At 29.8% G+C, this 59,529-nt stretch overlaps 4 protein-coding genes, 1 long non-coding RNA gene and 1 other non-coding gene across 7 annotated transcripts; 3 read left to right on the plus strand and 3 right to left on the minus strand.

Moving 5' to 3' along the window:
* Nucleotides 1-570: 570 nt before the first annotated feature.
* On the plus strand, nt 571-17,235 carry LOC130804706 (long-chain-alcohol oxidase FAO4A-like). Its single transcript, XM_057669253.1, has 4 exons — nt 571-1,056; nt 2,943-3,212; nt 13,755-15,120; nt 16,452-17,235. Exons 1-4 carry the CDS (start codon nt 778-780, stop codon nt 16,988-16,990), a joined length of 2,454 nt encoding a protein of 817 aa, XP_057525236.1. The 5' UTR covers nt 571-777; the 3' UTR covers nt 16,991-17,235.
* A 5,132-nt stretch (nt 17,236-22,367) lies between these two features.
* On the plus strand, nt 22,368-29,832 carry LOC130804707 (long-chain-alcohol oxidase FAO4A-like). The gene is made up of 3 exons (XM_057669254.1): nt 22,368-22,816; nt 25,376-25,642; nt 27,708-29,832. Exons 1-3 carry the CDS (start codon nt 22,637-22,639, stop codon nt 29,571-29,573), a joined length of 2,313 nt encoding a protein of 770 aa, XP_057525237.1. The 5' UTR covers nt 22,368-22,636; the 3' UTR covers nt 29,574-29,832.
* A 2,032-nt stretch (nt 29,833-31,864) lies between these two features.
* On the minus strand, nt 31,865-34,477 carry LOC130804542 (uncharacterized). Its single transcript, XM_057669011.1, has 5 exons — nt 34,251-34,477; nt 33,201-33,344; nt 32,604-32,859; nt 32,396-32,515; nt 31,865-32,305 (listed from the first exon to the last, which is right to left on the minus strand). The coding sequence occupies exons 1-5, from the start codon at nt 34,475-34,477 to the stop codon at nt 31,955-31,957; spliced, it is 1,098 nt and encodes a 365-aa protein (XP_057524994.1). The 3' UTR covers nt 31,865-31,954.
* A 1,712-nt stretch (nt 34,478-36,189) lies between these two features.
* LOC130804905 (U5 spliceosomal RNA) lies at nt 36,190-36,303 on the plus strand. Its single transcript, XR_009040086.1, has one exon. It is a non-coding gene; the product is annotated as a U5 spliceosomal RNA (small nuclear RNA).
* Nucleotides 36,304-36,497: 194 nt separating this feature from the next.
* LOC130804708 (uncharacterized) lies at nt 36,498-41,079 on the minus strand. 2 transcript variants are annotated; one of them, XM_057669255.1, is made up of 3 exons: nt 39,974-41,079; nt 37,792-39,623; nt 36,498-37,700 (listed from the first exon to the last, which is right to left on the minus strand). In XM_057669255.1, exons 2-3 carry the CDS (start codon nt 37,921-37,923, stop codon nt 37,206-37,208), a joined length of 627 nt encoding a protein of 208 aa, XP_057525238.1. In that variant the 5' UTR covers nt 37,924-39,623; nt 39,974-41,079; the 3' UTR covers nt 36,498-37,205. Both variants share the same exon structure in this region; 1 of them encodes a protein (XP_057525238.1).
* Nucleotides 41,080-48,370: 7,291 nt separating this feature from the next.
* LOC130804709 (uncharacterized) lies at nt 48,371-49,568 on the minus strand. The gene is made up of 2 exons (XR_009040052.1): nt 48,855-49,568; nt 48,371-48,586 (listed from the first exon to the last, which is right to left on the minus strand). It is a non-coding gene; the product is annotated as an uncharacterized LOC130804709 (long non-coding RNA).
* Nucleotides 49,569-59,529: the final 9,961 nt, after the last annotated feature.

Raw genomic sequence — 59,529 nt, forward strand, 5'->3', positions numbered from 1 at the left:
GTGACATTGACTTAAGAGGACTTAATTGACAAAACTTTTACCTTTGACTTTATATTAGTGATCTTTGTTTTTTTACTTTAAATTTATTTTAAAATTAATATTATATATATATATATATATATATATATATATATATATATATATATATATATATATATATATATATATAATATCCACATATATTGTTAAATTTAAATTACTATTAAGTTTCTTATAATGTTTTATAATTACTTATTTTTAAAAAAGTCATTACAATGGATAAAAATTAAACATCATGTCAGAATAAACTATTAGCATCGATAAATACAACGTTAAATATCTTCTCAATTTGCGTGTCAGGAAAATTAACACTAAATTTTTATACTAGGCGCCACATAATAGCGATCAAAAGGTTTGTTTTACGGAAAAAGTTGCTAACACATGTAAAACTACGTTAAAAATATTCTGGATTTGTGCGTCGAAAAAGTTAGTGTTTGAGTACTCATTTTGACCAGAATTTCAAACTAAGCCTAAAATAATGACACATTAATTAAGGCTAAATGAATACTTGATTAGTTATTTAGGTGTCAACGCTCATCTTGCCTCAACCATCCAGATCACATGTATTCATTTGACATACTTACCAACCTTCCAAGGAAGTGTACATTACATATTGCGTACTACTTCAAATAGTATAGTATATATATAAGACTATACACTACAAAGAGGTAAAATATCAACTCAAATAGATCACCCTTATTTGATTTAAAGCCTACAAAATAATTAAGAAACAATAAAATGAGTGTAGAATTCAGCCAATATGAAAATGGAAATATGTTCAGAAATGAAAAGGGAGAAGAATTGGTGATAGATTTAGGAAGCATCGATACACAAAGCCTTCTAATAGAAGGAGACAAGGAAAGTTACACTAATAAGTTAACTGCTATGGAGATGGAATCTCTAACTGCTCTTTGTGACACTATTTTACCGGCTGTTGATCCGCCGGAGAACGCCGCCGATGAGTCGGTTATTCGATTTTACAAAACTTCTGCTTCTATGGCGGGTACTCCTGAGCATGTAGGCACCATAATAACCATCTTTTCTTCTTTTTTTTTGTGTGGGGGGATGATTTTAAGAGATGGGAAGGGCAAATGATTTTTTGAATTTTTAGTTGATTTTTGGTTTTTTAATTTGTTTGAAAGTTAAAAAAATGTTTGATAAATGACTTTTTAATTAATTGAAAAATTGAATTTTAGGCAAAACTAAAATAACAACTACTATATAGAAATATCTTTTTCATCGATTAATTTGAGTTTTTCTTATGATTGTTTTACAATTCAAAAAAAATTATAACAACTAGCTTAAACACATGGCTAACAAATAAATCAATACTTTAAGAGATGGGAAGGGCAAATGATTTGTTGAAGTTTTAATTGATTTTTGGTTTTTTAATTTGTTTGAAAGTTGAAAAAAATGTTTGATAAATGACTTTTTAATCAATTGAAAAATTGAATTTTAGGCAAAACTAAAATAACAACTACTATATAGAAATATCTTTTTCATCGATTAATTTGGGTTTTTCTTATGATTATTTTACAGTTCAAAAAAAATTATAACAACTAGCTTAAACACATGGCTAACAAATAAATCAATACTTTAAGAGATGGGAAGGGCAAATGATTTTTTGAATTTTTAGTTGATTTTTGGTTTTTTAATTTGTTTGAAAGTTGAAAAAAATGTTTAATAAATGACTTTTTAATCAATTGAAAAATTGAATTTTAGGCAAAACTAAAATAACAACTACTATATAGAAATATCTTTTTCATCGATTAATTTGGATTTTTCTTATGATTGTTTTACAGTTCAAAAAAAATTATAACAACTAGCTTAAACAGATGGCTAACAAATAAATCAATATTTTCTGCTAGTTACAATAGCGAATATCTCTAACCAACAACTTCAATCAAAATTTATTTTCCAAACAATTTTGAAATATATACCGTAACATTTTTGTTGGGTAATGAGTTTTTTCTTTAACTTATTGCTTGGTTTTTGACTTTTTATTTTGTTGATGGGTTAAATAGCACAAAACATATCTATTTAATGACTCTTGTCAAAATAAATAAGCTACTCGGATCTTATCATGTCATCTTTTCCCTTCGCGACCTAGCTAGCTATTCTCTAATATATAATTAATATCTAAAAGTTACAAACTTTTATCAAATATCTATGTTATTATCAATTGAATAAACAACTAATAATATAGTTACGAATTTACGATTAAACAAGTTAAGCATTCACGTTAGCAATAAACTGAAAAAACCCGAATAGTATATTTTAATTTACATGTTTTTTAAAAAATTAAATCTTCAATTTAAAATTTTCAAATATTTTTCATTCATGAAAAAATCAATTAAAGTATCTATTCTAAATTTTTTATACGGAAAAATAATTATGAAATTAATTTATGTTTCAAGAAAAAAAATCCGCACGTGTTCATATAATAGATAAGCTTAGTTATAGGCTCGCTTTCTCATAGCCTAATGAGTTAAGTTTTAACAATAGTAAATTAGATATTGTTACTAAGGTACTATTTTCTATATTAAATTAATACGTATGTTGAAAATATTTTAAATATAAGAAAGATTTTATATTACTAAAATAGTGATTAGACTTGTATATATGTTTGATAGTAATCCTCCTATAATCATATAATTTTGTAAACGAATAAATCTTATTAAGTGTGTACGCAAGTAAATGCTCATTACTCGTAAGTTTGTGGGCTCAAGTGCATGGATGTCTCGTGGGTGGGTCCACACAAGTGAATCCAAGAATGATTATGTGATGAAATGTCACGGCCTAACAACTTTGAGTTTTTTTTAAGAATGAGAAAATATATAATATGATATGATGATTTGTGTAGCTAACTTTGTGTAATTGTAAATTTGGTGCATGAACTGAAGTTGGGGAAGATGATAAGCCAGAGACTTCGACATCATGTATTTCTAATACGTCTAATGTTATTTATGTTATCGACAAGATTAGGCACTTTTATATTTGGTGGTGGAAGTCGCAATTGGTCTCCACGTTTTCCTTTTGTTCTCAAGTTCTCTGAACTCTCCCTTGAAAGACGCCAACAATTCGTCCTCTATTTGTCTACAAGTTGGTTCCTTCTTTTTCGAATGGGCTTTTTTGGCATTAAACTCCTCATTTTATTGGCTTTCTTTAGTAAGGTACCAATTTATTTCTCATATTTTATTATTTATTGATCACTTGTTTGATATGTTCATATTTCTCATATTATTTATTCACTTGTTTGTTATGTTCATAATGTATTACTCCCTCCGGCTCCGTATGAAAGCATCAAAGAGTAAATTTTAAGTTAAACGAACAAAGAATTTGAATTGTGTACGTATATAACAATATTAAAATGGAGTTTAAATGGGATTTAATTTTAATTAAAAGAAAGGAATATAAAATAAGAAGTTACGATTACTCAAACAAAAATCGATGCAAATAGAGTATTTAGAATTTAGAAATATAAAAGAATATAAATCTAGAAACAAAAACCAAAAATTGATAGTGATTATTTTAAGAGAATAGGAAAAGTTGTAATATTTTGTCCTTTATTTAATTAGTGTAGTAAATGTGATGTTAAATATAAAGAGAAATTAAATTATGTATATATAATATCTATAACTATTACTAAAACAAAATACGGCTGACATCATCACCTTTTAAAATTGCTTATGTGTCGCTTTCTCATTAAAAATTTTCCCTTTAAAATTTAATAATTATATCATTATTATTACGATTATCTTTGACTTACTACTTTCTTATTTTGAATATATTATTATTCTGATTTATTTTATTTTTTTGTTTTTTAGGCCAAATCACATTAATGTATTAGAAAACTATATATTATATTTCATTTATTTCAATTATTTATAAAGTGTTTTCAATTTTATTAATTAAATTAATATTATTTATTGGATATTTTGAAATGGTTAAAACATAATATACTTTTATTAGGATTTGTTTTTGTTATTTATACTCTTGGTTACTTAAATGCAATGATTAATTCTAATATGATTTAGGTTGTGACTATCATTATACTCCCTCCGTTTCCTAATGTTTTTCCTGTTTAGAATATTCTATTTTAGACAGAGAAATTTGATTAAGATTTTTAGACATATATAAATAATAAAATATATCCATGTGAGATCTCGTTAGATTCGTCTTAATGCATATTTTTTTATTATATTATTTTTATAATTTTTTGTGATGCGTATTTAGAGATATTAAGGCTCAAAATTTACTTTAAAAATTGTGCAAAAAGTAAAAGAGAAAAACGTTTGGAAATGGAGAGTATAAGTCACTTATATTTTTTATGAGAAAAAATTTTCTTTGTCGTTTAAACTAATAAAATAATTTTACATATTTCTATGTATTTATATTTGATTTTAAAGTGTGTTATTAATAATAAAAATATTTAATACTTCTATAAATTAATGTATTAGTTATTTTTGTCAGCAAAAATTGATATGTTATTTTTTATTAAAAAAAACTCATAATTTCATATTGTACTCAGGGTATGAACCATTTGCTCTTTTATTCAAAAGAAAAAAAAAGGAAAGTATAAATATACCTATATTACGCACAATGCAAAATATGATATAATGTACGTAATGTATAAAACTGTTTAGAGTGAAACGAAATATAACTATAATGTATAATTTATTTTTAAAATTTTAATTTTTTAATTTATACAAATATGTCAGAAAATTTGATAAAGCCGTGCATCGCATGGGCACTATCTTATAATGTATTAAAAAAGAGTTTATATGTGTGGATGAAATTTACTTAAAAAATGTTTAAACCTGTAAAGATAATGTATTCAAAATCGGATATTAGATCGATTTGAATCTGGAAATTCGAATAATGAAAATCATGATCAGATGCCGGATATCCGGTTTTAAATTCTTATATTTTTTTGGTTTTATTATTAAAACAATTTTAAGTTCTTTACACGTAAATATTTAAGCTTACTATACTTTCTTTTTTTAATCAAGCTTATTTTTTTAACTTTGAATACAAATCATTTTGGGAATACGATTGGATTTTCTAAAGTTTGAATTAATTAACAATCAAATAGTTATGCAAATTAGTTATAGTCGAGAGTTGTACATATTAGTAAATTTAACAATCTAAACAAAATTTATATATATATATATATATATATATATATATATATATATATATATATATATATATATATATATATATATATATATATATATATTAAAAATAGAAAATAATAAAAATTACAAGCGAATATCCGATTTTACTAATATTCTGATCCGGATTCAGTATCCAATTTAAAAATAAGATATTCGATCTAAATTATCCAATTATCAAAAATCAAATAAAGCATCCAATTTCTAAAAGCGAATATTAGATAATTCAAATCGATTATTTTTAAATAGTCTTAATTACTATTTGATACCAAGAGAAAATCTTTGCCTAGTCTAGTATAAATCCCTTAAAAGCTTCAAAAAAAGTTCTTACCATGCATTATCAATTTCCATACCAAATATGTGGGAAAGTGTCTATTTTCCCAATTTGTTTCCTTTCCTTCAAAACCACTTCCACCAAAGATGGCCTAATGGATCCATTTCTAATTAATATAAGTAATTTAATTAATTATATTATTTGGGATAACTAATCAAATGTTGTATAATATTATTTAATTATTTGGGATAACTATATTAATTGACGAGTAATTTGATGATACATTTTCAATTTAATGACTTGATTCTTTGAATAATGTGATTAAAATTAAAAATATTTCTTGAGGCTAAATATATCATAACCCTAATTGACATTTATAAAATATTAAAATATTTGCAATCTCTTTTTAGTTCCATCAAATAAAATTGATAAAATACTCTGTTAAATTATAGTAATGGAAAAAAATGATTTAATAGTAATATTATTTATTATAACCAACTAAGGGTCACAATAAATTTAAAGATTCCCCGCAATTTGTTTTATACTAGAATGCCAACCATCTATTTATACAGTGGATCATCTCTTACATTTATTAAATGGATAGGACTCGAGTTCATTAGATTTAACCTTTCTACAATCTCTGAATCCTACTTCACTTATGTCAAGTTTTATTGACTATTTTTATTGATATGTTTTTCGATAAAAACTTTTTTTTTTTACTAAATAAAATATGTAGTTTTCTTTTGTATTTATGTTTCGTAGATAATGATTTCAAAATTATTTTTACTTATGCGTTTATATTTGCATAATTATTTTTCCGTTTAAGGGAAAAAAAAAAGAGTTTAGATATTTGACTTGGTTATGATCTTATTCAGTTTACCTAATTATAATTGAAGTTCATATTTTTTATTTAATTGAATTTACTTTTATTAGATTGAACTTATTTTAATTACTATATTAACATTATTTTTACGGAAAAAACTTATTTTTACTACTTCATAGAATATTATTTTTCTCCTTTGAATTGTAAGTTAATAATATTGGACTTGTCTTTACTGAATAGGATTGATATATGGTTATTTAAATAAACTTATATATACCAAATTTTATTATTTTAAGGTAACTAGCTAGTTAGCTTGAATAAAACTTAAGTACATAATTAAAATATAATCAAGAACCTTTGCCTAAGACTCCATTTTATTTAATATAATAACATACTGTAAAATGAGTTAAATTCAGTAAACAAATTAAATAATTTATCTTAATAATATCAGTAGTGCAAAAAGAAAACAAATCACAAAAAATAAGCATAGATAAATATAAGAAAAGAATTAGTTATTAAAAACCATATTTAATTAAATAAAACCAATTTAAAATTTTCACGAATCATAAGTATAATTTCTTGAGTTAGCACATTTATATAAATGAGATATCTTAATTGCTACTAACAAGAATGTCATTTTCCATGAAAAATTAAAATAAAACTAACAAATAAAACTATAAAAATTAAAATAAGTTATGAACTTAGCATCTTTATATTTATATAATTATTTTTGAAAGAAACGGGTAACCATTCTTTTCGGGCTATCAAAAATTAAATTTGACAATTGCCTGTCCTATTAATGCTTAAAAGTGATTCAGTAAGCGAAAAAGTGGTCACGGTAACGTTAACGTTAACATATGTTGTTGCTGTCAATTTATTTCTGATGTAAGAAGATTATTTCTCATAGGATTTTTATAATCTCTACAATAACATAAAGAAATTTTGTTAAACAACTATTTATAAAAAATATCCTTTTTGCTATAAATTATTTAGAATAACAATTATCTTTTTTTCAAAAACTATCTATAAAGATATTTATTTTAATTAGAAACTACCTACTAAAGAACAATTTTCTTTATCAAATACTAACATAGGTTGCACTAAAACGGATACGGACACGGACACGGACACGACACGAATACGAGAAAACGCCAACTCAAAAATGGCGGACACGGGGACACGAAAATGGTAATATAATAAATATATCAAATTAAAGATAATTTTACAATCTTTCATTTGATATATGTAAATAAACACTTTAAAAACATAAAACTCACATAAAATGCAAATAAGTACCAAATAAACAACAGTCTAATCAAATAAAGAAAAAAAATAAAGAAAAAGATAAAACCAAAAGACAAGTACAACTTACTACAGGAAGAATAGATTAGAATAGAAAGGAAAGAAAATCAATTCAGTAATCTTTCTTCCACCTCCATCAACCCCTTTTCACTCTCTTTTCCACAAGGGCCATTTTCTTCATCTTCTTCCTTCAATCAAATTAAATTAATGTCAAATTTTTCATTCACCCAATTCATCAAAACACTTTAATTTAATCATTTAAAAAAATCCAAAAAAACCCATCTCTTCTTCTTCACTTTCTCTTTCCTCTCCACACTGCATTTCCTTCTTCCAACTTCGCCGTGCAACTTCTTCTTTTTCATCTTCTTTTATTTTTTTTTAAAAAACGTGTCCTTGCCGTGTCCACGTGTCCGAAAAAATATTAAAATATTGGACACTTCATTTGGCGTGTCGGACACGGATTTTCGTGTGTCCGTCGCGTGTCCGTGTCCGACACGTGTCCGATACGCGACACGTGTGTCAAGTGGCGTGTCCGTGTTTCCTTGATACTAACTACTCATAAAAATACAACATTTTGCTGATGTACAGTTATGTGCTTCAGGTTAATATTACTACCTCCGTTCCTTAAAGAAGTTCCCATTTGTCATTTTGGGTGTTTCATTTACTGTTCCCATCTTTCCATTTATGTTACAAATTTTTGACAAAAATAACCTTATTCATACTCACTTTAATATTTTTTATAATGCTTATGTACTTCACATATCCTCCACTAACTTCAATTTAATATCTTAATATTCCTTATGGTCCCCCCATGTTTCCATCTAACTTTATAAAACTAATTTTTTATTAATTGTGGTTCCTATATTTTTTTCCACTAATTTTTTTTAATATTTTTTAATTCTTATGATCCTTACTTTTCTCCGATCAAATTTATTATTCAATTAAATAATATATCCACTATCAAAATATTTTGTTTTTCTTAATTCCCGTGAACATTTCTTTTGCGAACTTTATTAAAGAACTGAGGGAGTATAGTATATAGTAAAAGAAAAAAGAAATATTTTAAATGCTAGCCCATTTTAATATTTTAATGATAATGGGGTGTTTGGCAATTGACTGTTGGCTTTTTTAGTTGACTTGTTTGACCAGCTGGAAATGTTGACTGTTTTGTTGGCTTTTAAGTTAGCTGAAAAAACTAATTGTTTGTAGAGATGTTTTGTAAATTTGAGTGATGGTTGTTTGCTATTTATTAGAGAAAAAATGGGCCAACAAGCCAAAAGCCAACCAAAAAAGCTAGCCGGAGCAATTTTTTCATTTTGGCTCAAAAGCAAGCTTTTCAGTTTCTTTAAAAGCTATTACCAAACACCTTTTAAAACTATTTAACCAATCCACAAGCCAAAAGCCAAAAACGATTCAAAAAACTAACTAAAAAGCTAACAAAACACCCCATATCATTATTAATTATGAATATGAAAGTGTTACTTCTAATACATTTAGGAAACAATACTACTTTTTTAAAAGAATCAATCCTGTCAACCTACTCAACTATATGTTTTAAATTGATATTTACTCTTCATCTTTTCATTTGATATTATTTATTAGGAAAAATTACAAAAAACTATTTAATATATAGCATTTTTTGCAAAAAAATTACATAATTTAATTTTTTTTAGCAAAAAACTACCTTATATGATAATTTTGTTTTCAAAACGCTACCATTTAATGGAAACCGTCAATTGACCATCAAGTGAGACATTGACTTTGCATGTGAGAGGCACATGACATACTCCTTTCTATGAATCTTCTTCTTTGGTTTCTTCTCCTTCTCTTTCTCTGAATCCCCATTTTCTACTTTTCTTTTCTTCTTTCGGGTTCCATCTAGAACGTTCTCTTTCTCTACATTTTCATTTTCTTCTTTTATATTTTTAAACCTTTTCACTGAGTCATTGAGATGAACAGGTACATGTGGGCAAATTCACCTTTTTATTCAAAGTTCATCCTCTACAAGTTTATAAAAATTTTTATCTGTATCCATGTATACATCCCTATTATCAGAGTTTTTTATCTCAAAAATGAAAAAAATCAAAGTTTTTAAGTCAAATTCAAAAATACTCATCACCAAAAAACTGATTAATTCAAGGAACAAAAAATAACTCATTAATAAAAACAAAAGGCTTCACATAAACCAAAAATAAAATACTCATCAGAGGAAGGATTCATGTGCCTCTCACATGCAAAGTTAATGCTTCACTTGACGGTCAACTGACGGTTTTCGTTAAGTGGTAGCCTTTTGAAAACAAAAATATCATATAAAGTAGTTTTTTGCAAAAAAAATTAAATTAGATAATTTTTTGTAAAAGATGTTATAAATTAGGTAATTTTTTGTAATTTTTCCAATCCATAATACGTAGAGTTTCGTAATGTATAGCATCTTGTTATGTCTCATTTTCTAACTTTTAATTAACTTCCTCGTGTATTCCTCCTGCCTTAAACTATGGTTAATGTGATTAAGAACTAAACGTGGATAACTCAAACAAGGAGTAAATGATGACAAACTCAGAGGTTCAAAGATGGTTACTAAAATCAATTCATAGTGCTAAAAATTACTCCTAAAACTAATAAAGTTGTAATTCCTTTATTTTAGTAATATAATTTCATTTGACTTTTTTGACACCGTTCACAATCTTATAACTAAAGTAAAAAGTTTCTTTTAGATAAGTACTCATAAAAATCGTACGTAATGAAAACTGAATTGTGATAAGACCGTCGTGTGTTTAAAAATAAATGAGGCAACGTAGACATGCAACACCAAAGCATTTAAGGGTGCAAAAGGTCTGGTTTGATCTGATCTGACACTAAAATTAAATCAGACCAAAAATTTCGGTATGGACATTTTCCAGACCGGACCAAACGTTTATATCAATAGATTGGACCAGACCAAACCGTTCTACAACTGTCTGGTCTGGTCTAATCTACGGTTTTTTATTTTTATATTTTTGCCAAAATAATATAAGTGTTTATACAAAAATTTCGCACCTACGATCACAAAATATAATAATTTGTAATTAGTTGATTGCATTAACATTATTTTAGTATATATTATTATATAAAAATAACTACATCTCGAAATATCTAGATAGCAACATATTTTTTATAAAAAATTATAATTTTTGGTCTTAGTATGGTTTGCGGTCTGGTCTGGTCTGAAAAATAAAAAACCGGGACCTAACCGTAAACTGTAATTTTTTTTGAAAAAAAACAGACCAGACTGTTTGGACCGTAGACCAGACCAAATATTAAAATTACGGTTTGGTCCGATTTGATTAGTCACATTTAGTTTTTCACGTTTCTCAAGAAAATATTTTAACATCTGATAGTTCTAATTGTTCTTATTTACGTATAATAAAAAGTTGACATTAATAATCCTTGTATTGGGGTTAATCAAATAAGATTTCACATGACTATGGTTTAACTTATAGATTAAGAATAAATACAAATGAAGTATGATAATTGAATAGTGATAAAAAATAAATTGGACTTATGATACAAAAAATAATCACATACTTCCTCCGTTTCAATTTACTTGCAATATTTGTTTTTTACGCAGTCCCATGCACTAATTCAATCCTTAATATCTCTAATTATGTATGATAAAAAATTATAAAAATTTAATATTAATAATCTTTGCAATGAGATGAATCAAACAAGACCTCACTTGACTATATTTTAATCTATAAATTAAAAACTAATCACAAATTAAGAGTAGTGAATGAATAGTGCCATTTTTGCAAATGTTGCAACTAATATAGAAGTATATTCTTATGAAATGATCACTTATTTTAGTCTTCGAGTGAACAGTTATATAAACCTAAAATCATCATTACAATCTTAAAAAGTAATTAATTAGAAAAATAAACTAATCTTAAAATTTACACCTAAATAAACATGCAAGCTAACTTTTTGTGTTCTAAGACATTAACATTTATAATTATTGATGGACGAAAGTAAAATTACAATTTACAAGATTGTTACGTTGAAGTATAAGGTCATTTAACTCAACGCCCTAGATTTATACTTATGAATATATTGCTTACGCCACGTAAGATGAATGTAATGATCACAGATAATATTAGCTGCTGTGTCAATTTTTCCTTATTAGTTGGGGAGGTTGGGGAACTGTTAGGTGAAAAGGTATCTTGAAAGCTCCATCAGTGACACATTTTATGTGACTATATCTTATACGGTCGGTCTCATGTAAGACGTCTTTTCAATGGGTGTTTTTTAAGTTCAATCTATTAAATTTTAATGTTTATTAACTATATTGTTAATGCATATTTATATTATCCTTAATGCCTATTTACAATATACCTACCGAGAAACTTAGCCTACTAATCTACTTATCATATCCATAATGCCCACCGAGTAAAGTACTTACAATATTTTAAATGTCTACTTACAATATTCTTAATTTCTACCAAAAAACTTACTCAATATTTTCCTTTTTGGACCAGTCTAATTAGAGATGATCTCTCAAAGAGACCGTCTCTTACGAGAATTTATGTATTTCATATATGAGCGGGATCGATGTCTATGAATTGTCTTTTATTTTTATAGGGCTAAAGATTTTTTTTTTAATTCAAATTAAAATAGAATATTTTTGGCTCCTAAAATTATGTGTATTTTTAAATTATGTTTGCTATCGATAAAAATTAAACAACCATTTTGCTATTATATAATAGATAAGGTTGTGTAGATCCAGACGGACCTCTCGATCTAAACCCTACATACGGCATTTGGGAAATCATTTTATAATATTGAGAAATGAAATGGAAATTATAATGGACGATGAATAAGAACTCTCTGATTATTTTAATTAAATGAAACATTATTAGTTAAACTGAAGTGAACTGGAAATATCCATGCTGAAGTTATATATATATATATATATATATATATATATATATATATATATATATATATATATATATATATATATATATATATATATATATATATATATATATATATATTTATATATATATATATATATATATATATATATATATATATATATATATATTATTATATATATATATATATATATATATATATATATATTGAAAAATAAATGTAAAATGATAAAAAAAAAATTAAAATTAAATGTTAAAACATACGGGAGGTGTATAGTACGCGGGAAAGATCATGTAATGTGCTTAATAAGAACACAATTTTTTGTATGACTGTACATAGGCAAATATTTTCTGTAATTTTTTGTTGTTGCTGCTCTCATCCCAAAAAATCAAAATATAATTATTTATTTTACATTCATATATATTTTCAATATTTAGTTGCTATGTAAAAGGAAACATAAGCTAACACACTCCGTAAGGGTGTTCATTAATGAGAACAATAGTGTATTTTAAAGAATAAAAAGCTAAACAAAATAAAATACTATGAATAAATTTAATCTCTTTAACACATCATTTGATGATAAATTTTAAATGTCAATATTATGTTAAGCATATAATAATTAACTTTTATATGATTTAGTAAACTTTAAAAATATAATATAATCTAATATTTAAAATTAAATTATAATCGTATTAGGTCGTACCAGATAGGGTTGTGCAAAAATATCCGATATAATTTAATTAATTTATACTTTTGAAAATCTAACCATATATCCAAAATAATTTATTTTCAAAGTTTAAAAAATAAGTTTGATCAAAAAATAAATCAAAGTGAAGTTAAATATTTATGTAAAAAAAATGCAAATTGTTTAAAAAAAACCCAAAAAATATAAAAATTTAAAACAATTCGGATTAAATTGGATTATTTGATTTTTTCATATTGAAACTGAATCATAATTTTTATTATTAAAAAACGAGATATTCAAATTTCCGATCTGAATCAATCAATTATCTAATTTTAAATACCCTAGTACCAGATGAGATGAGTTTCAACCATGCATGTTATTATATCAAATTTAATGAGATATTGGTTGGTAGGTCTCAAATTATGGATGATATTTATGCCACGATCATTAGTACTACTACTTCATGTAGTTTTTCCCTCCCTTCCTATTTGCTATTAGTATAATTTATAATTGAAAGGTCAAACGTTATGTCATTAATATCAGGTGGATGAGAATGAAGAAAACCCATCATGGAAAGCAATCGGGTACTGTGGGCCAGACCCAGATTTCAAATCAAAAAAGAAAAACGACCCAACCCAACAAATTTGTAATTTCAAAGTCACACCATATCCCTACAGCCCAAACAAAGAAGCCCAAATCCAAATCCAAACCCAAGCCCAAACCCAACCCAAAGAAAACATATATGGCCCACTATTCGAACGCATAGTTAATGCAAAATGTCCCCCAGATACCCTTATCGAGACCCTTAAACGTTTTGGCTTTCCTGTAACATCCACAAAAAGACACCATCAAACGCCAACAACAACCATCCAATGCGACGTCGTAGTGGTGGGTTCCGGAAGCGGCGGCGGTGTAATTTCCGGTGTCTTAGCTGCAGCAGGGTATAAAGTACTTGTTATAGAAAAAGGAGAATATAATGCTAGGACAAATCTATCACTTCTAGAAGGTCCTAGTCTAGATAAAATGTATGAAGGTGCAGGAATGGTAACAACCAAAGATTTAGGGGTAACAATTCTAGCCGGTTCAACCGTCGGTGGTGGTTCGACTATAAACTGGTCGGCATCGATTCGAACGCCACCACATGTAATCAAAGAATGGGCTCAAGTACATGAACTAGAAATATTTGATAGTCCTTTATATAAAGAAGCACTTGATGTTGTATGCCAAAAAATGGGTGTACAAAATGATGTAATTAATGAAGGGTTTAATAATGCAATATTAAGAAAAGGGTGTTTGGAATTGGGTTATCCTGTTATGAATATTCCGAGGAATTCTCCGGCGGATCATTATTGTGGGTGGTGTTGTTTAGGGTGCAAGGATGGGAAAAAGAAGGGTACTTGTGAGACATGGTTGAAGGATATGGTGGATTCCGGTAATGGGGCTATAATTGTTGGTTGTGAGGTTAGAAAAGTAAGGTATGAAAGGAGAAATGGGGGGGTTCGGGACCGGGCTAATGGGGTGGAGTTTGACGTTGGGTGTAAGAATGATCGGGTTTTGTTTGTTGTTGAGGCTAAAACAACGGTTTTGGCGGGTGGTGCGCTTAATACACCGGCGTTGTTGAGGAGAAGTGGGGTTAAGAATGAGAATATAGGGAGGAATCTGCACCTTCATCCGGTTGTAATGGCATGGGGTTATTTTCCGGATAAGGTGGGGGCTGAAAAGTTGTCGTGTTTGGAGGTGGATGAAGAAAATGTGTGGCCGGAAAAGGAGAAGAGGAGTTATGAAGGTGGTATAATGACGGCGATGTCGACGGTTATTGGAAATTTTAATGAGAGTGGATATGGGGTTGTTATACAAACTCCTTCGTTACATCCTGGCATGTTTTCAGCTTTGATGCCTTGGAAATCAGGTGAGAAATTGAAAATACGAAGTTTTGTTCTTATTCAACATTTTTATGATTTTTCAATAATAATTTTTGGGTATTTGCTTATAGTAAATTTGGGTAATTCGATTGTCTACTATATTAGATAAATCACCAAAAAAGTAAATTAAAAATTAATTTAAATTAGAGAAAATTTTTGAAAATTTACATAAAAAATTCTAAATAATAAAAAAAAATTATATATTTTTTTTAAATATTTTTTAACAAATTTTTTGACATTTTATTTTAATTTATCTTTTTTTTTAAAAAAAGCTTGCTATATAACAAGTCATCCGGTTATCGGGTTTACTCTATCCCTCAAAGTTGGGATTATTCATGGTTTATCAATAGATGAAATTATTATAGAAAAATAATGAATAGATTGAATTATTCTAGATAGTTTTTCCTTAAAAATATTATTTTATTGTTTTTATTTTGTATATGTTTGATTTATATTGATAATCTTTACACGAAATTGAGAGTCCTAACTTATAGGGGCAAATGTACGTAGCATGAATAGTGTCAATCCAGTTATTTAGACTCTTTATTTTGCTTTATATATTCGTGTCTGATCTTCATGACTCTGATATTGGTATGACACTTAGATATTTCATTATAGGCGTAAAATTAAATATTTTGATGTATCTGACACTTAAATATGTACCAATATCATACATCAGTACTTGAGTTCAAGTAATGGAGGTGTCAATTAACACTACATGAATTTGAATGATTTTGTATACTTTTAATTATTTAACACTTCAAAACAAGGTTCCAAAAGAAGTTCTAATCTACTTTTTTTTTGTTTTTCAAAAAGAAGTTATGGTTCCAAATTTACATTAAATTTTATATTCTTTAAAAATTAATTTGGAACAAATTAATAACTAATTGGTTGAAGACATTATTTTTGCAAATTAAATGTGTATCTACATCAAATGTCATAGTTTTTTTATGTTTATTGATTTGGTACAGATAAAATTTTTGACCGAAGAGTTTTTATTTTTTATTTTTTATTTTTATTTTTATTTTTAATAATGACTCCTAGTAGCATAATTTTCATAATATAAACTTTAGCTCAACTTGAGAAATAATTTTAAAATTATAAGCATTTTTATTAAAACTTTGGTCAAGTGTAATTTTTGAATTTAAATTATCAATATTAATTATTTTTCTTTGGAACCCACCCTTGATATAACTAGTTATACCTAGAATATATATCATAAAAATATTTTTTCTTTAACTAAAAGATGTCATAAAAGACGAAGTATATACAATACCAAATTTTGAAAAAAAAAAATTAATTTATTTTGCAACATCAGGCTCACAATTGAAGCATCAAATGACAAGGTTTTCAAGAACAGCCCATTTCATAGCCCTTGCAAGAGACATAGGATCTGGGACAATATCCGATTCTCCATTCGACATAACATATAAAATGGACGCCATTGATGAATCAAATCTCAAAAAAGGGATAGAAAAGATGCTAAGAATACTAGCCGCAGCGGGTGCGGAGGAGATAGGGACCCACCATCAAAGTGGAGAAAGTATAAACGTAAAGAAAGTGAGTTGCCATGAGTTCGAGAATTTCGTAAAAAGGGAAAGTTCAAAAGGGATACAAGGTTTGTCAATGCCAATTGCTTCGGCACACCAAATGGGGAGTTGTAGAATGGGAATTGATCCAAACAATTCAGTGGTGAACCAAATGGGTGAGTGTTGGGATGTTGAGGGGCTTTATTTGGCTGATTCCAGTGTTTTTCCTACGGCTTTAGGGGTTAATCCTATGGTTACTGTTCAAGCTATAGCTTATTGTACTGCTCAATCTGTTCTTGAGTTTCTCAAAAGGAAAAGTATTAATTAATTGATAACAAATCAACATATGGAGTTTTTATTTATTTTATACTATAAAATAAAATTCAACATTTATAGTTCTATGTATAGAAATATAGAATTCATGTTAAAAGTATATGACCCTCTATTTTTTTTTTTTTTGAGTTAACTATATGATCTTGTTACTTGTATCTATGTTTCTATGAACTCATTGAATATGATAAGGTTGTAGATTAATATTTAAAGATAATGTTAATTTGAATTAAGGATTTGGCATGATTGTATGTGTGTTATGATCTAGTTAATTCTTCTCATTCTGCAAAATTAAGTTGTATTATTTTTAAGGTTATCTTTCTATTTTTTTTCTTTTTTTATTATTAAATTAACTAAATATTTGCCTGAAGTTAGAGTATGTCTGAGGTGTAGCTGCTCAGGGTTTAATATTTATAGGCTGTACAAACTTTGCAAGAATTTGGATTTAATTATTGCTCTACTTTTCCATAAAATCAAAGAATCAATATTTCCAAAAAAATTGAAGAGTTACTAGTTACTAAACAAATAGAAATTGAATTAAAGGAGAATTTTTGTTGTTGTTGCTGTCATTGTCACTGTCACTCTATTTTTCATTATAGCAACATTTTTTATTTCTCCTTAAAATGCTCTTAATCGTACAAATAATATAATTTTTCGTCTTGGTTAAAGTTGGATACATATCTTTTTTATTTGTCCAATTAAATATATCCACAATTTTTGCAAAAAAAACATGCCTATTTGATTCTTCCTTATTCAAAAACTTCATTCTTAAACAAGCTTGAATTTATAAGAACATCAAGGACTAGGAGTTCGTGCATAGGTGAAAACATTCAATTACTACAACCTTACAGCATAGATAATTTCTCTTAAGTCTTATCAATTCTCCTTGTCCAAAATCTATCGATTTTAGTAACTAGGGTTTCTCAACTTCTATACGTCACTAGCTTGATGGTGTTCATACTTACTATATCCAAAGCCTCTATGAAAACTCTTGAAGTCACTTGGTGTGTGTCTAGTATGATCATTTAGTTCATCGTCAATATACAATTTTTATATAATGTTTACATAATTTGCATCACACTATCTAATTTCTCCTTGAATCATACGTTGAGTGTTTCTTTTATATAATGTTTTGATCATTTGCATCACACTATCACACATATGAGTCTATCATTTATTTATGCACCTCTACAACATCAATGTCTAACTATTCATCTATCATGATACCAACTCATTCTCTTCTACAATTTCCATATTTTCTCATATATATATATATATATATATATATATATATGGGAGGGATCCATTGAGAAGGGGTTGAAAATGAGAAGGGTAAGGACTCTACACCCTTGATTTCACTAAAATAAAAAAAATTTATGGTCATGATTGAGCCAAAAATTCATAATTATTAAAGTAACTATGTTACAAGAAAAGATAACTATGAAATAATTTTTAAAATATTCTTAATTTAAATGTACTTATCCTGTTATACACTTTTACTCTATGTATACGAAAAATGTTGATGTTACATCTAAATGTTACCTTCAAATATCTCGTTGGAGAGTTCTAACACTCCAAGATGCGAATTTTACTTTAGTTTGAATTCTTTTCCCCAAATATACTCAAAACTACTCAATCCGTTTCTTTTTGCTCCTTTTATTTACTTTTTGTATAATTTTTAATATAAATTTTAAATTTTAATATCTCTAAATATATATAATAAAAAATTATAAAAAATACACAAAAAAAATGTATACATTAAGACGAATCTAACGAGATCTCACATGGATATATTTTATCTTCTAAATATGTGTCAAAAACATTAATTAAATTTCTTTCTTCTTAAAATGAAATATTCTAAATGAGAAGAATATTAGTGAGAGGACTGAGTAATAAACTTTACTTATTTAACATTACAGCCTGAAAATGTTAAGTGCAACATTTAGGCCGTGATGACATAGCAATCCTTGCATATTTGTTTCTATCTGATTTTAAAGAACAATTAATTAAGATCTTAATTTCCTGATTAGTTGTTAATCAGATGATTTTTGCTGGTGGAGGTTTTAATTTAATTCCTTGCCAGTTATGCAGTAAGATCTTTGGATGAAGATGCTGATGATTCCTACAAAACACACCAAGGGATTAGAAAGGCCCAGAATTCTTTTCCGGGGGTTTACTCTGACGCCCAAGTTAGTACAGATCAGTATATGGATTGCCTAACAGGTCCTTCAAGGAGCATAGTGACAACCAGGTGGATTACTGAGGGCTTGTTTAGACGTGAGGTCTTTTATATAAATTACCACAATAAAATGTTAATTAAACCAAAATGGTTATGTTGCTCTGAAAAACAGTGTGTAATTCTAAGATTCAGTTAAGATTGTTTTTATTCAATTACTTTTTCTCTAAGAAAATTCCTTACCTTATTTATGGCGCTTTGGAGAGTATTTATAGCTGATGATTGTGGAACAAACATTCCTTTTCTGACCCCCCAAAAAAATTCATTGCATGCGCCACTCTTCTTTTTAGACGTGTTAATCCCTTAATCACAATCAAATACTTTATTTGCCTTTTGTGGCGTTTCTAATCTCTCCTTTTTAACACGTGTCTCACTTCATAAATTGATGCTTTAATGAAGGACATGTGTCTTCACATGCACGTGAGCTTCTCATGCACTATCCTTCTAAGCCTGTATACAGAACTAGGTTGCACTAAAACGGACACGGACACGGACACGGACATGACACGAGTACGGGAAACCCCAACTTAAAAATGGCGGACACGAGGACACGAAAATGGTAATATAATAAATATATCAAATTAAAGATAATTTTACAATCTTTCATTTGATATATGTAAATAAACACTTTAAAAACATAAAACTCACATAAAATGCAAATTAGTACCAAATAAACAACATGAGTATTTATAAATAGTCATACAAACCAAATCAAAGAAAACCAAATAAATAGGTAAATTTAAGTTTGATCATTACACATCATCCATATGACATCCATCATCATCCTCCGCTACAAAAGTAGTTTCCAACTCGGGCTAATCGAGAGAAAGATCCACCATGCCAAGACAAATAGAGGGAAGGGAATTCGAGTGACGAGTGCTTCTGCTTCAGAATTCTGCTTATGAATTATGATTTCAATTTTTTATTTTTATTTTTATTTTAAAAAAAAAACGTGTCCTTGACTGCTTGCCATGTCCTTGTCGTGTCCGCGTGTCCGGAAAAATATTAAAATATTGGACACTTCATTTGGCGTGTCGGACACGGATTTTCGTGTGTCCGTGTCCGACACGGGACACGCCAGTCCAGGGACGTGTCCGTGTATTCCTGATGCAGAATACTTAAATAACCCTGCCAGATAATTATTCCCAGATAACTACTTATTACCATAAATTCTTCTCAGATTTTGACAGATTTAATCACTTTAACTGTCTTTTATAATAATAACCTTCAAATTAATATTTTACACATACAATATTTAACTCTACACTAGGGTTATATAAGTGAAGCTTAAAAAGACTTTGCTCATTTGACATCACATTTGATCAGGTGATATATCTCATTTTTTTGGCATGCAACAACTTAAAATTTTTGCCAATTTGTCAAGAAATATAAGTCTGAAAAGTGCAACACATCGTAGTAGAGAAACACCACCTTAATTTGTTTATGACGTATGAAAAAATTTAATATTTTTGTTTATGACTTATGAGAAAATCTAATAATTTTTTTAAATTGCTTGTCACTAACTTATCATACTTTCCTTCTTTATGACTTTGACCAATAATGAGTGTAGAAGACTCACTAAGATATACTCCCTCCTATTCACCTTAAGAGTTCCATTTGACTTTTCACGGATTTTAAGGAGAATTAAAAGTGGGACCCTAAAGGTAGGAAAGAAAGTGGTATTATAGATTTTTAATGTAAGGGAAGAAAATTAGTATGGGTAATAGAGGGTATAATTGAAAATAGGATAAAGCTACTAAGGGCATAAAAGTCAAAAACCCATATCAAAAATAGAAATGGGACAATTAAGGTGACTTGGCTATAAAAAAAATGAGACACGTAATCTGAATTGAAAGGAGTACTATAAGTTACTAAAGTGTGAAAACACATATAAGGTATCCTATGGAGGTTGACATGTCATTTGCCAATATACTTGAAATGAACATTTTTCGACCTTATTTCATGAAATAGGTATCCCTGCGCATTTGGCATGGGAAGCACCTAAAAATAGGTTAAAGGCTCAAAGGCCACAAAAGGAAACCAAGACATTGTTTTAAACCAACAAGGACATAAAAGACTATTATTTCACTCGAAACATAATTTTTAACTACTCATCATTATCACGAATGTCATTAACAGACTCCTACATATGATGGGATTTAGGGGTTAAATATATGCAATTTTACCCTTGTTAGTAATAACACAATTAAAGAGGTTGTTTTCGATAGAATTTTAATAGATAACATCATTTACAACTTCACATAAATACGAAATACACATAATTTATTAGCCATTTTACAATAGTCAATTATAATCTAAAATTATAAATCTTTAACTCCATAAAAATAAGTGAAAAAAATCACACAAGATTTTTAATTCTCATAAAAATCCAAATCTCCTCCATCCTATGCAAATTGCTTGCTATATTTAACTTGTTAATGAAAAAGATTTTAGGTCAAACATGACAATTAATTTGTGAGATAGAAGTATAAAAATATATATCACAACCAAAAATAAAATTTCAATGTAAATACTACTTTTGTGATTGAAAACACCTCTTTAATACAACAATCAACAACTCTTCCTAATGTGGACCTTTTTGTGGGTTGAAATTTCTTAGTGTGGACCTAATGCATGGAGAGTAGGGAAGCATACAATACTACACATTTTTTTTTATTGATTGGACATCATAACAATACACATACTTTAATTAGTTAGTTAGCACGCTACTTAATTGTTGAGGTGGCCTAATTGCCATATATCCACCTATCTAAGTTGATCACCACACAATATATGAAAGCAAATACGTCCTATGTAGTTATACAAACTTGCATATGAGAGAATTTTACTATAAAACTATTTTTATTGAGTTATTTTAATGTACATTTATAATTTTAAAATAATTAATATTTATAACTTTAAGTGATCAGTCACAATTTTAAAGTGATCGATTGTAATATTAATTAAAGTTATTAATTATAATCTTAAAGTGATCACCTATAATTTTAGAGCGATCAGTTAGAGAAATAAGAGTTAATTGTATCTTATAGTGAAACTGTCTCACACAAAACTTGCTGGATTTTTTGAGATGTTAATTTTTAATAGCAACTCAACTACTATTACGGTATTACCAATTCATTTTGGTAGTGAGCTTATTCAAACACATAAGTGAGTTACATGTTATCCTTGTTTTGCCCATACCATTACTTACTAAATTCAAGCATTTTTCCGTCTACTATAAACTACAAATATTATTGGCTAAAACATTACTAAGAAGTAGCTTCTACTTCTCAAAAACTAACAAACCAAACGTGAAACCGACTTCTAACACTTCAAATATATAAAAATCTTGTTAGGCAAAAAATATTTTGTATTATTTGCCATAGTACTTTTAGTAAGATTTTATTTATGGAGGAAAAAAAGTCAACAAATTCCTATAGTAATAAATTGTGGGCGAGAGAGATGGATGCCCTGACCGCTCTTTGCGACACCGTCTTACCCGCCGTTGATCCGCCAGAAAATACCTCCGACGAGTCCGTCATCCAATTCTACGAAACTTCTGCTTCCATGACTGGTACTCCTGAGTATGTAAGTGTACGCTTATTTTAGCTTGCATATATCTACTTCATACTATGCTTATTATTGAGTATAATAATACTTTATTATACAGTTTAACTATCAGCTTAATTTTTAATTTGCGGAATTTATTTCTTTAGATGGTATGAGATGTTCGGATAAGGGATTCAAATCTCATCCACTTTGCGATTTATGAGTAGAGTTATCTACACTTTTAATTCAATTTTTTTTCTAAAAGAGCATAATAAAATATAGTCCATCTAACTCTAAAGTTTTGCTAACAATTTTTTTTGCACTGTTCATCAATTGGTGCTGTATTATTTTATTCTTAATTTATAAGTAAAAATACAATAAAGAATAATCTTATTTGATTCATCTCAATGTAATAATTATTAATATCAACTTTTAAATGTTTTTTATTAAATATAATTAAAGATGTTAATCAACGATTGAATCATTAGGTTTGAGAATATAAAAAAGTGAAATGTAGCCAAATCTTAAGGACCAAGGGAATATGAGATATTATAAGTAGGGGCAGAGCAAACAATTTTGAGGCTCAGTTTATTTTTCATAAATTTTTAAAATTGGGCCCTTTATAATTAAAAGTAGAGATTTTCTTAAACTAAAATAAAATTCAACACAATTTTGATTTTAAGTACTAGAATTAAATAAAAACTCAAAGCAATTTATAATTTTATTAATAAAAAGAGTAAAAGTTCGAAGGGTTAAAAAAATAAGAAAGAAATTATTGATTATTTTTATTAAAATTAAGTTAGTGACAATTCATATATGATGAATGTGTAAAAATTAAATGAAGTAAGAGAAAATATTTGGAAGTAAAAGAGTTTTTTGAAAAGAGATAAAAAAAGAAAGAAAAAAAATATAATAACTAAGATTTGTACATATTACCATAGATTTGTTAAGACTCCTATTAACCACTATACCTCAATAGCATATTATTTCAACATAATTTTTTTTATATGAGGCCCTTTAAGTTTGAGGGCCTTGTACGGTTGAGCACTCCGCATGGCCTCTAAACTACCCATGATTATAAAACTTTAATATCAGTTTAATCTTTTAGTTGAATCTCGTTTAAAGTTTCAAATATCACATTTTATTGATTACCTTCATCATTTTGTACAAAGTTTAATATTTGATGAACTCATTTATGTTTATTGAACTAAAACTAATTTTAGTCATATGTTTCTAACGACATTTAATGAAAAAGGGATTTTGGGTTGACAAATTTATCAGCAAAATGTACATTTCATCATCCATATATCCAAGTTTTTCGTTAGGTTGTTGCACAACCGACAATCACGAGGCTTCAAATTTCAATTGTTTTAAACCATAACCAAAAACCTCATAGCCGAGAACATGCTTCTTGTAATTTTTCTTATGATTCGTTTAATGGTCCACATAAAATAGTAGAAGTGATAACGGAAGATTAGTATAATTTCAATAGAAAATTATTTTGACAAATTTAATGATTATATTTATGAAACCGTTTTACGAGAAAGAGACATCAAAACAAGAAGCATATTAGCTAAAAGTTTTAATTAATTGAGCTATTTAACTCAAGTATAAAGCATGTCTCACGGTGAGACTGTCTCATACAAAAATTTGTGTATAATTTATTCTACTTCAATCAACCTATTTCACACATTCTCAAATTGTAGGTTTCGTTATGAGATTATTTTTATTTGGCCGATTCAATATATATAAATAGTATTTTAAAGTGATCATTTATAACTTCAAAGTGACCACTTGTAATTTTTAGACTAATTATAGATGAGTCATTTTCATAATTTTTAATTATGCACAATTAGAGATATTAAGGATTAAATAAGTATATTGGATAGAGTGCATAAAACAAATGAGTCATTACTAGTAAATTGAAGGGAGTACTTATTACCTTATTGACTTTGAATGTTTGATACACGTTTTTGTTATTAGCTTTTATGATTTTGACTTATGTTGATTCATGCAGGACCTTGAGAAATAAATAGATGATAAGAGTGGGTTGACTTGTCAAAATGATGTAAATAAATTTTGTGTTGGATTATGTTCGAATTGATACAATTTGAGTTGAATTATATTTGGGTTGGTTTTATTTTTGCATCCAATTTGGATCAATCCAATGGGATTTTAATATTTTAAACTCTTATCATTAAACTTTCTTAAAAAACACCTAAAAAAATTTTAATAGAAAATAATTATTTATGAAAAATATTAAGGAAAATTCCATATGGTAGCATCGAACTTTTATGAAAAGCCAGTGGTACTACTTTTGTAAGATTTTTCCATATGGTAGCATCCAGTTTATACCTTATCTAACTGCCGTAATATTTTTCGTTAAATTCTTATTAGTGTTGGTTGTTGTCTTTATAATCTGCCTAAAACCATTTTATGCTCTTAAATGTTTAATTCACTATTTTGACGTTCAATTCACCGTTTAATTATCTCTTTTTTATTTGTTTATTTTATTATTATCATTTCTGTTTTTTTTTTGGAGATTTACAAATCACGTTGATTGATTAAGAATTTTTATAATAAAAATTGAAATGTTAGTTGGGCAAGATGATAAGCAACAGACTTCAACATCACATATTCCTGATACGACTTCTGCTGCTTGCGCTGTCAACGAGAATTGGAACATTTGCGTTGGGTGGAAAGCTGAGTTTGTCACCGAGTTTCCCATTTCTACTCAAGTTTTCGGAATTACCACTCCATAAACGACAGCAATTAGCTCTCTCATTATATTCAAGTTGGTTTCTTCTTATTCGAATGGGCTTTTTTGGATTCAAATCTCTCATCCTATTGGCCTTCTTTTCACAGGTATCTTTTTCTTTTCCTATTGTCTGTAAAATAAAATTTGCTATCTTTTCTTTATCGTTTAATTTATTATATTGTCTCATTTGGTTATTCGGGATAAAAGGTGTTAAAACAGACCGATGATCCAAAAAACAATATGGACCAAAATTTGATTTTAAACCAACCCGAAACACCTAATTCGAAATCAAATCGATGACACGAATGAACACCTATATTTGGTACTATTCTTGATCACTCTTAATTTAAATTTTATTCTTAATCTATAAGTTAAAACATAATCAAGTAGCTCATGTTTGATTCGTCTCAATGTGGACTAATTTTATTAACATCAACATTTTATAATTTTTAATAAAACACAAGTTAAGATATTTATAATTGAATTTAGGATTATTTGCAAAGAAAAACCTTTTAAAACCTCTTTTTTGTAAAGAAACACCTTTTATAATTTTTTTTGTAAAAAAACCTTTTAAGAGACTTTTTTTTTAAAAAAACACCTTAAATCAGTTTCCGGTGACTTTTGTCAACTTTTCGGCATTGACTATGCCATTTGTCAACTTTCCGGCGTTGACTTTTATTTTTATTTTTATTTTATTTTTATTTTTATTATTAATATTATTATTTTTTAAAATTTTTATTTTTATTATTATTTAAAAGAATAAAAATAAATAAATAATAATAATAATAATAATAATAATAATAATAATAATAATAAAAACAAAAATAAAAAAAATAATAATTTTTTTAAAATCTTTTTTAAAATTTTTTTATTATTATTTTTTTTATTATTATTTTTTTATTTTTCCTTTTGTTTTTATTTTTATTTTATTTTTAATTTTTATTATTACTATTTTTTTATTCTTGTTTTTATTATTATTATTATTATTATTATTATTATTATTATTATTATTATTATTATTAATAATTTTTTTAAAATGTTTTTTAAAAATAGTAATAAAAATTAAAATTAAAAAAAAATAATATTAATAATAAAAAGAAAATAAAAATAAAAACAAAAATTTTAAAAAAAATTTAAAAAAAAAATTTATAAAAATTAATAATAATAATAAAAATAAAAAGTATAAAAAATATAAAATAACAATAATAATAATAATAAATAATAATAATAATAATAATAATAATAATAATAATAATAATAATAATAATAATAATAATAATAATAATAATAATAAAACTAAAATTAAAAAAAAAAATAATAATAATAATTAAAAATAAAATAAAAATAAAAACAAAAGGAAAAATAAAAAAATAATAATAAAAAAAAATTAATAATAAAAATTTTTTTAAAAATTTTAAAAAAAGTTATTAATTTTTTTATTTTTGTTTTTATTATTATTATTATTATTATTATTATTATTATTATTATTATTATTATTATTATTATTATTATTATTATTATTTATTTTTTTAAATTTTTTTAAAATAATAATAAAAATAAATTTTTTTTAAAAAAATAATATTAATAATAAAAATAAAAATAAAAATAAAAGTCAATGCCGGAAAGTTGACAAATGGCATAGTCAACGCCGGAAAGTTGACAAAAGTCACCGGAAACTGATTTAAGGTGTTTTTTTTAAAAAAAAGTCTATTAAAAGGTGTTTATTTACAAAAAAAAATTATAAAAGGTGTTTCTTTACAAAAAAGGGGTCTTAAAAGTTGTTTCTTTGCAAATAATCCTTGAATTTATGCGTTGACAAACATAAAAAAATCAAATAGAACACAAATAGTGAATAGGAGGGAGTATGTTACAATATATATATGTAATAAAATAAAATTAATATTTTATATTTTGTCATATTTCAAGGACAATAATAATCGTTTTCTTAATACTTGTAACAAGTCGAATTAGTGCAAGTATTATGAAATAAAGAAAGTGTATTAGAATTTCAGGTGACTTTTCATTTACTTTTATCAGAAATCGTATTTATGTGAAATTGCATATAATAAATATTTTGCTATCAACCAATGATTTCCTTAATATTGAAGGGTTATATTATTTACATGATGTTGGTCTTATCTAATATAGGTTTCCTTATGAAATTCATGTTAGGTGGACAAAAATGGACAAAACCCATCCTGGAAAGCAATAGGGTATTGTGGGCCAGACCCAAACTTCAAATCTAAAAGGAGCAAGGAGCCAAACCAACAAACAAACTATCTCAAACCCAAACCCTTATACAATGATCCATTTGAAGAAGCCCACAAACAATCCCAAGACCCATCAAAAAACTATCTATATGGCCCACTTTACAATGGCATTATCAACTCAAAACATCCTCAAGAAATAGTGATTGAATCCCTAAGGCACTCTGGCTTCCATGTATCAACAAACAAAAACTCCAAAATGTCAAGAATAACAATCCAATGTGAAGTAGTTGTAGTGGGTTCAGGTAGTGGAGGAGGTCTTATTGCAGGTGTTCTAGCATCACAAGGCTATAAAGTTCTTGTTCTAGAAAAAGGAGATTATTATGCAAGGTCTAATCTCTCACTTCTAGAAGGTCCAACCTTAGATCAAATGTATGAAGGTGCAGGAATGGTATCAACAAAAGATTTAGGGGTTAGCATATTGGCAGGATCAACTGTTGGTGGGGGATCAACAATAAATTGGTCAGCCTCGATTCGAACCCCGAAACATGTGATCAAAGAATGGGCTCAAGTACATGGGTTAGACCTTTTTGATAGTCATTTGTATGAAGAGGCACTAAATGTGGTTTGTGAAAAGATGGGGGTTCAAAGTGATGTAAATGAAGATGGGTTTAACAATGCAGTGTTAAGAAAAGGGTGTTTGAAATTGGGTTATCCTGTTTTGAACATTCCGAGGAATTCTCCGGCGGATCATTATTGTGGGTGGTGTTGTTTAGGGTGTAAGGATGTGAAAAAGAAGGGTACTTGTGAGACATGGTTGAAGGATATGGTGGATTCAGGTAATGGGGCTATACTTGTTGGTTGTGAGGTTACAAAAGTAAGGTATGAAAGGAAAAATGGGCGGGCTCGAGACCGGGCTAAAGGAGTAGTATTCAAGCTTGGAAGTTGTAAGAATGATGTTTTTTGTGTGGTGGAAGCTAAGGCAACTGTGATAGCTGCTGGTGCACTAAACACACCAGCATTGTTGAACAAAAGCGGGCTGAAAAACCCGAATATTGGAAGAAATTTGCATCTTCACCCTGTTGTAATGGCATGGGGATACTTCCCAGAGACCGATTCAACAGAAAATGTGTGGCCTGAAAAGGGGAAAATGAGTTATGAGGGTGGGATTATGACTGTTATGTCACCAGTAGTGTCTGAGTTTAATGGATCCGGGTATGGGGCCTTGATCCAAACCCCTTCCTTACACCCAGGAATGTTCTCTGCCTTAATGCCTTGGACATCAGGGCTAAATATCAAGCAGAGAATGAGTAAGTTCTCTAGGACAGCACACATGATTGCAATCGTACGAGATGTTAGCTCGGGAAGTATATCGAATTCCCCTTTCGATATAAGCTATAAGATAGGCGGGTTAGACGAAGATAACCTTAAACGAGGGCTCGAGAAGATGCTTAGGATACTAGCCGCGGCAGGGGCAGAGGAGATAGGGACACATCATAAAAGTGGAGGAAGTATTAGAGTGAAGGAAGTTAGTAGTGATGAATTTGAGGACTTTGTGAGAAGGGAAAGTTGTAGGTCATTACAAGGTCTTGAAATGCCCATAACTTCTGCCCATCAAATGGGGAGTTGTAGGATGGGTGTTGATCCAAGGACATCAGTAGTGAACCAAAAGGGAGAGTGTTGGGAAGTGGAAGGGCTTTATTTAGGTGATTCTAGTGTTTTTCCTACTGCTTTAGGGGTTAATCCTATGGTCACCATTCAAGCTATTTCTTATTGTACTGCTCAATCTGTTCTTGATTTCCTTGGAAGGACAAGGAAAGATGAATTCTAAGATGTGATTAAAAACCGAAACCGTTTTCTGTGGACTAAATTGGTGCACACTAGAATAGCGTTTATCAATTTTAGACAAATGGGATATGGGATAAAAAATGTTGGTTAGTGAATGGAGTGAAGAATTTAGGCTGGTGAGGATCGGAGGTTAATTGAGGAGGGTACAAAATAAAAATATAATGCACCAAGCCAATATTAGATTTATGTCTTATTATAACATACGCACATTAATAAATTGTATTCATAGTAATTACAAACAATTTATAGTATTTCATATATAATTTAATAAATTATTATAGGTTAATTGAGGAGTGTACAAAACAAATATATAGTGCACTAAGCCAGTATTAGCTTCATGTTATAAATGAAGCGTAGGATTTTATATATTTAAGTTAAAATTGGGTGTATAATTTAAAAAATTATATAGGACAATTAGTAAATTTATGTATTGGATATTACGAGCTTTAACATCTAATAAATATTGATAAATGTGGTAATCTGTTAGAAACAAAGGGTATAGTTATTAAGTTTCTTTAAGAAATTATAAAGGCACTTAATTATTCTCTAATTATAAAATACAAATTGAGTTATTTTGGCATCTAAAAATTTAGCCCAAAAACTTGTAAATCAAGTAGTTAGTGTGATAGACTAATCACCCAAAAGCTTCTTCACCCACTACATGTTCTTCATGTTCTTAAGAAAGATGTTATGAATGCCTAACTCTAGTTTTCTAAGAGCAAAAAATTTATTCCACCAGATTGGAGCAGAGTTATGGCAAGAAGAATATTTTAGACAAGCTGCATAATTTGGGACAAAAGAAACACACTACAAAAAACTATTGAATTGGCGACACACCTTTTCGTCGCCATTTCATAGCTAAATGGTCAAAAAGTTACCTTGGCGACGAGGGGCGACGGGCTTCATGGTGGTCGCCTTTTCGTTCGTCGCTAACATCAAATTGGACGCCATTTCCTCGCCATTTTTTTGGAGAAAAGTGGCGACCACTGGGCGACGATAAGTCCATCGCCAAACACGTGTCTGACATGGCGACAAGGACCTCCTCGCCAACGTTATCGCCAGAACTGGCGACCAATTAGCGACCACCAAGATCGTGGCCAACGTGGCGACCAGCCGCTGATAGCATTTTCGTCGCCTACTGCTAGACCACATTTTTATGCTTTTTGTCGCCGTGTCTATATATATATATATATATATATATATATATATATATATATATATATATATATATATATATATATATATATATATATATATATACATATATATATATATACATATATATATATATAGATATATATATATATATATATATACATATATATATATATATATATACATATATATATATATATATATATATATATATATATATATATATATACATATATATATATATATATACATATATATATATATATATACATATATATATATATATACATATATATATATATATATATATATATATATATATATATGTATACATATATATATATATATATATATATGTATATATATATATATATATATATATATATATATATATATATATGTATATATATATATATATGTATATATATATATATATATATGTATATATATATATATATACATATATATATATATATATATATATATATATATATATATATGTATATATATATATATATATATATATATATATGTATATATATATATATGTATATATATATATATATATATATATGTATATATATATATATATATATATATATATATATATATATATATGTATATATATATATATATATATATATATATATATATATATATATATATATATATATATATATATATATATATATATGTATATGTATATGTATATATATATATATATATATATATATATATATATATATATATATATATATATATATATATATATATATATATATATATATATATATATATATATATATATATGTATATATATATATATATGTATATATATATATATATATGTATATATATATATATATGTATATATATATATATATATATATGTATATATATATATATATATGTATATATATATATATATATATATATATATATATATATATATATATATATATATATATATATATATATATATATATAAATTATATTTATATATATTTTGTATTAGTTATAATATTAAAATAAAAATATATACACATAAAACAAATAAATTAAAATAAAAGAGCTGAAAATATTATATATAAAACTGAAGTTTATTTACAAAGTCACAAAAATTACAAATATTTTAATCATTCATTGAGGAGGTGGAGGAGGGGGTTGATTCAAATTGAAATACGATTCAAGGAATTTCATAAATTGTTCTCATTCTCTTGCTATTTGTTCAGTCATCCTTTGATGATACTCATAGGCTGTCGGAGCATTTCCTCTTCGTATCGCTTCCCATAATTGATTATTAAACTCCGTTTGCCAGGCTTCTAAATCCGCAAACCTTTGTTGTATAATAGCATCATAATCAGGTTGTGCAGGCTGAGAAGACGGAATATCCGTTGGCTCAGGAGGATAAATAATTTGAGAGGCGGAACCAACCCCAAATACCTCTTTGTTTTTTTTGTTTTTTTTGTTTGAACCGCTTTCTACGTTTTTTATAGCATCCAACCAAATTTGACTTGGATCGCGAGTTGGATGCTCCTCCATCAAAGAACGATATTCATCCTTCAATAAAACAAAGAAATCAATTACCAATAAACAAAGTATTAATTGATACTAAAAATAAATAAATAAACAAGTTTAAAAGATTATTACGTTAACTTTTTGTGACTTGCTATTCGTCCATTGGGAACAATCTCCTGTTTCATTGTCAAAGATCTCATGCGTTCGTGTAAAAATTTCATAGGCCGTGGGTCTTTGACCTTTTGATTGTTCCTGAAATATAAAAAAAAACGACTTAAAACTGAACAAAGGATAATAAAAAAAATTCAATATAATACTACTTAATTGACAAAATACTCACCAAATCCCGCATTGTTCTGGCGTGCGGGATTGAGCCACCTATATGGGTGGCTTCAGCTTTGTCTCTTCCTCCACGTCTATTGGAGGAATTCCTAGCCGAAACGGCTTTATTATCTGGGCGTTCCCAATCCGCCTTCCATCGCGCCCAGGTCTCATTATCGATGGAAGGAGGTTTAAATTCAGGCTTGCTTTTCAACGTCCTACGCCATTTGAAAAGCATATCCGCATAGCGCTTTGCGGCTTTTTCCTCCCACGACCTTCGAACGAAATGTTCGAGGCGAGGTTCCCATTTGTATTGTTTCTAAATACATAAATGTTTCATCAAATAAAATACTTAAAAAAATTTATATATAACAAAGTCTAAAAATAAACAACAAAATAATAATTTTACCTTAAATTCATTAAAATAAAAATTTTTGGTGTGTTTTGTCACACCCTTCCAACACATCTTGCCTATAATTGAAAGTAGCCCTTATTTTGGATGCAATGGTGTTTCCGGATATGGGATTAAATCTTACAATAATTAACAAAATTAGTTTACATTGAAATTTTAATATTGAAAAAATATTAATGATAATAAGATGATTAAAATATTTACTTGTTTATTGTTGGTAACCATGGAAGATTCGGACGAGGATCGTCTCCATCGTCCTCTTCCATATTTTGCACGGAATCACTTAGAGTATTTTCACTACTCTCATGAACTCGGTTACTGTTGTCTTCGTCGTTATTGTCGTCGTTGCTACTCGACAAATTATTCAACAAATAGTTGCTAGCCCAATCATTAGGGTCGCTGCTCATTTTGCCTATAATATTTATTTCAAATCCTAATATTATTTTCAACTAAAATCAATCTTATCTATACCATAAAATGTCCCAATTTTATCTACGTAATGAATTTTTTCATCTTAAACTAAACATTACTACGTATACTATTAAAGCAATTCGAAAATTACATTTAAAAATTACATTAGACATGCTCAAAAATTTGAAAATATTAAACAAAAAAAAAATTCGGAACTAGATAATAACAACATATTAAAAATAAATTACTCTATAATTCCAAAGTTACATATTAAATAAAAGAAATCTAGAAAAAAATATAACATAAAACATGCTCAAAGTATACCATAATTCATAATTCGAAAATATAAATTACTTCGAAATTCAAAAAATGCATAAAAATAACATTAAACATGCTCAAGTTATACCATAATTCGAAAATGTTAAAAACATACAAAAAATGACGAAACAAAATAATAACAGTAGACATGCTCAAAATATACCATAATCCGAAATTTAAAAAAAAACATACATAATTCAACATAAACATCGTGAAATAACAAGAAAAAACATGTTGAAGATGACGATGTACTCCATAGCTCGAAATCAAACATAAAAAAGCATTTAAACATAATTTATCATCATAATCATCAAGAACATTGAAATAATTTAAAAAATAAACAATAAACACTAACCTTTTAATAAGAAGATGAGTTTTTCAAAGTTGAAGATGAGTAGAAATCACAAAATGATGAGCAAAAGATTAAAAGAGAAAAGAAAATTAATAGAGAATAAGATGAATGGAGGAAAAGAAAACTCAAACGTGAAGTATAAGGAAAATGAAGAAGTATGAAAATTAGGATACCTGCATAGGAAATGAGGAATTAGGGCTTCATATGACATTTTTCTTCTGAGATGGGCGACCAGCATGGCGGTAGCTGACTCGTCGCCAACTGCAATGACAAGACCTAGCAGATTGCACTTTTCAGAATAGCGACGGGATGGCGACAAGCAGGGCGGTAGCTGACTCGTCGCAAGAACCTCGGTAATCAATATTTTTGCGTGTTGTAGTGGGCAAATTATTTGGCGCATTTTTTGACGTGGAATGGCGACGGGAAATTGGTAGCTGGTTTGTCGCTGCCTGCACTGACAAGAGTAGTCTGTTTGACTTTTCAGGTTGGCGACCAGTTTCCGGTCGCTAATGCGTCGCTAGCGCCTCGATAATGAAAACCTTTGCGTGCTGCAGTGGTGAAAAATACAGTTGTGCAGTATTATTGTAATTATTATTACCGTTGTTATTATTATTATTACTATTATTATTATTATTATTATTATTATTATTATTATTATTATTAATTTTATTATTATTATTATTATTATTATTATTATTATTATTATTATTATTATTAATTTTATTATTATTATTATTATTATTATTATTATTATTATTATTATTATTATTATTATTATTATTATTATTATTATTATTATTATTATTACAACTATTATTGTTATTAATATTATTATTGTTGTTAAAATCAATATTATTATTATTATTATTATTATTATTATTATTATTATTATTATTATTACTGTTTTTATTTATTATTAGTATTGTTATTATTAGAGCTGTTCAAAACAAACCCGACCCGAAAATCCGACCCGGAATCGAAAATTATCCGACCCGAAAAAATGTAAGTTTTTTAGGTTTACCGAACCGCAATTACCCGAACCGATACTTCACTCGAACCGTTTGATAACCGAAAAGGGCAAAATCGAACTCGAACTGCAACCGAATTTTATAAACGACATATAAACCTTAACCAATGTTACCCGAACTGAATAGTGATCGACCCGAGTCAAATCCGACCCGAATTATGCACGTAACCGAATGTAACCTGACTAAAACCGATTAAGATCGAACTGTTTTTAACCCGATCGATTATTAATCGAACTGTTTTTAACCCGGACTGATAAAAACCCGAACCGATTGTAAATCTAACTGTTATAAATCCGAATCAAATTTTCACCTAATTTTAGCAAATTAAGTCCAATTTCAGTTTTCTAATAATACGGAAAAAGGAAGAACACAAGTTCTATACAGAAGAGATTGCATACAGAATATATATATATATATATATATATATATATATATATATATATATATATATATATATATATATATATATATATATATATATATATATATATATATATATATATATATATATATATATATATATATATATATATATATATATATATATATATATATATATATATATATATATATATATATATATATATATATATATATATATATATATATATATATATATAAACTAATTGAAATAAATTGATCTGCCTATTAGGCTGGCAAAAGCTGACCCGACCTGCTAACCTGATCTAAAACCGACTCGAAATTAGCGGGTTTGGGTTTAGATTTTTGACCCAATTAATTAAATGGGTCAACCCGACCTGATCTATTTATTAAATGGGTTAGGTTTAGGTTGAATATTTTAACCCGAAAAAAACCAGTTTAACCCATTTATTAAATTTAAGACGGATCAACATTTGCCAAATACTTCGTAAAACTAAGATAATACCAATTATCATGTATTGAGGGATTTGTCAGCTGAAGATGACTTTCAATAAGAAAGGAAGTTGTCCCACATCGGCTAAGGAATTTGTCAGCTGAAGATGACTTTCAATAACAAAGGAAGTTGTCCCACATCGGCTATGAAAGATACTAATAAAAGAAAAATCCTTTAAATCACTTCCACAGATCTCATACCAACTTACGCAGCCACGCCGTGAGCACAAAGCGAACTATTCTTTCGCCTTTACTAAAGAATACCGTGTGCTTGCTGCATTAAGTGGCATACATTTATTTTTGAAGGAAGCCTTTATTAAGGTTAAATGGGTCAAATGACCTGAAATATATGAATTTAATGACCTAAAAAAAAAGTAGGTTAAATGGGTCATTAGCATGTTGATCCGATCTGCTACAGATGTATCTGCTATATCTGATAAAACAATCGGTAATTATTTTTTGTAAGTAAATGAGCATACATCAATTAAAAACCTGACTATTAACTTATTTCGATATTGACCCGATCAATAGTTATCCGTAACCGATATCTACTCAAAAAATAAAGCTCGAACCCGATCTGTACCCGAAAAAACCGAACCAATTAGTAATCGATGACAACCCGAGACCGATTGACACTCGACACGAAATTCAACCGACAAAGAACTGATGCTAACCCGATAGCTTGAATAACCGATCTCTAACCGAACCGTGACTAACCGACTCGATTCGAGTGTGACCCGTTGTAACACACAACCGAAAAATAACCGATCCGAAATGCAACCGAACCGAATAACACCCGTCCGAAACCGACCCGATCAACCGAATGAACACCTCTAGTTATTATGATTATTGTTGATATATATTTATTTTGTTGTTGTTGTTGTTATTATTATTATTACTACAAAATATTAATAATTCGAAGCACTATAATTAAATTGTATTAAATATTACAAAATATTAAATAATTACATATAAAAAATTAAATTAATCTTCATCACTAAAATAGTCGTCGTTCTCAACATCTTCATCTTCGGATTGTTCGTCTTCTGACAATACAAGATCCACATCTTCTTCAGTATCTTCATCATTATCACGCACCTGTTGAACAATTTCGCCAGATGGATCAAGAAGCAGTGTTTGGGAAACATCTTCTTCAATTTCAATACGGTCCCTATTTTCTTCTTGGAAAGCAGCATCTTTGGATTCCTGTTCTACTTCTTTGTCAAATTAATTCTGTTTGACTTTGCAAACCGCTCTCCAATCTTTTAAATTTTGTCTTGTACTCGGATATGGAAGATAATACACTTGACATGCTTGACTTGCCAACACAAACGGATCATATAAACGATACGAACGACCTTGATGTATGTCAACTAACTTATATCGTTTATGAATATTTGTTTCGCGGCTATTCCCAGTAGTAGTTGGGTCATACCAATGACATTTGAACAACGTTACTCTTTTGATAGTTATCCCCGGGTATTCAACCTCTACGATTTCAAGCAATTGCCTGTAAAAATCTTCTTCGTCACGATTGTTGTCAGCAGCTTTGACGCACACTCCACTATTTTCTGCTAATTTATTTGATGCATGACGTACTATACGGAATCTATATCCGTTTGTGTAACAGACATTGTAACTCCGAGCATGTTTTAGTGGTCCTTCAGCAATCTGCTTCAAAATGTCACTGTTCACTCGGTTATCGAATGATCCTTGTCTTGCCTGTCAGATAAATGGAAATAACTTTATGAATTTAATTAACGTAATACTGACATACATACATAATAACTAACGTAATAGATGAACAACATACTGCAGTTCGGAACGCATCAGTGAAATTCTCTTGCACAAACGCTTCAATCCTCTGACTTGACCAATTCGGTTGATATCTTTGAATTGAACTTTTAAACTCAGATACAAATACATCCACCTCTGGACAGTTCATTAGCACGTATCTATGTGCAATCTCGTAATCTCTTTCATCCAAAATATATGCAATTCCTTTTCCATGAAATCTTATTGGATGACTGAAGATTGTGAATACACCAGTTACAATATTGTATTAACTTCCATCGTCATTCGTAGGAAGGTCTCTGACCCTGCATCGCACATGTGGCTCAAAATAATGGAAAACAGCGATGCTTCCTCGGTTAAATATGCGTTGCATATCGACGCTTCAACATGAGCTTTATTTTTCACATTCAGTTTCAAATGTCTAAGGTAACTTCTTGCTATGCGTAAGGTAGAAAGCTTGGGAATCATCCATGCAGTAAGGGCAAGCATATCGGCCCGCAGTACTCCACCCGGACAACATCGAATAAGCCGGAAAGTCATTGATCGTCCACATTAAAGCTGCTCGTAGTTGAAAATTCTCCTTTCTTGACACATCAAATGTACAAATACCCTCCTCCTACAATATATTCAACTCTTGTATTAGTGGTTGAAGATATAAGTCAATGTTGTGCTTTGGATTACTCGGCCCAGGGACAATCACGGTCAAGAACATATACGGCTTCTTCATGCACATTCATGGCGGAAAATTGTATGGTGTTAAAATGACAGGCCACGATGAATACTGTTGACCCGAACTTCCAAATGGGTTAAAACCATCTGTACACAGACTAAGCCGCACGTTTCGAGTCTCCAATGCAAAGTCTGGATGAATATCGTTAAATGTCAACCACGCTTCAACATCGAACGAATGTATCATCTCTCTATCCTTAGTGCGGTGCTCTGCATGCCACCTCATATGCCTAGTTGTTGCCTCTGAAGCATACAATCTTTGTAATCTGGGGCCTAGGGCAAAATAATGAAATTGTTTCCGCGAAACCTTATCACCCTTACTGTTTCTTCTCCATCTAGAAGTTTCACAAATGTAACAGCAAGTTGCATTCGCATTATTCCCCCAATATATCAAACATCCGTTAGGACAACAATCTATCTTCTCAACAGGTAATCCAAGGGCAGTTATTTGTTTTTTCGTTTCGTAGAAGTTGTTTACCATCGTATTCTCTTCTGGTAACACTTCGTTCACAATACCACAAATATCGTCGTAACACCTCTCAGTGAGACAATGGTCTGTCTTCAGGTTTGTAAGTCGACCAATAATAGACATCTTGGTGTGATTTTTACAACCTTCATATAAAGGACTATTTACAGAATTTAACATTTCAAAAAACTGTTGACACTGTGGGTTTGGATATTCGCCAACGTGTACCGATGGTTCATTATCTACTGACACTACATTATATTGTGAGGGAAGAAAGTGATGGTAATTGTCTGGAAACACACTAGCTACTGCATCATGTACCATCTGTGAGTATGGATTTGGATTGTTTGACGATTGCTCTCCGACTTCCGCTACAACATCAGATGTTGTTCCTATCTCTGTGTTCTGATGATATTCCACTCATAGTAATTTTCAACAAACCCCCTTCTCATTAAATGTTCTCTTATTTCATTTGGTTCCTTATAACAACAATTTTTACACTTTTTACAAGGACATCTAATCTCAGAACTCAAGCTTTGTGTACGAGCAAATTCTAAAAACTCTTCCAACCCTCTCATAAATCTTAAACTAAACTTTCCATTTTTTCGTCGGTTGTACATCCAACTTCTTTCTTGCCTAGAACTCATTTTTAACACCTAAATATAATATAATAACATAATTATTCAACTAATCAATAAAGTAAGTTAATGACAATAACAATATATAATAATAATAAAATAATTGTTCTAATAAAAATTATTAAAGCAAACTAATGTCAATAAAAATAAAATATAAAATATAAAAAATATAAAAACTCAAGTAAATAACAATAGAAATTAAATAATAAAATTAAATCAAAAAACACAAGTAAATAACAAAGAAAATAAAATATGTACTAATTAAATAATAAAATTAAATCAAATTAATGACAATAGAAACTAAATATAAATAATAAAAATAAATAAAAATAACTCATATAAAGAAAAAAACCAAAAAACTTACTAACCTCTTCTAATTCTTTAGCTTCCAAAATATACGATCCACAACAATTCGCAGCTTATTTATAGAACAAAATAGTGACAAGACGACGATTACAAACCCATCGCCACTTTTAAATTGAAATTCAAAAATATGGCGACCAAAGGGCTACCAAAGGCTCTGTCGCCCACTTTAAAAAAAATAAAACCAAACATGGCGACTAAGTGGCGATAAACATACCCGTCGCCACGCATCAAATTAAAAAATAAAAAAATTCTGTCATCCTTGGCGACGAAATGCCGACAGGAGAGCCCGTCGCCATGTAGTAAAATAAAAAAAAAAAAGGCAGATGGCGACCACTGGGCGACGATAGTTCCCGTCGCCATAGAACTTTCTGCTTTCGCGACCAGCCTCTCTCTCGCCTTGCCGTCGCCATGGGCGACGAACACTTCCCCTCACTATTTTTCCATCGCTAAATCAGTTGTTTTTTGTAGTGACAAATATAGTTAACTTAATTTTAAGTGAATTTATTATTCTTTTGGGATAACATATTGAATGACAATAGTAAAAAATAATTAGGGCAAAGACGAGAGTTTTGATGAAAGTTTATGATGTGTCTTAGTGTAGAAACTAAATATGTGAGTATATATAATGAATGACAATAATAAAGAAATAATTAGGACAAAAATTTAAAGTGGTTCATCAATGAATGAATTACATCCACCATCTAGCCTAGGATTAATATTAATGTGTTTAAAGGAGATTACCAAACTTAATAGGAATTAAAGTGGGAGATTAATATAAGGAAGAGAGGAGCTAATTAGGGAGAATACATAAGCTAAAAAGGTTGTTCTTACAATGAGACTTTGGTGCATCTAACTAAGGCCTAGAACAAGAGTACTTATAGGGAAAATGCATCGGAGCCCAAGTACCCACTAACAACTAGTACAATTTACTAGTGTACTTATTTGATTCTCCATAATTCAATCACAATGTAGTACTTGGAGCCCAATGTTGCTTCATTAATTGCTTGATGTACTTCTTATCTCATGTCTTCATTACCATTAGTACATTGCATTAATGTACTAACTTGATTCTCATATAACCAATAACCAATAACCAATCACAAGTGTGTATTTATGTCCTCTTCTAACTTACACTAACAAGCTAGATTAATTTTCTTAATCTTGTTTTGATTACTTGGTGAACTAAGTCACCAATAATCCTAACACATAGGATTGATTATCATTAATACCTAAAGAAACCAATTTCTAAATAGCACAAAATTACAATTTTTCAATAAATTAAAAAGAATATCTGGAACATAAAAATCAAATATTTTTGAAAAAATCAAAATCACATAAAAATCTATTCAGTAATTGAATAAAAAGAATGTGTAAAAATATAAAACATAAAACAGAATTAATGTCAAAATAATTAAACACGATATATCATACTGGAATAAAAGAATTGACATCTCTCTCTGGTCTCTGGACGTAGTTAGTTTATGAAGTCCGGATATAATAAGAACACAGAATAGAAAATGAATGGAAAGATCTAATAGCAAGCAAAATATAATTTCAAAATGATTGATTCTTAGTCTGCCATGTATCATAATTAGATGTCTGCCACTTGCATGAGAACAGTTCATTCTGAGACTTGCTAAGATTTCACATGTCCAATTATTAGACTTCATCATCATTATCATGTATTCATGTACGATACGGTCTGTACGAATACCATACTTTTTTTTCTCTGACAACTATCCCCCAGATCTTACCCTACTCAAATCAAGAGTCGTGATTTTAAAAATTTAATTAAAATTTAATGGGTTATAACTTGAAAATCCAAACTCCTAACATGAAAATGGTCTCACTCCAAAAAATTGAAAAATATTGGCTTAAATTTTTCAAACCCAAATACATATTAATATTTTTAGTTGAGATTCACTATATTTATCAGCTAATTTTATATCAGATAGTTTTACCATAATTTTACCATAAGGATGGTCTGTATAATTAATTCATTACTCTAATTGATCACTTTGATTTAACACTTTTTATTGTAGCTTTAAAATTGGTATATTAAACCTTTTCAATATAAAAATAACTTAGCTTATACCAAAAAAATAATACTCCCTCTGAACCAATTTAGATGTCCCATTTGCTTGGGCATGGTTATTAAGGATGGTGTGGGGTCTATTAAAAAGGGTAAGTAGTAAAGGGTAAGTAGTGAAGGGTAAGTAATGAAGGGTAGTTGGGTAAGTAAGGTATATGGGGGTATATTCGTAATTACTTATGTGAACTAAGAATATTTAGGTAAAAAAAAATTGACAAAAATAGAAATGGGATAACTAAAAAGACTTTGCCAAATAAGAAAATGGGACAACTAAATTGGTTCGGAAGGAGTATATTATATATATTTTAAAAAAATTAATGATAAGAAAGTCCTTGACCCATTGGGCGATTGGATCCAAATCTGACATAACCGATTCTGAAATTAACCCGACCTGAAAACAATCAATCCAAAATAAACTGTTCGAGAAACCTGCCCAAATCTAGTTGTGATATTAGTAACAATTACAAGTAATAAAATTTGCGTTTAAAATTAAGTGATTGAATTTAAACAAAAGAAATCAATTTTAATGTATATTTGACACTCTACCATAAGGATCATGTCCAATTGTTCATTTTATATTTGCTTAGAATCAGCTTTATTATAATTAAATGGAGTTATTTTTGTGAGACATTATCTCCTAATGAGACGACATCAAAATTAAAAATTATATTTATAAAGTAGTAATTAGTAAGTATTACTATTCAAATTAAAAAAAAAATTCTTTCAACATCAGAAGTACTCAAACTAAACTCCAAGTAAAAACAAAACACCCAATCATTTATTATTCTTGATTATTATTAAGTGAAATTAATTAGTTTTCAAATAATGTATATCTACTCTTAATAGAATTCCCTCATAATTCTTAATCTATATTACTAAATAAATATTCACTACATTAATTCATTTCCATACAAATGAAATATTAGCTCTTAATAATAATTACACTAAACTAGTATTTCATATTCAAGTAAAAAGTGTAGTTCATTTGAAAAAAGTAGTTTGCTTTCTTAATAAATTTCTCAAAATAAATACTATAAATATTTTTAATGAGAATCATCATTATCATATCCAGTGTATTCCGCTTATAGAAATACTATGGTTAAGATCTGGAGAGGGAAGGAGTGCGGCAGCCCCTACCCATAAAGAAGGATGCGGACAAAGAGTTCCCCGGATCGAGATTGATCCACAGAATGATAGGTCCTTGAAACAAAGAAGGATTAGTGAAACTTATATTGCCAGCTTGTATTACGAATACAAGCTTGAAATAATATACATAAATAAAATAACTAGATAAAAACGAGTAACAGAACAATATGTAAAAGGCAAAGACAAAATTAAAAACATCAATTGGTAGGCGAAAGGGGGTCAATGGTCTAAGACATGGATAAGGCGCCTCCAACTACTCATATCCTAGGTCAGGTTTGCGGAGAGGTGTAGATCATACAAGTCATTTTTTATTTGTTCCTCCTACATTCTCCTTAGTCTTCCTTGACTTCTCTTACCCTTCACAATGATGCTTTCAATCCTTCTCACGGGGTGTCAAAAGTCTTAAATTTTTTTTGTGAGAATAATTTTATAAATACTTGAGCTGAACAGGTCCATTTAAAATTAAAACATACCGGACCAACTTCTTTGCCCAAGTATTCAATCCATTGTATAGCAAGCAGCCAGCAGCAATATGAGTCCTTATCAACCCAAAGCATTAAACAATCTATTGGAAATGATGATCCAACTATGATCTACTTTTATGAGAGACAGTCGTTTGGTAAGTTGGTTTTTAAAACAAACAGATAATATGTGAATAATTTATAGGAGTATTAATTTTGCTATTTAACTTATATATGTAGCACGTCTAAAGATAAGACTATTTCAGAATTTGCATCAAACTATTGATACATTGTTCCAAAACATTATTGGACTTTTATATTTATCTTTTGTTTGAAGAATATATTATACATACTAGCGACCATCATATACAAAAATACTTAATATTTTTTTTTAATTGGTGATTTTTTTTAGCTAATAGATATTCAATTATCTTTTGTTTTCTTTTGTAATTTTTTTCTCAACTAGATATTTCATCAATCGCAACCTTTTTATCTCGGTTAATAAAGATATAATTTTTCATCTTCCATATCTTCAAATCCCCTAATCATAAATTCTATTAAAAAATAGTCTAATAATATATAATTACATGGAAAATTAGCTAGACTTTTATAAGCCTATATCCACCAATACCCATTGTTGTTACACTATATGCCAACAAAAAGAAATAAAACATGTTGGTACATGGCTAATTAGGCTACTTGGACTACAAATCTATTTACGAAATAGATTTTTTATGATATTTAAAAGTTAAAATATATAGAGAGATTTTATCGAATTGATCTGGACTTTTAAAATTTTAATATATCTTTTTTCATAATTTTTCATAAAATACATTGATAGATACTAGATTTAAATACAAGCTTTTAAAAACTGTAAACTAAAAAAGAAAAAGAAAAAAAAGAAATTAGAGATTTAGTTTATCACTTGTAAATTCCAATCATTTTAAAATACACCTAATGTTGTGCAAGTAGGTAGCCAGAGACGAGTAGAAATATCTAAGCATTAATTCGTACACGGCTACCACACCGATTAGGATTTAGGCAAAAAGCGAGTAACTGATTATTATTTGGGTTTATTGTTGAAATACATATTCCATGATCATAATCTGCTACTGGAACTCAAAAGGACCACTCTTCTTGATTTATTATTCCTAATTCCTAATTTCTATTCGGCCTGTCGCTTATATTTTCTTATCACTTGTAAAATGAGTATAATTTTATAAAAAAGAAAATTAGTCTATAGAATAAGACAATAAATAAGTGTAAGATAAAAATGAATGATTGAGAGAGAAAATATATATATATATATATATATATATATATATATATATATATATATATATATATATATATATATATATTATATATATATATATATATATATATATGTAAATGAGATTAAACTAGAAAAATGATCATTGAAAAAAAAAATTAAATTAAAAAATTGTGCAGAATGAGAAAGCTATGGATCAATTCTTAATTTTTATTAATTCCTAATAAATTATAATAAATAATGATTATTCAAAAAAGAAATAAATTATCTTTATATGTCTCTATTTTATAGGAGGACTTTTGAAATTTTATTTTATTTTATTTTATTATTTTAATTATTTTAATATTATGTATTTTATCTTGTCACGATTATTAATCGTTATTGCTTAAAATTTTGGGCATTATTATTTGTCGCCACCCTTTTCATTTTATCGCCACCCCCTCTCCTAATGAAATTACGAATTTGCCCCTGATTTTTAAAAATTTACAAATTTGCCATTGAGTTAATAAATTTTCATTTTCATTTTTTTTTAATTTTTTTAATTATTTTTATTTATATTATTATTGTTATTATTATTATCATAGTTATTATTATTATTATTATTATTATTACGGTTATTATTATTATTATAACGGTTATTATTATTACGGTTAATAATAATAATAATAATAATAATAATACTAATAATAATAATAATAATAACATTAATAATAAAAATAATAATAATAAAAAAAAAAAAAAAAATATCAGTCGCACAAAACGTGCGACTGACAGTCGCACAAAGCAGTCGCACGTTTTGTGCGACTGATATTTTTTTTTTTTTTTTATTATTATTAATTTTATTATTATTATTATTATTACGGTTATTATTATTAATTTTATTATTATTATTATTATTATTATTAATATTGTTGTTGTTATTATTATTATTATTAAATTATTATTTGTTTTAATTATTATTGTTATAACTGATGTAAGAAAGAAAGCATAAAAATTGACAAACACAAAACAAACAGAATTTACGTGGTTCACCGACAATGTGTCAACTAAGTCCACATGCAGAGGAGAGAAAAATTTTATTAGTAAAAGAAACCCAAAATACAAATATTGGCTAGATTATAGAAAATAAGAGTTTATAAATTACTCCAATACATAAAACCTTAGCCAAAACAGATTTTTTTGGGATGATGCAAAACTAATGCCCAAGACTCCTTTTATAAGGAGAAGAATAACAAGCCTTTGTTATTCTTCCGATGTGGGATAATGATAAACATTAATCTTCCAATGTGGGATAATGAAAAACATTAATCTTCCAATGTGGGATAATGACAAACATCAATCTTCCAATGTAAGGTTATGTCTTGAATCCCATATTGGAAGATTGATGTTTGTCATTATCCCACATTGAAATATTAATGTTTTTCATTATCCCACATTGGAAGATTAATGTTTATCATTATCCCACATCGGAAGAATAACAAAGGCTTGTTATTCTTCTCCTTATAAAAGGAGTCTTAGGCATTATTTTTGCATCATCCCAAAAAAATTTGTTTTGGCTAAGATTTTCTGTATTGGAGTAATTTATAAACTCCTAATTTCTATAATCTAGCCAATATTTGTATTTTGGGTTTCCTCTAATAATAAAATTTTACGCTTTGTTTCTTACATCAATTATAATAATAATAATTAAAACAAAAATAATAATTTAATAATAATAATAATAACAACCACAATATTAATAATAATAATAATAAAAAAAAAATTAAAAAAAAATATAAGTCGCACAAAACGTGCGACTGTTTTGTGCGACTGTCAGTCGCACGTTTTGTGCGACTGGTTTGTGCGACTGTCAGTCGCACGTTTTGTGCGACTGGTATTTTTTTTTTTAAAATTTTTTTTTTTATTATTATTTTTATTATTATTTTATTATTATTATTATTATTATTATTATTATTAATAACCGTAATAATAATAACCGTTATAATAATAATAATAATCGTTATAATAATAATAATAATAATAATAATAATAATAACAATAATAATATAAATAAGAATAATTAAAAAAAATTAAAAAAAAATGAAAATGAAAAGTTATTAATTCAATGGCAAATTTGTAAATTTTTAAAGATCAGGGGCAAATTCGTAATTTCATTAGGAGGGGGGTGGCGATAAAATGAAAAGGGTGGCGACAAATAAGAATCGGGAAAATTTTCTACCTATTATCCACTTGTGGTTGTGCAGGTACTAAAGTAGAGACTAGACTAGGTGCACTATAAATGGATTATGGATTCTAGAACCACTTGGGTCTTGGAGATACTAAAAATTGTAAGCGAATATATAATTTTGATGTTTATTCAAAAATAAAATAATACTCATAATTTTGATGCTTGATACAATAATAAAATTTCAAATTTAGTGGAGTATGCAGTGTTATATGCTAATATTAATAATTTTTTGTATTGAGATAAATCAAATAATATTTTATTTGATTATGTTTAACTTATAAATTAATTAAAGATTAATCACAAATTAAGAATGATGAATAGATAGTAAAATATTTCTAATATTGCAAATAATTTGAAACAGAGGAAGTATTAAGTAAAATGATAATGTATTTTATTTTTAATCTATAAGTTATAACGACATAGTTCATTTGGATCTTGTTTGATACATTTCAATGCAAAGATCATTAATATTAATTTTTTACAAATTTTAATTATACACAATTAGATATATTAATGGTAGAATTATTGCATTAACATATATACACTATCAAATGGGACTATTAGGGTGAATATGATGGATTAAATAATAACATGGGTGTCTCGTGTAGATGATGAAAAATTATAAATTCTAGTTTGTTACTCAATATTTTTCATTTGTATTTCTTTTAGAAATAAATGTAGAAGTTTATTCTTTTTATAGGCTTTGAATATTTTTAATTCTGAAATCTTTTATTTGTTTTGATGTTTCCAAAAAGTATTTGAATATTTTTGTTTTAATTAATCCTAATACTTAATTATGATGTAGCGTAATTGAGAATAAAAGGAATATATGATAGAGGTTCACAAGGATAAAATATGCTTGGGTCCTCATGATCTAATTAGCGATTATTGAAGCATTGCAAGGGCGAATTAAAAGTGATGGATCTAAAAAATAAACATGACGTCACTAATAACTCAGAAAAAAAATTACAATACGCAAATTCTTGCAAATGGCAGGGTTTCACCTCCAACACAAAGTGTAAAAATTGACTACAAAACCAACTCAAACAATTTTAGGGTCCGTTTGGTTCAGTGAGCAGGATTGGAATGGTATGGAACCTCATACCAGGATGGTATGGATTCAGAACCCCATACCAGACTAAAACTGTTTGGTTCAATCCTGTAATAGACATTCAATCCATTCACACTGTTTGGTTCAATTATGGAATGGATTCTCTGTCCAGTTTATATATATATATATATATAGATACATACATACATTTCATAAACAATTACACCCATCATACACATCACCAAGTACATGATTGTGACGACATTGTTAACAACCACATGAAAAGTAGTAGTAATTCAATTTGTCTCTTCTTCCTTCTTCTTACTATGGCTAATTGAGATGGAATCATTTCTGTGATTGTATACCTGCATCATCATATTAATAAATAAAAAAAATTATATATTACCATATATATATATATATATTACCTTTACTAATCCCACATCTAAAAAATTCAACTGCAAGACTAGATTCCAGCAAATGCAGCTGAAAAAAATCAATACAAGACTAGAAGTTTCATAGTTAATTACACAGCATAACATAATTTTCAAATTTAAGCCAGGAATTTCAATACAAGGCAGGAATTTCACAATCCCAATCGAACAAGGAAGGATTCCAATTTTATGAACCCACCTCACAAACACCTGCAGAATTGAAAAATACTTAGAAATTTAAATTTTTCGAAGCAGAACCAAGAAAAACACCCAATTCTTGATCTGGATTTTAGTTGAAAGTGCTGAAATCTTCTAACTCTTGAAAACCCACCACAAAAACCACCTGCAGAGAAGAGAGCCGCCGCCGGGGAGAAAAAGGTAAGAAAGAAAAGGGCAGTGACTGGCCGGTGGAATATGGCGGTGGTGGCAGTAGATGGGTGCGAGACACGGCTGAGACCGGTGAGGGGGCGAAATTTCTGAGATTGGAGGCGTGAGATTGAAGGAGAGAGAGGGAAATTTCTAAGATCTACTTTTCAGCTTGGCATTAGGGATGAAGATATGAAGGAGGAGAGTGAATTAGGGTTTGAATATGGGATGGAATGGAGTTTGAAACTTGAGGGGTAGGAGGGTATGGGATTTTAGAGGATTGAAATGGAATGAGAATCCAAAGGGGATGACATCCCAATGTAAAAAGGCCTAACCAAACAATGGAATGGTTGTGATACCATTCCATACCATTAAAAAAGAGTCAACCAAACATGCTTTTATTTTGTATTCACTATTACATACTACTTGTTTCGGATTTTATTAGTTCCTAAAGTGACTATAATAATTATTGTTTATCAATTGATCTTATTTGGTATGTATTTCTCCATGTATAATGTAAAACATAGTCAAGTTAAATCTTATTTGATTCGTCTTAATGCATATTTTCATAATATTAACTTTTTAGAATATATATTTTATTATATAAAATTAAAGATACTAAAGAATAAAATTGTGCATTGGATAATGTAAAAACAAAAGAGTAACAATTATTAAAAGCCAAATAAAGTATTATATTATTAACATAATAGCATTTTCTAAGTATTGTCACTTACCTATCCACTAGGTTGCACCAAAACGGACATGGACACGACACGGGTACGAGAAAACGCCAACTTAAAAATGGCGGACATGGGGACACGAAAATGGTAATATAATAAATATATCAAATTAAAGATAATTTTACAATCTTTCATTTGATATATGTAAATAAATACTTTAAAAACATAAAACTCACAATTTTTCAACTTTTCAAAATTCAAATTACAAACATTAAGATTAAGAATTTAAGATTAACAAATAACACATTAACAATTTAACATTAACAAATATTCAAAGAGGATATACAAAAAAAATGGGAATGGAGGTGGGGCAACACCATGTAGAAATAAAAAATAATTTTTATTTTTATTATTATTTTTTTAAAAAAGGTGTCCTTGACTCCTTGCCGTGTCCCTTGTCGTGTCTTGCCGTTTCCGCGTGTCCGGAAAAATATTAAAATATTGGACTCTTCATTTGGCGTGTCGGACATGGATTTTCGCGTGTTCGTCGCGTGTCCGTGTTCGACACGCAACACGCAGGTTCAGTGGCGTGTCCGTGTATTCCAGGCTATCCATACTACCCATTAAGTCCGCTCATGCCAACTAGTAACCAGAGTCTAGAGTAATCCCATAATTTGATAATGAAGGTACCATCACCACCTTTTACTCCTCATGGTTTCGACAAGACAAATTCTTATATGATGCTGTTGTCGATACCTTATGTTCCTCCACTACTACACTTATTACTAGATGCTCCACCTTGAAAGAAGCTTGGAACACCATTGCTCAATCCAATGCCAATCCCTCCCACACCCATATTCAAAACTCAAAAATCAACTCAAAAACATTTGTTAATACAAGTGCCAAAACACTTAATAATGATGATGAATTTAGCCACTTAATCGAACATGCCGTAGCTTCTACTTTGGAGGAACGATGAGGATGTATCGAGTGTAAGTGAATTGAGGTTTGGAACGATTAATGAGATGCTTAATGTGAGGTAAAAGAGGCTTCACTAAAGGGTGAAACCATGCCTTGAACAAGGCAAGGCATGGTATGAATGTTGCTCGAGTGAGGCAACATTAAAACTAAGTCAAAAGTGGGCTGGAGAGTTGTGCTCGTTCAAGGCACATTGGGCAGGTGGAATCTGAACTAAGTGCTCATTCGAGCACGTGGGGTGCTTGTTCGAGCACTTTTCCTAGGATTCCTTTTGGGACGTTTTAGCTACGGTATGACTTGGTAGATCATAGTATTCTTTGATTCATTTCTATATTTATTGAGTTATTTATTGTCATACTAATTGCTATGATCAATTGGTGATGTAATTGTGCTTTGATGGTGCATTGAGTGTGGTTGTATGAAAGATGCTTTCCTTCATCTATAAAAAGGAGCATCATTAATAAGAACAAGGCATCAGCTTAAATTAAAGTAATTGGTACCTAATAAATTTGAGCTTGTACACAAGATCTAATTATCTAGACATGTAATACCCCAGATTTAGCTTGAAAAAAAAAGGATTGATAGACTACTCATATCAACAAGGTGCATCTTATTTTCATGGGAGCTCATTTGCTAAAAACTCCACAGTTAAGCGTGCTTGGTGTGGAGCAATCTTAGGATGGGTGACCTCCTGGGAAGTTTTCCTGGGTGCGCACGAGTGAGTCCAAAGTGCACTGGAAAGACTTGTGTTGGTTTGTGGGGCTAGTCTAGAGTCTTCATGAGTAGTCACCGGTGGCCCGTTGGGCCGGGGTGTTACAAGACAAGAGTATAGTTGACTGCGTCAGAGTATATAACATATCTTGGGGTGTCAACAATCAGCTTAAACTTTTGATTGAGTAGGCTCATTGACATGGTATCAAAAGCGAACGTGACAAGAGATCACGAGTTTGAATCTCAACCACTCCTCATTTAAAGTGGAATATTCAGTGACTATGCGCATCCACATCTAGTTCAATGGGCTCTCGTGTGAGGGGCATGTTAGAGTATATAACATATCTTTGGGCCTCAACCATCAGCTTAAGCTTTTGGTTGAGTAGGCTCATTGAAAGACTGCACATAAACCTGCACATAAACCCAATAAGAGATTATATGTGGATTATTTTTCAACATGTACCAATAAAGAAATGAAAAGGTAAAGAAAGTAAATAATAATCAGAGTTAAAGAAAATTTGAAGCAACACTAGTGGAAAAAACCTCATTTGCTGCGGTTATTTGGCCATTATTTGCTGCGGTTTTGGCTACCAGCAATAGTGATAGCAGCAAATATCCTACTTTAAATGCTGCGGTTAAAAACCGCAGCAAAAAAGGGCATTATTTGCTGTCGTCAGAAGCAAAACCGCAGCAAATAAGTGGGCACTATTTACTGCGGTCAGAAGGAAAACCGCAGCAAATAATGCCCACTTATTTGTTGCGGTTTTCCCTCTGACCGCAGCAAATACTTGCTATTTTTTTTTCTTTTTTTGTTTTTTTAATAATAATCCAATAATAATACAATGTAATAACAATGATTAATTCATAATAATCCAATGATAATCACAAATAATCACCAACAATCTCTTTGTAATAATAAACTCTCGATCGTATATATAATATAATATTATGTACGTACATATATATATATATATATATATACATATATATATATATATATATATATATATATATATATATATATATATATATATATATATATAATATACATTAAAGTCCTAAAAAATCTATACTGATTACAATTTATTAAGGACAAAAATTAGCAAGGTACGCGGAAATCTTCTTTTAATTCGCGCATCTCTCTACTTCTTAAAGGACGTGTTTCCCTCGGAATATCGTTTAAAACCTATAATATATATATATATATATATATATATATATATATATATATATATATATATATATATATATATATATATATATATATATATATATATATATAATTAAAAGATTTATATAAACATTATATTTTACTAATAATAATTATTTAAGAACGTAACAAATACTTACGGCATCTATAATTTCGACTCCAAAATCCTTCACGGATTTTATAATATCGTCCATGTACTTCAGCGTGTAGTAGCCGCAATCAACGGAAGTAGAAGGTTGTTGAAAGCACTAAGAGAAAATAGATGTTAGTGTCAAAAACGGTTAAAAACGCATAAAATTGCAACTTAACACGTAATTTCTAGCATATGACTATGATATTGAATTCTAACCACTTCAACACATTAATATATACCAAATAGTGTTGTGTGCCAAGTTTCGCGCATAGCAAACCAAGTTTAAGCTACTTTACGCGCGAAATTGACAAAAACACTTAAAAACGCTTAAAATCGCAACTTAACACGTAATTTATAGCATATAACTATGATTTTCAATTCTATCCACTTCAACACAATAATATATACCTAATAGTGTTGTGTGCCAAGTTTCGTGCAAATTTGATACAAATGTGGTTGTATGAAATGAAGATACCAAAGGAGCGCACACAAGGCTGCATACAGACCTCACGACACAGCAGCAAACCAGTGACCAGACCACCTTGCACGACACGTGGAGACCGAACCTATGCATCCAGGACCTAGGCTAAAGTGGAAATGGATTCTTGGTACTTGGATCTAGCTATCAAGGTCCTAAAACCATTCTAACAATCCCCGTGGACTCCTAGAAGCTGAGCTGAAGGAGGGCTGCTCGACAGTTTGCTAGATCACAATTGTCTAAGTGTTTGTGGTTGTTTCATGTTCTTTTCATGATCATTTGTAGTTTTTGTCTGTGTCATTAATCAAAGCTTCCACACAGCATTAATCCTTGCATAACCAAGGCCTTAATCAGCCCCGGTTTCGCATCAAAACAAAGTTTGAGCTACAATATGCGCAAAAGTGTCAAAAACGATTAAAAACGCATAAAATCGCAACTTAACACGTAATTTCTAGCATATGAATATGATTTTCAATTCTAACCACTTCAACACAATAATATATACCAAATAGTGTTGTGTGCCAAGTTTCGCGCATAACAAACCAAGTTTGAGCTACTTTACGCGCGAAATTGATAAAAGCGCTTAAAAACGCTTAAAATCGCAACTTAACACGTAATTTCTTGCATATAACTATGATTTTCAATTCTATCCACTTCAACACAATAATATATACCTAATAGTGTTGTGTGCCAAGTTTCGTTCAAATTTGATACAAATGTGGTTGTATGAAATGAAGATACCAAAGGAGCGCACACAAGGCTGCATACAGACCTCACGACACAGCAGCAAACCAGTGACCAGACCACCTTGCACGACACGTGGAGACCAAACCTATGCATCCAGGACCTAGGCTAAAGTGGAAATGGAATCCTTGTACTTGGATCTAGCTATCTATGTCCTAAAACCATTCTAACAATCCTCGTGGACTCCTAGAAGCTGAGCTGAAAGAGGGCTGCTCAACAGTTTGCTAGATCAGAATTGTCTAAGTGTTTGTGCTTGTTTCGTGTTCTTTTCATGATCATTTGTAGTTTTTGTCTGTGTCATTAATCAAAGCTTCCGCACAACATTAATCCTTGCATAACCAAGGCCTTAATCAGCCCCGGTTTTGCATCAAAACCAAGTTTGAGGTACTTTATGCGCAAAAGTGTCAAAAACGGTTAAAAACGCATAAAATCACAACTTAAAACGTAATTTCAAGCATATGAATATGATTTTCAATTCTAACCACTTCAACACAATAATATATACCAAATAGTGTTGTGTGCCATGTTTCGTCTTAACAAACCAAGTTTGAGCTACTTTACGCGCGAAATTGACAAAAACGCTTAAATACGCTTAAAATCGCAACTTAACACGTAATTTCTAGCATATAACTAAGATTTTCAATTCTATCCACTTCAACACAATATATACGTAATAGTGTTGTGTGCCAAGTTTCGTGCAAATCTGATACAAATGTGGTTGTTTGAAATGAAGATACCAAAGGAGCGCACACAAGGCTGCATACAGACCTCATGACACAGCAGCAAACCAGTGACCAGACCACCTTGCACGACACGTGGAGACCAAACCTATGCATCCAGGACCTAGGCTAAAGTGGAAATGGAATCCTTGTACTTGGATCTAGCTATCTAGGTCCTAAAACCATTCTAACAATCCTCGTGGACTCCTAGAAGCTGAGATGAAGGAGAACTGCTCGACAGTTTGCTAGATCAGAATTGTCTAAGTGTTTGTGGTTGTTTCGCGTTCTTTTCATGATCATTTGTAGTTTTTGTCTGTGTCATTAATCAAAGCTTCCGCAAAACATTAATACTTGCATAACCAAGGCCTTAATCAGCCCCGGTTTCGCATCAAAACCAAGTTTGAGCTACTTTATGCGCAAAAGTGTCAAAAACGATTAAAAATGCATAAAATCGCAACTTAACACGTAATTTCAAGCATATGAATATGATATTCAATTCTAACCACTTCCACACACTAATATATACCAAATAGCGTTGTGTGCCAAGTTTCGCGAATAACAAACCAAGTTTGAGCATCTTTACGCGCGAAATTGACAAAAACGCTTAAAATCGCAACTTAACACGTAATTTATAGCATATAACTATGATTTTCAATTCTATCCACTTCAACTCAATAATATATACCTAATAGTGTTGTGTGCCAAGTTTCGTGCAAATCTGATACAAATGTGGTTGTATGAAATGAAGATACCAAACGAGCGCACACAAGGCTGCATACAGACCTCACGACACAGCAGCAAACCAATGACCAGACCACCTTGCACGACACGTGGAGACCAAACCTATGCATCCAGGACCTAGGCTAAAGTGGAAATGGAATCCTTGTACTTGGATCTAGCTATCTAGGTCCTAAAACCATTCTAACAATCCTCGTGGACTCCTAGAAGCTGAGCTGAAGGAGAACTGCTCGACAGTTTGCTTGATCAGAATTGTCTAAGTGTTTGTGGTTGTTTCGTGTTCTTTTCATGATCATTTGTACTTTTTGTCTGTGTCATTAATCAAAGCTTCCGCACAACATTAATCCTTGTATAACCAAGGCCTTAATCAGCCCCGGTTTCGCATCAAAACCAAGTTTGAGCTACTTTATGCGCAAAAGTGTCAAAAACGGTTAAAAACGTATAAAATCGCAACTTAACACGTAATTTCAAGCATATGAATATGATTTTCAATTCTAACCACTTCAACACAATAATATATACCAAATAGTGTTGTGTGCCAAGTTTCGTGCTTAACAAACCAAGTTTGAGCTACTTTACGCGCGAAATTGACAAAAACGCTTAAAAACGCTTAAAATCGCAACTAAACACGTAATTTCTAGCATATAACTATGATTTTCAATTCTATCCACTTCAACACAATAATATATACATAATAGTGTTGTGTGCCAAATTCGTGCAAATCTGATACAAATGTGGTTGTATGAAATGAAGATACCAAAGGAGCGCACACAAGGCTGCATACAGACCTCACGACACAGCAGCAAACCAGTGACCAGACCACCTTGCACGACACGTGCAGACCAAACCTATGCATCCAGGACCTAGGCTAAAGAGGAAATGGAATCCTTGTACTTGTATCTAGCTATCTAGGTCCTAAAACCATTCTAACAATCCTCGTGGACTCCTAGAAGCTGAGCTGAAGGAGAACTGCTCGACAGTTTGCTAGATCAGAATTGTCTAAGTGTTTGTGGTTGTTTCGCGTTCTTTTCATGATCATTTATAGTTTTTGTCTGTGTCATTAATCAAAGCTTCCGCAAAACATTAGTACTTTCATAACCAAGGCCTTAATCAGCCCCGGTTTCGCATCAAAACCAAGTTTGAGCTACTTTATGCGCTAAAGTGTCAAAAACGGTTAAAAACGCATAAAATCGCAACTTAACACGTAATTTCTAGCATATGAATAAGATATTCAATTCTAACCACTTCAACACAATAATATATACCAAATAGTGTTGTGTGCCAGGTTTTGTGCATAACAAACCAAGATTGAGCTACTTTACGCGCGAAATTGACAAAAACGCTTAAAAACGCTTAAAATCGCAACTTAACACGTAATTTCTAGCATATAACTATGATTTTCAATTCTATCCACTTCAACACAATAATATATACCTAATAGTGTTGTGTGCCAAGTTTCGTGCAAATCTGATACAAATGTGGTTGTATGAAATGAAGATATCAAAGGAGCGCACACAAGCCTGCATACAGACCTCACGACACAGCAGCATACCAGTGACCAGATCACCTTGCATGACACGTGGAGACCAAACCTATGCATCCAATGCAAACTACAAACGCAAATTTAAAATCAACAAATTAAAGATTAGGTGACTTTAAAAATCAAAAGATAAGCTTAATTTCAAAAATAAAACTTACTCTTCCACATATGGAACCAGAATGAATGTGTGTTTAGATGCAAGGGAATTAGTCAAAGCAGTCTCAATGTATGCTCTGATGTCATCTGGATCATTTACACATTTACTACCCGAAATCGACTCTGGACAAAACCATCCAATTTTTATTCGAGGTTCGCAAGAATTTAGCTCCTCGTAAGCCGCACTAAACTCACAAATAAGAAAATTTTGTTAGTAATTCGGTCATTAAAACAATTAAACAACAATGCCTAACTTGTAAGATAATGAACATCACCTCATGTAGACATGAAAAAGAGCTACGTTCAGCATCTCTCCTCTCAAAAATTGCCCGATGTCACTAGGACCAATAATTACAAATGGGCTCTCTAAAAAGCAGTATTGCTCCTTCAGCAGATTCAGAATGAGTGGGTCCTCCTCACTTATGCGAGATGCACAATAATGCAGTCATTTGCAATCTTGAGAGAGATCTTTTAGCTCCTCATCAGTCAAAATTGGAGTGTTTGGCATCGACTTTGACCCAGTCGACACCTTTGTTGAGGAACCGACCTCTCTCCAAGATCTCTTTGGACTCTTTTGCTATTTCAATTTATACAATTAAATTAGTGTGAGCATGCAATTAAAAAAATAAAAAATAATAAGGTACAAATGATTCTTACCATGTTAGTGAATCGAACCCAAGCATATGGCCATGTGATGAAACTACCTAGAGCGTGTGAGAGTTTCTCAAGGCTCCATGCTAGCAATGGAACCGGGAGTGAGAAATCTTCAAACCTCTTTACAATAGTTTCCACGGCCACACTGATGTGGCTACTTGTAACAGGCATTGAATGCACTGTTTGGCCCTCTTTGTTTGGCTGGGCCACACCATATGCAACCACAGTTAAGTCGCCATCACTAGCAACACCTAACTGAGGCAGCAAAAGAGAACAAGGAGTCGCCTCCTGAAAATTGTGTCGTTTAGTATAATAAGAATCATAATAAAATATTAAAACGCATTGCAATTTAAATTAATAAGTGCTTATATATTTAAAAACTATGTACCTGTAGCACTGGCTCTGGAGTTGGCTCCGGATTTTGAGTAACGAAGTTTATGCTCTCCGGTGTGGGGTTTTCCCCTTCAGGGGTATTAGTAATGAGCTGGGATGCTACGCGGGTAATGGACTTGGGTGTTGGCTCGACCAAAGCGTTAGGATCCCCATGTTGACTTTCTTGATCCTCGACAATCAGGTTTGCCAAGTCAACAATGGGATCTCCCATCTTCTGTAACACGGCGGCCAGCTTGGCGAGAACGTCCTTCGTAATCTCCGCTCGGAGGGTTGCTACTTCATCCCGCAGCGCCGTTCGGGATTGAGTAGCAACACACTCTTTGCCGAATGCCTTCTGTAGCCCCACGCGGACGCCTCCTTTTCCGACTACCCGCCCACTGTGGTCTTTCCCTAAGACCATATGCAATGCGTCAACATTGCCTCTTGGGGTGAACTCCCCCGTAGCTTCTTTTTTCCTTCCAGCCTATCTGTTCAAATAAAAAGTGACATATATAGCAATTAGTATAAGTACATCAAAGCCAAAGAATACAAAACAAATCACGCACAATACAACATTTCAAAACTCACCACAACATCAGCAACCTTCTTCGTTCCCGGATCATTAATGGTAAATTTACCACTTGCATCTCAGAAATAAAGCCTGCAATACCAATCACGCTCCCGATCTCCAGCAGGAGTATTCACGGATGCGGAGGTAGTCGTAGATGAGGGCGTGGATGAACTTTGATTGGGGTATAAACCCGCATCCACCCACTCTTTTCGGACCTCATCGTACGTTTTTTGGCCCAAGCGATGGTAAAACTTCCTTTTGATTGCAGAATCAGAAGCTTTACCACGCTTTTCCTAATTAATCAATAGAAATCGAATGTCATGTATTAGTTTAATGACTGAATCAAAAGAAGTAAATTCAAATTGGTAAACTATAATATAACATGAAATACTTACAACTTCTATGGGAGTTGTTCTTTTGGCAAAAAAGGCCTCCCAATCCCTCTTCGATATGTGACCCCAAATTTCGTAGGGCATCTTCGAAGGTGATTGCTCTCCACCTTCGTTTCCTATTTTGATCTTTTTGGTCGTACGGGCACGCCTCTTCGTAATCCAGCCAGTTACTAGGTTGGATTTAAAATCTTTGAATCTTTCAGCAACAGCTGAAAGAAACACATTCTTCTTGTCCTCATCGCTCTCGATGTGGAAAACATTCTACAAAAAAAATTTATATTTATTACTGTCAATCAAATTAATTTTAAAATGAAACTAAATGAGTAAAAATAGTAAAGTTGCTTTACCACAGTATCATTCCATAGAGAGTTTTTCAAACCCTCTGGAACCTCGTTCCATGCGTGCAATATGAAAAGCTTGCGGATACATAGA

The sequence above is a fragment of the Amaranthus tricolor genome, chromosome 17 (assembly GCF_026212465.1).
Source record: "Amaranthus tricolor cultivar Red isolate AtriRed21 chromosome 17, ASM2621246v1, whole genome shotgun sequence".
Lineage (NCBI taxonomy): Eukaryota > Viridiplantae > Streptophyta > Magnoliopsida > Caryophyllales > Amaranthaceae > Amaranthus > Amaranthus tricolor.

Coding starts and splice junctions, on each gene's coding strand:
- LOC130804706 (XM_057669253.1), top strand. CDS start 778: ATGAGTGTAGAATTCAGCCAATATGAAAATGGAAATATGTTCAGAAAT. Junction 3,213..13,754: donor TATTGGCTTTCTTTAGTAAG/GTACCAATTTAT, acceptor CATTAATATCAG/GTGGATGAGAATGAAGAAAA. Junction 15,121..16,451: donor TTTGATGCCTTGGAAATCAG/GTGAGAAATTGA, acceptor TTGCAACATCAG/GCTCACAATTGAAGCATCAA.
- LOC130804707 (XM_057669254.1), top strand. CDS start 22,637: ATGGAGGAAAAAAAGTCAACAAATTCCTATAGTAATAAATTGTGGGCG. Junction 22,817..25,375: donor TGACTGGTACTCCTGAGTAT/GTAAGTGTACGC, acceptor TTGAAATGTTAG/TTGGGCAAGATGATAAGCAA. Junction 25,643..27,707: donor TATTGGCCTTCTTTTCACAG/GTATCTTTTTCT, acceptor AATTCATGTTAG/GTGGACAAAAATGGACAAAA.
- LOC130804542 (XM_057669011.1), bottom strand. CDS start 34,477: ATGCGCCAAATAATTTGCCCACTACAACACGCAAAAATATTGATTACC. Junction 33,345..34,250: donor ATTCCTCATTTCCTATGCAG/GTATCCTAATTT, acceptor TTTGTCGAGTAG/CAACGACGACAATAACGACG. Junction 32,860..33,200: donor TGGTTACCAACAATAAACAA/GTAAATATTTTA, acceptor TTTCGTTCGAAG/GTCGTGGGAGGAAAAAGCCG.
- LOC130804708 (XM_057669255.1), bottom strand. CDS start 37,923: ATGAACTGTCCAGAGGTGGATGTATTTGTATCTGAGTTTAAAAGTTCA. Junction 37,701..37,791: donor CTGATGCGTTCCGAACTGCA/GTATGTTGTTCA, acceptor TTTATCTGACAG/GCAAGACAAGGATCATTCGA.